Below are 72,089 nucleotides of genomic sequence, written 5' to 3'. Positions count from 1 at the left end.
ATATTGAAACTCTTCGGTCATTTTTTAACGAGATGCTAACGGTCTAATCAGATTCAATGAACTATGCTAAGCTATGCTAAAAGTGGTACCGCCAGTCCCTGAATTGATTCGAAAACGGTAAAACTCAACTGTTTAACTCTAGGGGAGTTGGAAAATGAGCCTATTTTCAAAAAAAGTGGAGTGTTCCTTTAAGAGCAAGTTAACTTAGACTATCAAATGCCCAGAAAGGTACTAAAGACATTTAAAACCGTTCAGTGGTTCAACCTTAATGTTATGAATCGACAAGAATACTTTTTGTGCGCCAAAAAAAAAAAATAAATAAATAAATAAATGACGACTTTATTCAACAATATCTAGAGAGGGGCGATTTCAAAACACTGCTTCATGAAGCTTCAAAGCTTTACGAATCTTTTGTTTCGAATCAGTGGTTCGGAGCATGTATAAAATGATCTCAAACTGCCAAAGTCATGTGATTTCAGTAAACGAGGCTTAGTTGCGTCATAAGTGTTTTGAAATTTCAATGGTTCACGTGACTTTGGCAGTGCTCTGAACCACTGATTCGAAACAAAAGATTCATAAAGCTTCGAAGTTTCTTGAAGCAGTGTTTTGAAATCGGCCATCACTAGATATTGTTGAATAAAGTCATTGTTTTTTTTGTTTTTTTTTGGTGCACAAAAAGTATTCTCGTCGCTTCATAACATTAAGGTTGAACCACTGTACTCACATGAACTGTTTTATTTTTAGTAACTTTCTGGGTGTTTGAAAGTCTAAGTTAACTTGCTCTTAATGGAGGCCTCACTGAGCCATCGGATTTTATCAAAAATATCTTAATTTGTGTTCCGAAGACGAACGAAGGTCTTACGGGTGTGGAATGACATGAGGGTGAGTAATTAATGACATAATTTTCATTTTTGGGTGAACTAACCCTTTAATGTTTATTGAATTAAAACACTTCAAGCACACATTTAAAGAATTATTAAAACAGTCCAAAAGAAGGACACATTTTCCCCCGGTTTCACAGACAAGGCTTAAGCTAGTCCTGGACTAAAATGCATGTTTGAGATGTTTTAACTGAAAGCTACTTGCACTGATATATCTTAAAATATGTCAGTGCCATTGTTTTTTCTCAAGATGCACAATAATGTTTTTTTTCTAGTGTACGTTTGTAAAAGCTACTTAAATGTCCTAACTGAACTAAAGCCTCCTGGCTTAGGCTAAGCCCTGTCTGTGAAACCGGGCATTAAAGAATTAAAACACTCTAACAGAAGGACAATGTACTATGTGTATGAAAATGGCACAATTACATCTATAATGTGCCTGCTTGTGTGTGTGTGTGTGTACTGTAAGTGTTTGTATCCAGCTGTGTGCATAAGTGTATCTGTATGACATATGCTTTCATATTTGTGTGTATGTACAGTATGTGTGTAAGTGTCAGTGTTAGCCGAGAGGACACGGCGTCCGTGATTTCCAACAAGAATGTCAAATTTGGACTCGTCTGACCATAGAACACTTCCACGTTGAAACAGTCCATTTTAAATGAGCCTTGGCCCACAGAATACGACGGCGCTTCTGGACCATGTTCACATATGGCTTCCTTTTTGCACGATAGAGCTTTAGTTGGCATCTGCAGATGGCACGGCAGATTGTGTTTGCCGACAGTGGTTTCTGGAAGTATTGCTGGGCCCATTTAGTAATGTCATTGACACAATCATGCCGATGAGTGATGCAGTGTCGTCTGAGGGCCTGAAGACCACGGGCATCCAGTAAAGGTCTTCGTCCTTGTCCCTTACGCACAGAGATTTCTCCAGTTTCTCTGAATCTTTTGATGATGTTATGCACTGTAAATGATGAGATTTGCAAAGCCTTCACGATTTGACGTTGAGGAACATTGTTTTTAAAGTATTCCACAATCTTTTTACGCACTCTTTCACAGATTGGAGATTCTTTGCCCATCTTTACTACTGAGAGACTCTGCCTCTCTAAGGCATCCCTTTTATAGCTAATCATGTTACAGACCTGATATCAATTAACTTAATTAGTTGCTAGATGTTCTCCCAGCTGAATCTTTTCAAAATTTCTTGCTTTTTCAGCCATTTGTTGCCCCCGTGGCAACTTTTTTTTAGACCTGTAGCAGGCATCAAATTTGAAATTAGCTCATTTCATGGATAAAAGTGTAAAATTTCTCTGTTTAAACATGTTATCTATGTTCTATTGTGAATAAAATATTGGCTCATGTGATTTGAAAGTCTTTTAGTTTTCATTTTATTAAAAAAAAAAAAAAAAAAAAAACATCCCAACATTTCCAGAATTCGGGTTGTACAATGGAAGCTTGTTTCTTTTGCAAGTACAAGAAATAAAGTTACAAGTACAAGAAATAGTCACAAATACATCTTTTTTACTCTAAAGCAGGAACAGGCTTCCATACATTTTAACACTGTAACAAAACATTAGTTTTAACAAATATTTTGGCATCATCTGATTTTTGGGTAAATTTGTGGGCTATGCAGGACAAGGAGGTTTGGATCCAAAAGTGGTGGCCAAGTCCATTCTAGAGGGAGTAAAGGATGGTATTCAAGGACTGAATCTTCAACATCTCAAAACTATTCGCATCATTCTGCGGAAAGTTAATGTTTTCCTGGAGTTCAAAGCAATGGCACAGCAAATGTTCTGCGTTAACTTACAGTTAACAAGTGAGGATAAATGTTACAATACATTTTTTTTTATGCATGTCCAATCTGATTTAATTTTACTTTTTTAAATGTTATACAGTGTTTTACAGTTTCACAAGACACTCAATTTTGCACTGACATCTTTTTCAGTTCCTGCACCACTTATACCTACCAGTGTAGCCACCAGAGGACACAGGGTTTCATCTAGATCATGCAGACCAGGCTCTCTTGTCTTGAGTTCTCTAGTGACATCTTTACCAGTCACAGAGAGCAGAACAGCATTTCTAGTCATCGGTCACACCAGTAATGAAGTATCTGATGCCTGCAGAGAACTTCAGCGGGCGTATGACAGCCAGTGCTCCACACACTCCTTCTACTCAGAGGAGATCGAACGTCTCATTCAGGATGAGATGAACCAGCTGTTCACTAAAGTCAATTTACTGCACCTGCAGCTGGAACAGAGCAGCTCTGAAGGATGGGTAGTTAAAGGGCTGAAGGATGATGTGAATGAGGTGGTTAGACTGATACAAGATGTACTTCGCAGACAGGTGTGATAATTAATTAGTATGTGATGTATATTTACTTGCAAAAAAATAATCTAGTATAATATAATGAAATACTTGCAAATACATGTATTTCTTGCTAAAAATTATTTATTCTGAATGAACAGATACTTTTGAATGGCAGACTGAAAATGTTGGTTACAATTTCTGCCAGAAACAGTGTAAACATATGGCAATAAAAATGCAACATCATTACATTATCAACATATATACAGTAAGTGATTTGTGAGTAAATATAAATACATACCGTTCAAAAGTTTGGGATCGGTAAGATTTTTAATGTTTTTAAAAGTAGTTTTGTCTGCTCACCAAGGCTGCATTTCTTTAATTAAAAATACAGTAAAAACAGCAACAGGGCAGAGAAATGCTGTGAAAACAGCAGTTGGAAGCTATAATAAAGCTCAAAGGCTCCTCTGGAAGCTCGCGGCCTCTCTGTAACGTGCCTTCACACCAACACTCCGCAAAAAGCTCTTCAAAGATTTGAGAAACACACTCTCAGTCTTGATAGCAGGAACACAGGTTGGCTCCGAAGCGAAAGACAGAGTGCGATTGCATCCGCTTCCGTATTTATACCCACCTGGCGGGGGCGGTGCGCATTATGCAAATATCGCACACCAATTCCATTGGCTTGTTTTAGTTCACTCGAAGCTGATAGGCCTCTCTGGCGATATCCCAATTCGTCGGTCACTACTGACGTACGTCGAACGTGACCGACTGAAAGGGAACAGTTATTTTAAATTGTAATAATATTTCACAATATTACTGTTTTTACTGTATTTTTAATTAAATAAATGCAGCCTTGATGAAACTTCTTTTAAAAACATTAAAAATCTTACTGAACGCAAACTTTTGAATGGTAGTGTATATCCCATCTGGTCTGAGCCAACAGGTCTGCTATGTCAGTCATGTGCACCATTGATGATGGTTATGGGAGAAATGTGTCACAACATACAGTGCAGTGCATCACACTCTGCTGCGTAGCCACAGACCAGTCATAGTGCCTATGATGATGATATCATCCCTATGACTGGTCTGTGGCTACGCAACCCCCTACGCAGCAGAGTGTGATGCACTGCACTGTATGTTGTGACACATTTCTCTCATAACCATCATTAATGTGGCACATGACTTATGCCATAGTAGGCCTGTTGGCTCAGACCAATTGCCTTTATGCATCAATGAGTTTTGGGCGCCCAACACCCTGTTGCCAGTTTGTGGTTTGCCCACTGTTGGTAAATTCTTATCATTACTGACCAGAAACAACCCACAAGCCTTGCCGTTTCAGAGATGCTCTGACCCAAATCGCCTTGCCATAACAATTTGGCTCTTGTCAAAGTACAAAACCGATTCCAAAAAAGTTGGGACACTGTACAAATTGTGAATAAAAAAGGAATGCAATGATGTGGAAGTTTCAAATTTCAATATTTTATTCAGAATACAACATAGATGACATATCAAATGTTTAAACTGAGAAAATGTATCATTTTAAGGGAAAAATAAGTTGATTTAAAATTTCATGGCATCAACACATCTCAAAAAAGTTGGGACAAGGCCATGTTTACCACTGTGTGGCATCCCCTCTTCTTTTTATAACAGTCTGCAAACGTCTGGGGACTGAGGAGACAAGTTGCTCAAGTTTAGGAATAGGAATGTTGTCCCATTCTTGTCTCATACAGGCTTCTAGTTGCTCAACTGTCTTAGGTCTTCTTTGTCGCATCTTCCTCTATATGATGCGCCAAATGTTTTCTATGGGTGAAAGATCTGGACTGCAGGCTGGCCATTTCAGTACCCGGATCCTTCTTCTACGCAGCCATGATGTTGTAATTGATGCAGTATGTGGTCTGGCATTGTCATGTTGGAAAATGCAAGGTCTTCCCTGAAAGAGACAACGTCTGGATGGGAGCATATGTTGTTCTAGAACTTGGATATACCTTTCAGCATTGATGGTGCCTTTCCAGATGTGTAAGCTGCCCATGCCACACGCACTCATGCAACCCCATACCATCAGAGATGCAGGCTTCTGAACTGAGCGCTGATAACAACTTGGATTGTCCTTCTCCTCTTTAGTCCAGATGACATGGCGTCCCAGTTTTCCAAAAAGAACTTCAAATTTTGATTCGTCTGACCACAGAACAGTTTTCCACTTTGCCACAGTCCATTTTAAATGAGCCTTGGCCCAGAGAAAACGCCTGCGTTTCTGGATCATGTTTAGATATGGCTTCTTTTTTGACCTATAGAGTTTTAGCCGGCAACGGCGAATGGCACAGTGGATTGTGTTCACCGACAATGTTTTCTGGAAGTATTCCTGAGCCCATGTTGTGATTTCCATTACAGTAGCATTCCTGTATGTGATGCAGTGCCGTCTAAGGGCCCAAAGATCACAGGCATCCAGTATGGTTTTCTGGCCTTGACCCTTACACACAGAGATTGTTCCAGATTCTCTGAATCTCTGGATGATATTATGCACTGTAGATGATGATAACTTCAAACTTTCTGATATTGCGCCACTATTTTTCACTGCAGCATTGGGGGAATTGGTGATCCTTTGCCCATCTTGACTTCTGAGAGACACTGCCACTCTGAGAGGCTCTTTTTATACCCAATCATGTTGCCAATTGACCTAATAAGTTGCAAATTGGTCCTCCAGCTGTTCCTTATATGTACATTTAACTTTTCCGGCCTCTTATTGCTACCTGTCCCAACTTTTTTGGAATGTGTAGCTCTCATGAAATCCAAAATGAGCCAATATTTGGCATGACATTTCAAAATGTCTCACTTTCAACATTTGATATGTTATCTATATTCTATTGTGAATAAAATATAAGTTTATGAGATTTGTAAATTATTGCATTACTTTTTTATTCACAATTTGTACAGTGTCCCAACTTTTTTGGAATCGGGTTTGTAGATCAGATCTGTATTCCTGCCCATTTCTCCTGCATCCAACAGGTTGATTACGAGAACTGATTGTTTGCTTGCCATCTGATCTACCCAGACCTTAGTATGTGGCCTTATTAGGATGATCAACGATACTTACTTCAGCTATGACTAGTCATAATGTTTTGGCTCATCAATGTATATATCATGAGCCAAGGCATTTAGGCATTTAATCTCTTGGGGCATTTTAGATTTTGAAAATGAGGAATTTATATCAAATTTATTAAACTATAGTAATAAATGCCATTAAAAAAAGTTTGAATTCATATGTAACTTAAAATACTTTATAATTAAAAAAAGTCTAACATTTTCCCCCTCAAACTCTAAGGTAAGAGAGAAGGACCAGACATCACTCTACACTCAAGTCACGTGGTGCATTCTGGGACCACAGGGTGTTTGGCAGAAGGTTCCCATAGAGGTTAATTATAAGCTTGAGAGAAACAATGTGAAAGATGGAATTATGGATGCACAGGGTGTGAAATGGACTGTGGATTTGAGAAAGATGGAGGCCACAGCATGTGATTCAGGACAGGTGATGGCTCTGAAACGATTGGAGAACCTTCCAGGTGAGAAAGATTTCATGATATGAGTCATGTCAGGGTAATAGACCCATGGTTCATAACTGGTGGGTCATAACTTGTGACCCAAAAGTTCTGTTCTGATCAATAATAAAATGCAAACAAAAAAAAATCGCTTTCAAAAGGGAGGTGAAAATGTTTTCCATATATTTTATTGTTGACAGTAAAGACAATACAGTATATCTAATTAAACAAATTAGACAGATGCCAACATGGTGAGGTTTTGTGATATGCCCTCATCCTTAAAAACTTAACACACATCAAGTAAATGGAAAATATGACTCTGATTATGTCAAATACAAGATATGTTACTGTGTTGGATAAAATCTTTGTCCAGTATAAAACCACCGATCTACATTCATTTAGGTCACCGTGATTTTGCCAAGTAAGACATGTTTCTGGATCAACATATTTTGTTGATCCTGGAACAACATTCCTATCTGAAAATTTAGTCCTAACCTTTTCCCAACCCCTAAACCTAACCCTACCCATAACTTATCCCTAAAATCACGGGGAAATGATAGTTGAATAACACTTTTGTGGAAGCACCTAACCCAGGTTGTAAGCCTAAACTTGACATAAATGGTAAACTTGTCCCTCAAATCTGATTGGTTGATTGGAATGTTGTTCCAGGATCAACAAAGATGTTGATCCAGGAACATGTTGTACTTGGTGAAATCACGTTCACCATTTAGAATATAAATTGCAAAAGGGCTGCATGATATTGGGTAAAAATTGACATCGCAGTGTTTTGTTTTTCTGTGATTATAGCGATATGAAATAATACAGTATTTACCAAATAATTTCACAAAATTCTAGAATGATTGGGTTGATTTTGTAGGGGAGTGCACCCGCATAGAAAATAAAAAAATGTACTGTGATAATATACAAATTTAACATTCATTAATAATAAAAAAGTAATATAATAATTATTATAAACATTTAAGCCATCAAGCTTTTATTTTAGCTGAAAACTTCAGGGAGACCTTAAAGGTGGGGTAAGCCATTTTTCAAAAACGCTGTTGGACATTGTTGATGTTTGAAATCAACCCAAACAAAGCCACCCCTCTCTTCATTGCTCCCCCTCCAAAACTCACCTTCCAATCCTAACTACCCTGCTCCGAGTCAGTCTCAAACCCCGGCCCGATCGCTGGCAGGCGAGGCTAGTGCACTAACAATGACGCTAAACACCTCATTCTCTAACAGTCATCAGTGTGCAGCGGTTTACCTGCACAACTCTTATTATCTGGCCTCCGTTACACATGCAATGTGAGAGTGGATGTCTGTTTATCACAGCTGACGCACAACAAAATAATGCTTCACGAAATATAAAGTGCAGATGATGACAAAAATGAACGTACAGTACACAAGAGTAAATACAAACAAGAGTTCATTGTTAGTCGCCAACAGCACAGCAGCTCCAGACAATCAATGACACTCAAGCGGGTGGAGCGGGATCAAAGCAGCCTCCGCGTCTGTTTTCAGGCCTTCCCGCTTAGCTCTCTCCAGCGCTGGAAGGCTTTTCTAATATTAACGCAGGTCCTAAAGCTCTTGCCCATTCATAAACCTTCATTCCATTGATATTCTTCTTTTGCATTGTGTCTTATCTCTCTTTCTGCATCTCTCTGTTTTTCTTCAAATCTCCCTCTTGTCTCCTCGACCATCATACACCCCCTAGTGCTGATTGGTTACACGTTTGTTGTTGCTGTTGGCCCGACTAACTTCCAGTGTTTTTGAAAAATGACTTACCCCACCTTTAAAGTTGACAACTGGTTTATAAACATTTATTTTAAATCTGCAGAAATGCTGTAAACCTCTATGCACAAAAATTATTCTAATGTGAAAATAAAATGAATCTGGCATACCATGTTTCCTTTTGCAATTTGATAATCACATTAAGCCAAATAAAAATTTTGTTTTTATTTCAATCATGCAGCCCTAAAATACAACATCCTTGACAATGATCCAAATAAATCACTGTCCTGCTTTTTTAGATTTCTCTTTGCCTATCTACTGGGACAACATGAGTCAGTACGAGTGTGTAAAGGTGACTGCTTGCGATCCGTCGTCTACAGAGTACCAGGAGGTGAAGATGGGCTTTAAAAAAAAAAGTGCTCAAGGTTTGACACTTGATACCATTTTAGTGTGCTTTACATGACAAACTTTAAGACAAGATGTGTGATGTATATGAGTGAGTGGGCGGGTTTTGCTGTCCTTTTTGAAGAACAAGAAAAACATGATAATGTGAAGTCCGAATATATTTGTTCATGGCTGTTGGTGTGTAAATGCGTTTCAACAGATTGAGCGCATTCAAAACATGAATCTTCGGCAGTTATATGAAGGACGTAAAAAAGAGCTGGAGAACAGAAATGGTCTCCCTGTGGGAGAAGGAGAGAAGATCCTTTATCTTAGCACATCTGAGGCGTCCTGCTCATCCATCATGAAGTCAAACTTTAACCGCAATTTTGCTGGGCAAAATGGTAATTGCTTTTTATTAATATTCATACATGTGGGGGTTAAATGAAAACCACCCAAAATGTAAGTTCTGTCATTATTTGCTCACCCTTGTGTCATTCCAAACTTTACTGTTTTTTTTTTTTTTTTGTTTTTTTTTTACTTTATTTACTGTTGATTCATTTTTGTGGAACACAAAGAAGGCTTTTTATAGAGTTGCAGCTCGTTTCCACACAAGGCAAAGTGACTGTCAAGGTTCAAAAATAACAAAAAAAAAACACCATATGACTCACTCATAGTCTTCAGAAGTCATGAAATAACTGTGGGAGGAACAAACCCAAATTTAGGTTGTTCACTAATACTGCTCAAAATTTCTCAGTATACAGGTTTGGAACAGCATCAAGGTAAATCATAACAGAATTGTAAATTTTGGGTCGCCATTACCCTCTTTATAGTTTAATAATCTAGCATATAGCCAACTGATCAGCCGCTGATGTTCTCTGGTTGTTCCATTTGAAGACTAATCGGTCAACTGATTTTTAACTGACTTTTTATTTATTCTCAGCCACCGTCTACGGTCATGGGACATACTTTGCTGTGAACGCCAGCTACTCTGCCAATCCTACCTATGCGGTTCCTGCAGCAGACGGGACTCAGCTCATGTTTGTGGCTCGTGTGCTTACGGGTCATTACGCTCAGGGTCAGGCGAACATGAAGATGCCCCCAGTTCGCCTAGAACCTGACCACTGTTTTGACAGCGTGGTGGATAACACCCAGAATCCCTCCATATTTGTGGTTTTTCACGACTGCCAGGTTTATCCAGACTACCTCATCACATTCAAATGAACTCCAACCAAAACCAACCTTGGTTTGTTCCCTGCAAAGTCAACCGGATGAGCTCTGGATGATTTATAAACCCTTATTATTTATGTAGTTGCTTTTACATTTACATTTCATTTATAGCAGTGTTTAACTGGTGGGTCACAACCCAAAAATGGGTTGCAAGACTGTTTTGAGGAGAAGGGTACAGCTGCAGCCTGAAGATCTCCATATGGGGGTGGTAAATCCAGATCGGGGTGGGAGCTCCAAAACTGGCCTTCCTCCTATTGACAGACAGACATATGACATGCATTTTCAGTGCAAACTCTCCCCTGTAGCCAATTTTAAAGATTTCATTGGTCATGTCAATAACAGTGCTTATTTTCTAAACAATGCTACAACAAATACTACCAAAAACCTTACCCTTCACCCCACTTTTGGCCATCCATAACTCCCCAACTGAAACTTGCTAGACAATGGAACCTTTTTAGATGCACCCAGCGTCACTGTTCTTGAATGCCCCCAGCAATACAGTCATAACATTCCCACATGGCATGCTGAGATGACAATAACTCATTTTTTAAAATTTGCTTATTGCGACTAATTTTGCCAGCACGGGCCACATTTGTTTGCAGAGATTTAGGAAACATGCTAAGTTCACATACTTGTTTCTCCGAAAAACAATGCTACAGCCAGTTACTCTACTTTGAAATGTGCGTTCTGTGTCGGAATGAATGTTTTTGTTTTGGTCTGTGTGATCCCACCAACTACGAATTTACCCAATAGTATTTCGACACCCCGGGTTGCCATTTGGTGGAAAACACAGAGTATTGTATATGGAAGCCCGCAAACAAACTAGGGCAGAGATCACAGATTTTACCCAACTTTACCCCCAAAAAAACAAAAATCTCTGCATCCATCTAAAAAGCTCTATGACCAGAGGCATATTAAAATGTGGATAAATCAACTCATGAACTTACAGTGTAAGGCTTGTCACCTTAATTGCACTCGTTCCTGTTGCATGTTCTCAATCTGGCAACCAGTGTAGAGTGTAGAGTCAAAATACCACTTAATTTTCTATATTTTTGATGACTGTGGTAGCTCATACCAACATATTAACTTCATTGTATTTAAAAAAAAAACTAGTTTGGTACTGCTATTTTTATAGCCTTACTCTTTATTCTTCAGTGTTAGTGATATTCGTACAATTTTTGTGTATGTTAAGTAAAGTGGGACGGTACTTGTGTATGTCAACCATTTTTGAGAAATAAATATGCCTACTTGGTTCAAATTCCTAAAAACTTGGCTCATGGGCTAATGACTGGGAAAATGTGGTCCCATGGCCTAACCAGTTGAGAACCACTGATTTAGAGAATGCGTTTATTCAGTTCAAGTTCAAGGTGGCAATCCAAAACATTGAATGTAAATTACAAAATACACTTTGTAATTGTATTTTGGCTTTTGTGTGTGAAAAGTCAGTGCAACAGCGCAAACAGAAATATTAACCTGTCTATCACAAACCACGGAAGTAGGCAAAAAATTATCTTATTTAGCTTCAGAGCAACTAATTCATTACTCCTGGATTTTAAAAAATGTCTTTGGAATGTATGATATTCTATCCTTCTCAGTTCCCATGTTGTCTTTAGCTCTTCACTATCATGACAAAACTATTTGACATTGTGGTGGATGAGATGTACAGTAGGAGGCATTTGCATTATTTTTCAGTTGTGCCAATCAGTTGTTCCACATTCTCCAACCACCATGATGTGAAAATATACATGTAGCACTATTACTTCCCCTTCAGTTTAGTCAAATTTCATATTTCTGTATCATAACAAGCCATCCAAGAAGTCCTAAAACATCACCTAAGTCACTGTCTCCCGTAATTACATCTTCCTTCATATTGTATGTTCATGAGGTTGGAAGTGAGATGAAATGCATCTTTACACAATATTACTCTATAATAATTGTTCATGATAAAATATCAGTAGTTAGTTATCTTCAAAATAACATCCAGTGTTGGGGAAGTCACTCCAAATAGTTACTTTATTACCAATGGGTTACATAGTGATCATTGTGGTTGTGGTGCACCTAATTACTTGCATCCAAAGTACTAATGCAAGTAACTAATAAAACAACTAGCATGCACACATGTGCAAATCGATTGAGAAGTTGCACAACTACTTTAAAATGCTGCCTACACTATAAAAAAGGATTGTTGGTTTAAATTAAAAAAGTAAGTTACCTGGTTGCCTTAAAATTTTGAGTTCATTGAAATTAAAAATTTGAGTTAATACAATGAAGCTGATTGGTTTAATCAACAGAACTCAAAATATTATGTTATCTGAACCACATTAATTATCTAAGTTGATTTGACAAAAGAAAAAATGTTGTGATAACAAATCATGAAAATAATTTTTTACAGTGTATTTGTTGTTGGAGGATATGAGCCGTGGGTAAATGAAATCCTATATGTAACTCAAGTAACATTTTTAATAAAAATTTTAACAGTAATTGGATTACAAAATGTTAATAATGGTTATGGTAGAGGATATATGCTTTTGTGCCACATACAGTACCAGCATGCAGAGAAAGCTGGAGGAGTGGCTATGGAAACCACAGTCTGTAATATGAGCCAAAGAAAAAGTGAAAGCATCTCAGAGCACCTATATTCATGTCAAAGCTCAACACAACAGCAGATTAAAGATGGAGAACTACCAGTACACTGTGTTTTTTGAGGCGAATAATCTCTCTGATGTGGAAGTTAACCAAATACACATGCACTTCAGCATAAGGAGAAAATCAGGAGGAGGACAGTGTGAGATCAGCAAAGTGGGTGACAACACCTACAAGATAAGTTTTGTGAACAAAGAAAGTAAGTATGTTTTTTGTTATTGCATTTTTTGCACCTTGTTACAATCAGTGCTATACTTTTATGTCACTTAAGCTTGTCAGAACAACTGTAATAATAATAATAATATTCCATTTATAATTATGACATTTATACTCATCGACATGCATTTATTCAAAGCCCAGGAAAGAGTACTTGACCGAAAGGATCATGTCATCAATATATCCGAACAAAAGGAGATCCGTGTTTCATTAAGACGTGACAATGTTCCTGAAAGCAGCAAACAACCTGAAGCATCTGCTAATCGGGTATGTGGCACAGTCATAAATAAAACTGATTTTTTTACTTAGATTTATTTACCTGCACTACCTTGTTTTCTGCTGATACAATGTAGTCAAACCTGTTTTTCCAGAAGCCCAGAGAAAGACTAACTCTCTGCGTAGTTAAAGTAAATACCATTGAGTATTTCTCGGAAATCACCTGCTATGCTTGACAATAAGGATGGCCTGTGTGTAATATTGACAAAAAAAGACATCTTGATATATTCTGTTATCTTGTCACTTCTTTTTGAGTCTCTCCATCATTGTCCGACTTAGGTTTGAACAGTTTCTGACATTTTCAGTAAGTCTGCGTGAGGTAATCGGCGCTGCTAACACTATGTGCTAACACAAGCTCTTGAAACCCCGCCCTCTTCGTAGGTGCAGCAGCTCATTTGCATTTGAAGGGACACACACAAAAACTGAGCGCTTTTGCTCACCCTCAAAAAGTGACAAATTTAACATGCTATAAAAAATGATCTGTGGGGTATTTTGAGCTAAAACTTCACATACACACTCTGGGGACATCAGTTACTTATTTTACATCTTGTAAAAGTGGCATTATATGACCCCTTTAAATTGATTTGCGGACATTTTAACCTTTATACAAGATTTTTCTTACCTTATTAGATGTATGCATAATCTTTTATGTCAAAATCGTACAATAAATTCAATTAGACATATCCTTATTGCTAATGGTGATGTCCAATTCACAAATGAATTTGTCTTTTAAACCGGTTCCGTTTAGCTGATGAACCTGTTCACCAAATTGGACTGAACCATCGGAAACAGTTTGTGGCTTGAGTCAGCACAAATCTGCAAGTTACTCAATCACTTCCGGTCTGTTGGTCTCAAGTTAGTCAAACAGTGCAACTGAGAACAGTACAGACATATCCAACACGCTGAGAACTGTCTGCCAAGGGTTTCATAAAGGGAGGGCTAAATACGGATGTCATTTGCTGAAAAGCATAAAGTATAACAAATAAAAATGTATCAGAGTGTGTATTGTTCTCGAGTCAAAAGCCGTACACTGAGACAATAGTCAATGGTTACTACAGTTCTCGAGTCACAAGTACACTGAACTGAGGAAACAGTTTGGACTCTGACATGTCTGTTAAGAAACGATGAGCTACTGATATGAACATGCATGAACCGAGCAGTTGACTTGAATGAGGGAGGCAAAATGAAAGGTTTTTGGTAACACTTTACAATACGGGTGCACTAATATGCATTAATTCATGCTTAACTAATGCACAGATAATCATGAGTTAATGTATGTCTCATGAAGAACTAAACCATTAATTAATGATTACTGCATCAGCAACTAATAAAGAGGTCTATATGATTAATAGATTAAGTAATATATGAATTGTTATTAATTAAATGTGTCATAATGTATTAATTCCTTAATAACATATTTTATTAACTAATAGTCTAAGTTAATGTGTTAATTACCACAAAGGGTTGAAGCCATGTATTTCAACTTCAAATTATCTGCTTTAATTAATCATTAGCTAATGATTTGCAAATGTATCATTATGTTATGACTTCACTTGTTGAGGCACATGACTATTAACTAATTGTTAAGTAATATGTCATTACGGTTTTGACATCCACACTAAGCCATGGATTTCAACTTCCAACCATCTACAACTGGATTCCACTGTACCAGATAAACTGTTGCATCCAGAACCTTGTTGTTCATGGCACAGGAATATGTCAGATTAAGCTTGAGGTCAAGGATTCAAAGGCAGAACACTGAGAACATGTGGCCGGGCACTGCTATTTCATAACACCGTGTCAAGACCAGACAAGACAATAGAACCCATTATAATCAGTAATAGTGATGCTACACTGGGTGCGGGATGATGCTACACGACAACAAAATGCTACTTCTGTTATGAAGGACAAATGGACTTACAATGGTTCAGATTCTGGCGTGCTGATACTTACCCATCCTTCAAACACATTCTCTGACATTACATTCACTGCATTTGCAACTGTCAAAACCCATTAATTACATATTACTTAACAATTAGTTAATAGTTATGTGCCTCAACATGTAAAGTCATAACATAATGATACATTTTCGAATCATTAGATAATGATTAATTAAAGCAGACAACTGGAAGTTGAAGTACATGGCTTCAACCCATTGTGGTAGTTAACAGATTAATTTACACTATTAGTTAATAAAATAAGTTATTAAGGAATTAATGCACTGACACATTTAATTAATAACAATTCATATATTACTTAATCTATTAATCATATAGACTCTTTATTAGTTACTGATGCAGTAATCATTAATTAATGGTTTATTTCTTCATGAGTCATACATTAACACATGATTATCTGTGCATTAGTTAAACATGAATTAATGCTTGTTAGTGAACCCGTATTGTAAAGTGTTGGTTTATGTAAAAAGGTGAGTTGATTGAAACTAGTTTATTCACTTTATATGCTTTAGACATCTGTGTTTCACATCACTATCGGATGTACTTGATGTCATTGCATAATTATGTACATAAACTGGTGAATCCGTATTTTGAACTGGTTCATTGAAATAAACTATCCGAAAGAACCAGTTTGTGGAACTGAATCAGACTTCCCGTCACTAATTGTTAAGCCCTAATTAATTAATTTCACTTGTCTTGCATTTTCATTATGAAGCATTTTATAATCAATTAATACATGTCTTTATCATTTGTTCTTTTTTTAGAAATGTGCAAGTGCTAAAAGTATGGAGAAAGTTTTTAAACTGGACTATTATCTATTACGCTATCTCAGTGAATGTAAAAAGGCGAATTCAGACTTGGAGAAACAACTCTCTGGGCTTTCCAGCACCTTCAAGATCCACATTGACTCTGAAGAGGTTGTGGTGGCGAGGGACCCGGCAGCTGAAGACGTTTGTCCCCTGAAGAAATGGGACCCTGCGGTTGACCAAGTGTTCGAGACTTTAAAGTCACACTATAATATCTACTTTGAGGTTGATAGGAAAAAATCAGAAATTCTGGAAGAACACCTTTACCTCTCTGGTTGGAACTTAAAAATTTATTTTGAAGAAGAGACGGGTTTAGCCGTAGTGGTTGGAGAGCGGAAACAAGTAGAGAAAATTATAAAATTTGTAAGCGGCTTGCATGATCAACAGCAGATTCAACAAGAGTGTTGCGTGTCTGAGAAGCAATTCACCCTCATCAAAGAGAAGTTTGAGCCATACATAAATTCTAATTTACCTGCACTTCAGATCACACAGGAAAAAACAGGCATTCTCCTTTTGAAGGGTCCTGAGGAAGAGGTCCGTGCAGGTAAAAAGGAGCTTTTAAACTTAGCAAAAGAAATCAAAGAGAAGAGAATCCCATCACACCGTCCTCTTATAACCTTCTTGGAATCAAGTGGTGGTATACAGCACTTTGAAAACCGATTTCAACAGAGCCTCCGCAGCCCAGTTATGCTCGAGACTTCAGGTTCAGATCTCCTTCTGTTGAGTTTGTCTGACGGAGCGCTACAGGAGGCGGCCGCTGCCGTGCAGAGAGACCTGTGTTTGGAGACTGTGCGCCTGGAAAACAGTCAGAAATCATCTGCGTTTAATACGCTGAAGGAGGATTTGAGTGAAGCCGTCAAGCAGGCCAATCGTGACAGTGTTAAAGTGGAGCTTAAATACCTGGATGAATCAAGTTCTGACCCCAAAGTACAACTGGTGGGCTACATTACTGAAGTTAATAGGCTGAAGAACATCGTGCAGGAATACAAAAGAAACCATCAGAACCATCATGACTCCCTGCCTCTTCCCAGGCCAGAAATGGCAGACCACTTCCCTGAGATTTTGTCGATGGCCAGAGTAAAGAAGAGCAATGTGGAAATAAAGCCAACGAGTTTGCCTTCCCCATGCATCCACCTCACGGGACCTCGATGCGAAGTTGAGAGTTTGAAGGACAGCCTTGAGTCATTTTTTCAGAGTCTTGTCACTAAACAATTTAAGGTGAAAGGACCTGGAGTTCAAAAATTTTTTCAAAGTGATGGTGCAGAGACTTTGAAATTAGTAAAGAATTCTTATATGGTTTGGATACTCCCCATTGATGATGGGCGTAAAAGAGGTAACGTGCCCATACTCATGAATAGGAGTTTTCAGAGCTTGCCATTTGCTGCAGCTGCTGCATCTGCCCAACACTCTCTGGACTTTGACAGTGAGATACACATTAAAGTTGTGGTTGGTAGTCTTGAGCAACAACAGGTAAGGCTGACAAACTAGACAAATACTTTGCCTTAAAGGGATACTCCACTCAACATTTTCATTCACGTGTTCATTCATCTTCTCACCCTCATGCCATCCAAAATTTAATGACTTACTTTATTTAGATGAAGAAGATCTTTAGAAAAATAATCCACTTCTGTGAGTCCATATTATGCAAGTGTACAGTACCCACCAAAGTTGACGCTTCAAAAACCATATGACCCCAGATGATGAATCAATGTCTTCTGAAAAAAACAACAGGTGTGTGTGTGAAAAATAGTAATATTTTAAACTTTCTTTTAAGTACTATATAAACCATCGCTCCCAGCCGACTGTCATGAGTTCCTGAGTATGAGTTCATGAGTTCAGCTTGTTGTGGAACTTGTGCGAGAATTGACACAGAAGCACAGAGGACCATCACTTCCTTAAAGGGATAGTTCACCCAAAAATTCTGTCATTAATTACTCACCCTCATGTCGTTCCAAACCCATAAGGCTTTTGTTCATCTTCAGAACACAAATGAAGATCTTTTTGATGAAATCTGACAGCATTCTGTCTCTCCATAGACTGCCTTCACAAATGGAACTTTGATGCTTCAAAAAGTTTATGAAGAGAAGATTTTAAAACTAATCCATATGAATTGAGGGGGTTAATCCAAATTTTATGGAGAGACATGATCACTTTATATGATGAATAGATTTAATATAGGATTTTACTCACATATAAACATTGATCAGTGAACATAAACAGAAGCTCAAATGAACCTGAATGACGCACGAGAACAAACCTCTTCCAGAAGCTCAAACATGCTGTGTAACACATGAGAATAAACCTCATTGGTTCTCACACTTCAAGCAAACTTGCTTGAGCTTCCGTTTCCCACAACTGATGTTTGAGTTGATGAATGTTTACATGTGAATATAAGCCTAAATTCAATCTGTTCATCATATAACGTGATCGTGTCTCTTCAGAAAAATTGGACTAAACCGTTCAATACATATGGATTAGTTTTACGATCTCTTTATGAACTTTTTGAATCATCAAAGTTCCAGTTGTGAAGGCAGTTTATGGAGGGACAGAATGCTGTCAGATTTCATCAAAAAGATCTTCATTTGTGTTCTGAAGATAAACAAAAGTCTTACGGGTTTGGAATGACATTTTCATTTTTGGTTGAACCAACCCTTTAAATCACGCTTCACAACTTAATTTTACATCAAGCAAAAACACATATTACAGTTAGCTGGAAGTGATGGTTTCTAGTTTAAAACTTTTAAAATTTTTGTAATATTTTCACACATCTAGGGCCTAAAACATTTTGCCACACCTGCCAATGGCTGGTGACTAAAGAAAATTTACCGGCCATAAATATTTTTTTACTGGCCATTAAACTTTGGAGGCAAAAGCAGGCAGTTATGACACCAACATTTTAGATACCTGTGCAAATCATCTCAGGTTACGCATGTAACCATGGTTCCCTGAGAACAGGGAACAAGACGCTGCATCAGAGTGCTAGGGGGAACCGCCTCCATGGGAACCGGTGTCTAATACACATATCCAATCTCGGCAATATCATATTGACCGGCGACAGCCCATGATGTCATAACAATGCGACCCGAAAGTATATAAGGGGTGCCCAGATAACATGTAATCCGCTTATCGTTTGAAGGGACTGTATGCAGGCAGGCCCCAAGGCATGGCTAAGAGACTCAGCGTCTCGCTCCCTGTTCTCAGGGTTACATGCATAACCTGAGACATTCCCTTTCGAAAGGGAACTCGCGCTGCATCAGAGTGCTAGGGGAACGATATACCCATACCGCCATGCTGAGGGGAGTGCGTGCCAACGTATGGCATTGACAACTGTCAGAATCAGGTAAAATGAAACGCCAGACCCACTCACCCTGTGGGTCACAACTGGGCTGTCAGTGACAGTGCTCCCAACGGTCAAGGCCTCAGCTATAAGCCTCAAAGCGGCCTCCATATTTTACATATGAAGGCCAGCCAAGTCCGCACAAAGGCCTGGAACCAACAACTTCAACAGAAGGGGTCCCTTTAAGGGAGCGTGGCCCGAAGGCACCCCAGCCAGTCACTTCTCAGGGGAACAAAGTCAACCCCAAATGCCACCAGGGAGGCTGACCCAGCTTCTAGCTGTACTAGTAACTTAGTCTGCCAACAACCTGTCTGTTTTCTCAGAAACAGAGCCTCTAGAAGCATAAGTCTCACAAAGAGACATCCAGAAAGAGGGACTGCAAAAGGGCCGTAACCAACTCAGACCGACTCTAGAGACGAGCATCCTGGAGAGCAGGACTCAGCAAAGCGCTATCGACCCTTGCAAGTGAGGGGAGTATATCTGCTCGATCCTAGGATCAACAAAGCACCTATGTTTCAAGGCGCTAAGGAGGCCGTGCACTCTAAAAAGGAACCCTCACAAGGGGAATGCTCACAGCCTAAGGGCTGATCTAACTGGGAGGTCTCGAGAGAAGCCTTCAACCTCTGAGCAGACTTAGGGAGCTAAGTACTCAAATCTACCCTAGAGTAAGGGGAGTCAAAAGCTTGACCTATTAGGTTGACCAGGCTATAGGCTAGGATGCGAAGGTGAACTAGATAGCCAAGCTAGCTACACGTAGTAACGTGAGATCTCAGGAGGGCCAGAAAGGCCAACTACCTGACAACATGACCTTGCTGACGATACCCAACTGCTGGGGACTCGCATCAGGGAGGCCTACACTGGCCAACCACCTGGTATCGAGTCTTAACTGGTAGAGAAGTACCCGTGCTGTGGGGAATTTGCCTTCAGAAGGGGCCAGTAAGACCAAACACCCCAGTAGCAAAAGTTCACTGGCTGAAGTAGCATTACTAACCGCCATGCACTCAATTATTAGGGGCTGGCTCTCAGGGAGGCCTGCTAAGGCCAACTACCTGCTAGCTAGCTTTCTAGGGCCTACTGTGACAGGTCTCCCGCTATTCCTGCTGTTGTCGACCGGTGGGTGTGGCTGGGAGACTCATCACGAGAATCTGTTCAGGCTAATTAAGAGAATGATTGGCACCTGTTTCTAGCCTTATTAAAGGGGAGCTTGTGAGAGTGCGAGGAGGCTCACGTCATTATGAGGGGGTTGTGAGATTTGTTTGCTTCTGTTTAGCTTGTGTTTGCTTTTTGTTCTTGTTTGTTTCTTTTGCCTTTGCTATTACTTCGAATTTGGTTCTGTCTGATATTTTAACACCATGTGTCAGACAGAAATTGGAGTTATTTTTGTAAGTGATTTTCTGCTTTGTATATTTTTCTATTTATGTTAATAAACAGGTTTTTTGCACCCCTACCAACCTACTAGTCCTCCTCTTATTTGTCACGGCCTTGAGCCGGTCGTGACAAATATGGGGGCTTTGAAATATGGGGATTTGAACCCGGGCCCTCTCGCACCCGAAGCGAGAATCATACCCCTACCCCTAGCCGGTCGTGACACTACAACACTGGGGCTTGCCCACAGGGAGGCCTGCTAATACTCAGGGAGGCCTGCTGAGGCCAGCTACCTGATTACAAGTCTAGCTAGCTGTCAAATCCTGCAACACTCCGGCTTGCCCACAGGGAGGCCTGCTAATTCTCAAAGAGGCCTGCTAAGGCCAACAATTGAGAACAAGCATTTGCATTCGCTAGCTGCCAGAAACCCACACTGCTGGGGACTCACCCTCATAGAGGCCTGCTGAGGCCTACTATCTGAGGCAAGTCTATGCGCACCTACCAGAAAAACCCATTACTGCTGGGGACTAGCCTCCAAGGCAGCCTGCTAGGGCCAGCTACCCAGAACGTGTCTTGTTGCTACAACATCCACACTGATGGGGGCTCACCACAGAGAGGCCGGCTAAGGTCTACTATCTGATAAAAATATAATAGCTACCAGGAATCCATTTACTGGGGGCTGCTCACAGGGAGGCCTGCTAAGGCCAGCTACCTGACAGCGCATGTGCTGGCCGCTAAGAGCCCAACATGGTTTGGACTCACGCTGAAGGGAGGCCTGTTAAAGCCAACTACCTTAAAGCGAGTCTAGTAGCAGAGATAAGACTGTTTAAACAGCGCCTAAGCCTGGGACCTATCACATAGCCAACAAGCAGTGTACTAAGTAAAAGCACCTTTTACCCTTTAAGCAAGGGGAGTACTAGTGATCGATCGATATTGATTTTTTAGAACCGATATCGATAATTTGTGTGTTTATGTGCGGGATAACCGATATGCAGAACCGATATTTATTTACTGTTATACTTCTGTTTTTAACACGATTAAAAATTTTTTGTTGTTTTAGATTTTGACCCCATGCTCACATTCATTTGGCATTCTTTGCAAACTGGCAATGACTGTGTGAAGTAAGTTAATTTTAATCTTCATATTACAAAAATAATTGTATTTATAAAAAGCATCAGCAGCAACACTAATGTTAACAATAAGCAAAATAAATGTAGAAGGTCTAATGTTTTCAAATGGAGAAAATAAATTAAAGACAGGAGTCATATCAACTTTGCAGAAATGTAATACTTCATTTTAAACTACAGTTTTAGTAGATTTATAAGCTATTTAATAAGCTAAAGAGTGAAGAATAATTCACTGGATAATGTTAAATAACTGAATAATATTCTCTGGAATATTGGAATATAACAAACAAAACATCGTATTTATTGCATTTCTCAACTGGTATGTTATATCAGAATTATTAATAATGTTTTTGTCATTCTAGATTATGAAATATCCGCTGACAAAGCGCTGTTTATCTATGCATTTACACAAAACTATACTCAAACTGCGATCGCTCGCGGAGATAAATAAATAATTAATAAATAAATAATAAATAAATAATTAATTTCCATAGAGTTTTGTTTATTTGGATATTTATTAGCGAATTAATGGTTATATAGTAAATGTTTATATAATTACGGTGTTTTAAACAAGTGAATCTTGTTAAAAGTTACATGAATAGCAAAATGCAGACGACTTCACAAGACTAATGATGAGCATAGACAACAGAGAGAGAATTAAATTCAGCGCTTTTATTTCCAACATGTGCTCATTCATGGCTGTATTATTTAATTCATGCAAAGTTACATCTTTGTTGGGACAGGACTTGATGGATTATCTTACGTGACTCCGTGAGCTTGTCTCTATTTCTTAGAGACAAGCTCCATAAACTAGCTACATTTCAGGCATTTATGTAACACATCTAATTTGTGTATTAATGGCTGTTATGTTAAATAATGTTTTTTTTGTGATTCTTTATTTATTAAACATTTTAAGTTTATAACTATTTACAAAGAGCCCAAGATCCACCCACAATCATAAGAAAAAGAGATACAATAAGACTTAATAAATAAAAATAAATAATATATCAAGATTTCAACATTTTTGATAAAGTCTCAATAAGGTCCAACCAAAATTGTATTGTCCTTCTGGTGGCGCCATGCATTTTAGCTGTGGTGCTCTCCAAAAGAGCAATGTCCAGCAAATAGGACATCCAAGTGGACATAGCTGGGGTAGAAGGTTCCAACCACAGTTTCAGGATAACCTTTTTAGCAGCAGTAAGGGCAGCTGACAGAATCCTCTTTTGATTGACAGACAGTGATAGTGAAGAGTCATCTAGCAAAAGAAAAACCAGAGGGTCCTTTTGGATCTGCGTCTTCAGAAGATCTATCAATTATTCCCGGACCGAAGACCAGAACTGCTCAATTCGAGAACAGTCCCAGAACATATGCATATATGTACCTAGGCTTGCGCTGCTACACAAGTGACAAAAAGGATCAGACTTTCTTTTCATTTTATATAGTAAACAGGGAGTGGCATATGCCTTATGAATTAATTTATAATGAATAATTTGGTGGGCTGGATTTTTTGAGGTAGCAAAACAATTCCCCCAGACAGAGTCCCAATTAATCACAGTGCTAAGGTCTCTCTCCCAGAAGTCCTCAGTCGGAATGTTTGAGTACTGTCGTACCACAAGTGATTTATAAATTATACTCACAATACCTTTAGAATCCCTACTAGAGTCTATCCAATCTATCATAAAGTGAGGAGATATTTTAGTCGACCAGGGTACTCCATAAGCTTTTAGTGCAGATCTTAATCTTAAATACAAAAAGAAGGAAAATCCTGGGAGAGAGAATTCAACTTGTAGGATCTGAAAGGACTTAAGCCCATAATCATTGTACAGATCTTTTAGGGTATAAATACCACGTTCAACCCAGCATTTAGAAATAAACGGTTTATTACCTGTACAGAGGTTACTGTTATGCCAAATGGGGGTAGAATTGCTATAGGAATCTGAAGCTCCCATGATCTTTTCTGCCGCTTTCCAGATTTTAATAGAATGACATATAATTGGACCAAACTTTTCCAAAACCTTCTGAGGTATTCCAGTAAAAGGTAAATCCTGTAGACGCAATGGGTAAATAATATTATTTTCTAAGGCCCGCCATGACACAGGAGAGTCAACATCAATCCAAGTCCTAAGCGGTCTCACTTGATACGCTAAATAATAGGACCAAAAATCTGGTAGCGATAATCCACCATGGGGTTTCAGCCGGTACATAGATTTAAGATGAATTCTAGGCCGTTTATTATTCCATAAGAATTTTGTTACCACTGTATTAAGCTCTTTAAAGTAACCAATAGGTGGTGCCAGAGGTAACGTAGAGAATAAAAAGCTCAACCTCGGAAGTATATTCATCTTAACAGTGGCTATCCTACCATGAAGAGCCAAACAGAGTGGAGACCAACACAGAAGATTGCTTTTAATCTTATCAAGAAGAGACTGATAGTTCCATTTAGCAATGTGTGAAAGTGAAGAAAAAACTCTAATCCCCAGATAATTAAACTGGTCGGTAATTGGAATTATAGTGGGTAAGGCCTGAATCTCTGATTTAGCAGCTATATTAAGGGGCAGAAGTACGGATTTGCTCCAATTAATTTTGTAACCAGACAATTTACCGAATGTATCGAATAATTTTAAGCATTCACTAACAGAATCTGTGATATCTGATAGATACAAAAGAATATCGTCAGCATAGAATGAAATTTTATGGGTCGTATTCATACAGCTTATAGGAACTATTGCAGAGCATTGTCTAATCGCTTGGGCCAAAGGCTCTAATGATAAATTAAAAAGCAAGGGTGAGAGGGGACATCCTTGACGAGTACCCCTGCCCTTCTGCCTAGGCAGAAGGAAGGAGAGATATGGGGACCAGTAAGTACTCTTGCTGAACACTCAAAATAGATAGTTTTGACAGCATGCAGAAAAAAAGAACCAAACCCAAAATGCTTCAGGACAGACCACAAAAAATTCCACTCAATTCTGTCGAAAGCTTTCTCTGCATCCAAAGAGAGGATTGCAGAGGAAGCTATATAGGTGTCTGCTTGTTGAATAATATGAAGAAGCCTACGTATGTTGTCTGCAGCAAATCTCCCCCTTAAAAAACCTGACTGATCATACTTGATCAAGTCTCCTACACACCGATCCAATCTTAAAGCCAAAACTTTTGCCATTAGCTTTGAATCTGTGGATAGGAGGCTAATTGGCCTGTAACTAGAACACTCAAGGGGATCCTTTCCTTTCTTCAACAGTAAAGTTATCAAAGCTGTGTTTTGGTCTCTATGCAGAGCACCTTTTTCTAAAGCAAAACTAAAAGAATTAAGTATCAATGGAGCCACTATGTCCCATAATATCTTCAATAACTCCGGGGGAATCCCATCTAAGCCAGGAGCTTTATTATTGCTCATGGAATCCAGGGCAGATTTTAATTCTTCAATTGTCAAAGGACTGTCCAGTATATCACGCTGAGAATAATTCAATTTAGGGAGATTTAAATGCGTAAGGAATAAATCAAAATTTGTTGGGTCAGTGCTGGATTCTGAAGTATACAACTGTTGATAATATGATTCAAACACTTTATTTATATCCTTAGGTTGAGTATACACTGAACCCTCATGTCTAATAGCAGATATACTGGCTTTGGATTCACCATCCTTCAACCTTAAAGCCAAAAGCTTAGAGGGGCGTTCTCCATAGAAATAATAAGATTGCCTAGTACGATGTATAATAAATTCAGCTCTATGCAAATATATAGATTTTAATTCTGATTTAAGAACATTTAATTCTTTGGCTTTGATATCACTAAATTTATCTTTTAATTCCTTCTCTAGCAGATCAATTTGTTTTTGTTACGACTCTCTCTACGCTTTTTACTAAACGATGAAAAACTTATACATTTACCCCTAATAAAACACTTAGTGGTTTCCCACAATACTTGAGGGTTAGAGGCTGAATCAGTGTTAATCTGCAAAAATTCCTTCAAAGAGCTTCGTAATACAGCCACAAAAGTGACAGTCCTGTAACAGGGAGGTGTTAAATCTCCAGCTGTTGGGTCTGGAGCCCAAAGATACAGGTGTTAGGGTAGTAATTACAGGGGAATGATCAGATAAAAGAAGTGGCAGAATATCAACTTTACTAATAAATGGAATAAGAGAAGGGGACATAGGTAAATAGTCTATCCTTGAATAGCTCTTATGACGAGCTGAAAAGAATGTATAGTCCCTGGCACCGTCATTTTGCAGACGCCAGACATCACATATGTTAGAGTGTCGCAAAAATGAGTTAAAGCTTCCAGTAATCACTGAATCAGCCTTAGAGGCCTGAGATCTATCTAGCCGAGGATCCAACACAGCATTAAAATCGCCCCCTAAAACCACAAGACAGTCTTCCAAATTTAAAACTAAAAGTAATAATTCTTGAAAAAATAGGGGATTACCCTCGTTAGGTGCATATATAGACAAAAAAGCATATTTAGTATTATTTAGGGAACCAACAACATAGGTAATTCTGCCTTCTGTATCTCCGCCAGAACGTATAATTGAAAAATTAGTAGAACGCCTAGACAGTATCAGCACTCCTTTAGTCTTATTGCCAGCCGAAGATGAGGAGATCACTTTGAAGTATCTATTTTGAAAGCGATGTACGTCATCTGATTTCAAATGAGACTCTTGAATAAGGGCGATGGAGACCCTTTTACATCTTAGGTAATCTAAGCATTTGGTTCGTTTAATAGGGCTATTTAGACCATTAACGTTCCATGACAGTATCTTTATAGCCATGTTATTGAGTAACACATCGATATCCAGGCCAACCAGAATAAACAGGTGGGAGGACCATAAAATAATCCCCAGGGAAGATAGCGGCAAACGAAATATATGCATACACATACATGTACATACAAATAACGTTACACATATAAATGTAAACATAAAACTGGTTAAACTTACGTGGGCGGACTTGGGCATAGAACAGAAAAACGCAAACAAGAACAGTAACAAAATGGGCAGCAAGCAAAGAGTTGAAACACACTCTTCTACCTGCCCACAAAGTAACGATCTTTGGATACGCGGCCAACAAGCAGTCCGGCTCGTCCGTCAACGCCTGACCCGGTCATTTTTCGGATGAAAAAATAGTCAGTCAAACCGCCTCAGTATGGTCCTCCATGGGAACTGCAGATTCATGCTTACTATCCTCGTATTCTCGTGACACAGGCACTGAAACTCCCTTCAGAGAAGAATTTGCGATGGGATCCAGATTGCGGACGATCTTTTCAACCTCCGCCGGTGTCTCAAAAAGTGAAACCTTCCCTCGGTGAGTGACTTTCACTACCGCGGGATAAAGCAGAAAAGACGTTATTCCCAAATGGGTTAGTTTCTTCCTCGCCAATGCCATCGATCTCCTCTTGGACGCAGTTTGATTGCTGTAGTCTGGGAAGAAGAGCAACGGAGATCCATTATGAAGAATTTCTCCAACACCTCGGGCTCCATTCAGGATCGCATTCCGATCTTGATACCGCAGCATCTTGAAGATGAATGTACGAGGGGTAGATTTCGCGCGCTCACCGCTGTATATACGGTGAGCTCTTTCGATCTCCAATACCTTGCCAGCAAGAGAGGGAATCCATTTAGGAAGGTGATTTTGTATAAATCGTAGAGGGTCATCTCCTTCTACACCCTCTTTAAGTCCCACTAAACGGACATTAGACTGGTGGCTTTTGTCTTCAATTCTCGCCAACTTTTCCTGAAGGGAGTCCACTACTACCTTGATTTTCACTGTGTCTTTTTTTGCGTCACGGAGAGCAGCCTGCATGTTGTCAAAGTTGTTTCTTATCAGACGAACATCCTCTTCCAGGACTCCAAGTCTATCCACGATCGGGGCGAATTCTTCCTTAAACAGTTCCCTGATGAAGCCGAGGTGCATCTTTAGCTCATCTGCAACAATGGCGTGAAGTTCCCCCTCAGGAACGTTAGGATCTTTAACTCTCTTTTTCTCTGGAGAAGCCAACGTTAATTGACGTTTTGCCATCCTCATTCGTTGCACCATGAGTAGAGCAACCAAAACTAACCAAGTGTTGATGGTTTAACTGAGAACAAGTATATAAGGGATACCGAGTCAGGGAGCAATTGAACTACACCGCCATTACTACCGGTGGGTCACGTGATCCCTCATGTTAAATAATGTTTACTAAGTTTACTAAGCAGGTAAGTATACTTTACCTGTGCACGCTGTTGTCTCCTCTCCCCTCAGATGAGCTGTAATGGTGATCCTGCAGGCAATTCTCAAAACACCCACAAGATGGCGACATTTATCGGTAAATCCGATATTACAAAACCGATACCCGATTATGGTAAAATGCCTAAATATTGGGGAAAATATCGGTAAATCGACATATCGGTCGATCTCTAGTACAAACATACGCCAACATGCCCTGGAGATGGCCAACCTGGGCCTACTACTCCAGATGAACACGGGCATCAGCTCGTGGCAGTGCTCGGGCTACAAGCATGGGCGGCACTAGGGAGGGGCTAGTAGGTGCTTCAGCACCCCCAAGAAAGACCAAAGCACCCCCATAGCACCCTCACAAATTTTTTCAGCAATTATATACAAGTTGTGTGTTATAATTGATAAGTTGATAATAAAATTAACAAATGAAATAAAATAAAAACATTTGACTCATTACGCATGCATGACGTGATTTGCAGCTACTGTCGCACTTTTCGTAATGTCATAGCATTTTATTTTAAAGTGGAGCGGTTCCTTGTGCCAAGAGCTGCCACCGACTAAAGATTTTTCTAGTAGTCGTTCATTTAGGCCATTAATCGTTTAGTCGCACGTTTATATTAAATTAATTAATATAATAACCTACTAAACCATCCATTAATAACCTATCTATATAGCTATAGGCGTGATATAGCACATTCCGTGCTCAAGCTCGCACATAAATCTTGCTGCAAAGCACGGGCAAAAGTAATGATTATGAATGTATTGGGGGGAAAAGAACACATTTTAAACTATTTAAAACATATTTAAACTAGAATGCTTTCTAAGTCAGTGTCAGCTGCAAAGATAAAGTTGCCGATGCTGACAAAAAAAAAAAAAAAAAGAGAGAGAGAGAGAGAGAGAGAGAGAGATCGCATGTGCTCCTCCTACCTATGCGCGCTAATACTTTAGATTCCACACTCCTCCGCATTAACACTAATTTACCTTTTGGACCATATAAAGATGCGTTTATTGACTTGTACAAACTCCTCTCTATATTTGAGATATCTTTGTCCTGTCTCCGACATTTGAAGACAACAGCAAAGAGCATAATATTCGCAAATCCACACCAACCTGCATTATGCCCCAATGCAGAAGGGGGCGGGCCTTGGCCGACGACTCTCTATGGAGAGGAGGCCAGCACTAGGGATGCCAAAGGGAACCTACACTCACCTAATGAGGGGTTAGAGGTGGAATGCTTAGCCTAGGTCAGCTGTCAGGGCGGCCCGGGTGAGGGCCAGCCCACAAAGCATAGATCTACCTGGTGCTCCTCAGAGCAGCAGCCTCTACAGAACAACTCTCAGCTGAGAGGAGGCATAATCACTCAAACTGAAACCGCTAATGTGGCTAAAAAATACCATGAAAGCCTTATCTATCCTAAATTAATTTTAGGATGAGTGATGATAACCAGGTAACAATGTCAGGTGGCCCTGTGGGCAGACGCTAGACATTAAATCTATCTGAAGTAAAAGGGCTTGTCTCTTTGACACATAAAACTCTCCAAGCCATGAGGAGAGGAGACAAACTACTCTACCCTGAGGTGGCTCTCAAGGCGGCCTGATGAGGGCCAGCCTACAACAGAGTGGCGGCCTCCAAACCATTCCCAAGTGGGAGGGGGGCCAGCACAATCAGAAATAATAAGAGCGCTAAAAAGAGCAGTGGTCTCGCCAGAGAACATACAATAAGCGAAACCCAGCATACTCAAAGAAGACCTATTAATAGTAGTACTTCTCTCTAAAATCATTCTAGCCAACCTGCAGGGACTTCAGGGCCCTAATTGTGACATCACTATGAACAAAAATCCTTTCCTAGATTCAGATGAATGCCCAAACGCTTGCTACACAGGTAACAGCAGTCTAAGAAATACATTAGTATTTAAACAGATAAAAAAGACCTAAAAACAAGTCAACCTGCGGCTACAGGGTGGCCACCTATCACCATGGAAACCATGAGGTCCACCACCCTATAAAGCCTAAAAAGATGCACATCTTACACAAGGAACATTGGTCTATAAAGAAATACTTAAAATACTTTAAAATGAAAAAGACCTAGTCACAGTTCCACCTGCGGCCACAGGGTGGCGACTTACCACCATAAACAATGTGTGGTCTTCCACCCTTACAAGCCTGAAAGGGTCTTCTCACTATCAAAGCCAAAGGCAGACCATCAGAATCTTGATACTCATTATCGGCCCAGCCACAGGCCTGATGTAAGAAGCGCCTGGGGTTAAAGAAGAACGGACAGGGTAGTTCTGATCCCCCTCAGAGTGAGGAGATCCATCAACGTTGCTGACCGCATTTTTGAAGGATCACCTCAAACAGATCCTTCTTCCTAGAGTCTCACCTTCTCTGTGTCCTATTCCTCCATTGAGGGGCACACGAGAGGCGACACTAGCCTTCTGGCCCTATCTGCAGCCCTCGGGTCGGGACGGGCCAGGCCCAACCTGTCTGGATGAGGACTCAGACCTCAGCGGCATGCATGTCTTGAATGCCGCTGGTCTAAGTCACTCAGCAGGTCAGCCTGGTGCCCCTGCCACACAGCCATCATGTGCAGAGCACCACCAGCCCCAAATGCTGAACTCTCTTCCCTCGAGAAGAGACCCAGACGTGAACGGAGCGTTTTTAAAGAAAAAAGGCTCACAGTTTGCACAGGCAGCTCCCTCGAGAACTTCCTGTGCGTGCTCTTCCCTCCAGACAGAGAACGCACAGCTTGTGTGTGTCATCTGGTGTCAGATAAAGAGGACACGGATCCACATACCTAGTAAACCTTCTAGTTTCTCTGTGCGGTTCATAATTGCCACGATAGTGTTTTACACATGCCAGTCCCTGAAGATGAAAAGAGGATGACATGTTATCTGGGCGCCCCTTATATATACTTTTGGAGTCGCATTGTTATGACGTCATGGGCTGTCGCCAGTCAATATGATATTGCAGAGATTGGATATGTGTTTCAGACACCGGTTCCCGTGGAGGCGGTTCCCCCTAGCACTCTGATGCAGCGTGAGTTCCCTTTCGAAAGGGAATCACAATTCTATATTCCAATTTTGATACCATAACTAAAACTACAAGCCTAATTAATATAAATTTAAAAAAATTATTAAAGACAAGTAACAGTAGTTTTCAGGTAGATACATTGAACACAGTAATCAAATGTAAAATAATACTGGATAGTCTTCACGTGAATTTTTCATTTTTTGGGTGGAGTATCCCTATAACAAGTAAAATAGACCAGTATTTATTCATTATACCTTGCAAGCAGCAATACTGAAAATTTTTTGTGATTTGTATTATTAATACAGGCCGATGTGTTTGTTGCTCCAATGATAAACACAAACATGACCTCAACCTTGATTGGATCATCCCTGTTGAAAAAAGCAGGACAGCAGCTTCAGACTAACTTCAACAATGCCAAGGGAAAACGCACACTTACGCCCGGAGATGTGCTGGAGGTGGATGCGACACCAGCGTTGGGATGTTCAAAGGTTTTCTTCGTAGAATGTGTGCCTAAAGGAAAAAAATACAACAGCGAAAAAGTAAGAGGCAGTATATAATTTAAAAAGGGTTAAGATGTGTTTTGATAAGAACACATCTTAACCCTTAAGATGTGTTTGACAAGACTGTATGGATGGGATTTACAGAAAAGATTTAGTAGTTTTGCCATCTATATAATATATTTTGTTTTAGGCACTTCGCTGCGGACTTGGCCGAGTTTTTGCACTATGTGAGCAGAATTCTTGGAGTTCAGTTGCGCTGCCAATAATCGGACCCGGCATAGTGCTGTCGATACCGGTCAAAGATGCCGTTAATATTCTTACTCATGAGATCTGCGAATTTTTATCTCGATCCACTGGTTGCCTGCAGACCATTTGTATCGCCATAATGCCTAATTACGCTCATTCTGAGGAAGTAAGCAATCTACATATTATACTCCCTCTTTGCAATGAAGTTTCTTGAAGCGATGTTTATTCCTAACCCTGTTTTGGAAATATTTTGCAGATGTTCCAGACAGTCTGTGCGGATCTGAGTGCAAAAATGGTGGACAACACAGGACAAGGCAAGAGATTCAAGAATTATTAATTGCATTCATTGATCCTTGTTATTTTGACCCATTCCCGACTTATCAAGAATGGTGTATTAGAAAATATAAGAGCAAAAAAAAATAATTAGTAGTTATTGCACATAGGCATTAATTAGCATGAATATAAATTGTCATATAAATAATTATGAACATAAGTGGATCAAATATTCTTTTTTTCATAAAACATTGGCAGCATTTTAACTTCTCAAAACAAAAAATCTGCAAAAAGGATAAATGGTTTCTTACATCTCTACATCTTTCACTGTCACTACAGCTCTATTTCACTCACTAACCTCTGACCTTGATGAGATCATCATGCCAGTAGATAGGATTGAACTCCATCTAGTGTTTGGTGATATCACCAATGAGACTACTGAGGCCATCGTGAACACCACTGACTTTAAGGACTTCCAGACAAGTGGTATTCATGAAGATTTCTAAATAACCAAAGCATTCTTGATATCAAATTAAAGTATTTCAAGCATAAGAGAGTGTTTGCTTTTGATCTGTCACAGGAGTGTGTAAAGACATCCTCACCAAGGCAGGACCTCAAGTCCAGGGTCAACTGACAGGGGGTAAGAAAATAAACCACAGCCTCTTTTATAAAATTAACTTTTGATTTATTATTATATGTAAAGAGTTTTCAAATACTGTATGTTTGAATGCAGTATAAAATGCCTTTCTGTGTAAATATCTACAATATTTTTGTCACAAAGCTTTAAAGGATCAGTAGATTGATCTATCCAAATTAATTTACTTTGGAAGCCAATTTCTCTAGTAATTTTTGAACCCAAATAAAACAGAAGTTCATGCCTTAATTAGAGGCATTGTGATTTTACAAGAGCTGAAGAAACTACATACCCTTAAAGGCACAATATGTAAGATTTTTGGATTAAAATATCCAAAAACCACTAAAACATGTTATGTATTTTGTTGACTTGTTATATTATCCCAAATATTTCCAAAAATGTTTAAATCCAAAGAAATCTGTTATTTTAACCAGTGTAATGGCCCATGTCATTGCGTCCTCTGTCAGTGATATCCACGTTACCCTCAATTTCCGGTTTTACTTCTGTACAGTGTGTCAATCATATTTTTTTTCCAGGTACATCTTACAAATTCCAAACCACATTAATCTTAAGGAATTTATTTTCCAGAATCTGGCAATAAGTTTTGGGAGTTCATTTTTAGTCCATCTTCTACCCTAAAGTCCATTTTGCAGAGATCAACTCCCAAATCTTACTTCCAGATTCTGGAAGATGAATTCTTCAAACAGTGGTACAAGAGGATGTGGTGCTGGTCCTTCAAGAGTCACTCTCAATCTGTCTGTTTATAAAGCCTATAAAAAACAGTATTCATGTATTTTACAACACTTCAGATTCTTATTAAGTGGGGGTCATTTTTTAGGATTCTTTACCTAACCTAAGTCTCTGAGATCCTGACACCTTGCACAACTTCTGGAGACTCCAGGTAGGTTGCAGTTCTGGAAAATGGTGGCGCTGGAGACTAAAGGGTTCCTGGTGGTTTCACCTTTATTCTTAATTCTTTTGTAGTTAACATGTGTCTTTTCTTCTCCACCTTTTGTCTGACCCTGCTGACCCAATGAACATTTCATTGTCCAATGGTCATGCCTTAACTGCAATTTCTAGTATTGCATTAGTATTGCATCCTTCTCATGGGCATTTATTAATTTTTGACTTTTCAGTCTGAGCTAAATCTCTTTTTTTGTCTCATTTTATCTGTAAAAGAAAACATACATAATAATTATGCACATCTGAATATAAGGCATTTCATTTCCAGCTTTCATGAACAATTATATATATCTTTTAAAGGGTTAAATACAAAAATGATAGTAGTTATTAAAATTAATGTGGTTTGGAATTGGTAAGATATGCCTGGAAAAAAAAAATGATCAGAAAATCAACGTGCCTAATAATTCTGCACGCACTTTAGAAACCATGGAAACACCAAAGACACTTTAATATAGTATCTGTTTTATTAGACAGGTGAGCACCAGTTTTGATACTTTTATCAACAGAAAACAAATAATAGTTATATAGCTCAACACGGTTAATCTTATTGTTTGAATTTCTCGTTTTCTTGATTTACAGCGAGTAACGTTTGTATCATTGCCTCAGAGACAATGCTATTTTGTCAAGTGGCTAACATTGCATAATCAGAAAGAGCTTTATTTTTAGTAACAATCATATAGCATTCTGTCCACCATACAATATATTTTAAAATTAATTGCATACCATTTAGCAACACAAGTCATCCAGCTTTTATTAATGATAATCTAATATCAATCTAGCTTACTGCAGTGTGCAACAAGTGTCTCATGCAGCCACCGAGTGAAAGCATGGAGTAATGTTATAAAACAGCTTAACTTATATGTGTGTGTGTGTGTGTGTGTGGTGTGCAAAATGTGATTTATCTTTGGATAAAAGTGTCTGCTGACTGCATAAATGTAAAGGGCAGCAATGATATGCCACATGTCATCTAACACTAACCCTTATATATGTTCTCCAGCTCAGGTACAAAGTGGACAAATCTGTACAACCCCACCAGGAGGATTCCCATGTAAGACAATCATGCATGTGTGTGGAGAGAGGGACGCCGGTGTTATCAAGACCTTGGCAAAAGAAATAGTGGTTCAATGTGAGCGTGGCCGCTACCAGTCTGTGGCCATTCCTGCTATCTGTGCTGGTCAGTAGCTTAATTTTTACTTATAATGCAAAATAATAATAATAAATTGTCTTTTAAGTCTTTTTTTCCATTTTCTGGAAAAATTTTCTTGCAGGACAAGGAGGTTTAGATCCAAAAGTGGTGGCCAAGTCCATTCTAGAGGGAGTAAAGGATGGAGTTCAAGGAGCGAATCTTCAATATCTCAAAACTATTCGGATCATTCTGCTGAAGATTAATGTTTTCCTGGAGTTTAAAGTGATGGCACAGCAAATCTTTGGTGGTAATACACAGTTGACAGGTGAGGATAAATCTGTGCCATGCAGAGGCAATAACATTTTTTATTAAATATGTCCATCTCATCATGCATTTAAATAAATAAAGAGTTCATTTGCAAAAACCAATAAACGCCACTTTAAAAAAAAAAAAAAAAAAAAAAAATGCAGGTTAGCAGGTTCTGATCCCTAAATACGTTCTGTCAGAAAAGCCGGTATTGTCCACTGTCAAGGCATCGCAAGTTCATGTTTTACAGCAGAAACCGACAAGCACCCTCGTTGTGTGTGTACAGAAACTGATAAGTCCATTTTAGTAAATCAGCATGCAGTATTCAGGTCGTCTCGGTTATGTATGTAACCCTCGTTCCCTGAAGGAGGGAACGGAGACGTACGTCAGTAGTGACCAACGAATTGGGATATCGCTAGAGAGCGATATTTGCATAATGCGCACCGCCACCGTCAGGTGGAATAATAGGGAAGCAGATGCAATCGCACTCTGTTTTTCGCAGAGGAGACAACCTGAGTCCGCACTATAGCGAGGACACAGGAACTGTGGCAACGGGACGTACGTCTCCGTTCCCTCCTTCAGGGAACGAGGGTTACATATGTAACCGAGACGTTCCCTTTCAGTCGGTCACGTTTGACATACGTCAGTAGTGACCGACGAATTGGGATCCCAAATAAAACGCCACAGTTACAGACCCCTTCCAGCGCCCAGCGCAAGCTCTAGCCACCCGTGGGGCGCCGAGAGAGTCTACTGCTGTTCCACAAGACCCACTACAGTAAGACTTAGACAACACTGGGGAAGCAAACCCATAGGGGACGCTGCGGAGGCCACAACCTACCCTGCGGGGGAGGAATTTACGTGGAGAATACACATATGGACTGGCCGTGGGCAGTACGCATATGAAGTCCCTAGGATGGCTCCAGCCTAAGCATAGGGGGAGACTCATCTGACAGGTGACAGCAGAGCTGGCTCTGCTAAGGGAAAGACACGGGCTCACCGTGGGAAGTTGACCGTGGACAATACACATATGGGACCACTCACGTAAAGGGGTCACGACATATGGCACCCAGCCAAACATCAACGTCAGTGACGGACGTTTGGCCTGGCATCAGACACTCCACAATGTCCGAGCCGCAAGGGGAGGCGAAGGAACTCGACAAGGTTCGCCAAGTGGGGAACTCCACTGGAGTAATGGATGCACATATCCGGCCCAGGGGGCGGGAGTGGCATTGCAAGCCGACACTAGGGCTCTTCGCGTCTACCGGCTGCTGGAAGCGAGTGCACGGGAAGATACCGGTTCCACACGAAGGCTATAGAATCTAGCGAATGTGTTGGGTGTCGCCCAGCCCGCAGCTCTACAGATATCTGTCAGCGAGGCGCCGTGCGCCAGCGCCCAGGAAGAGGCCACTCCTCTAATGGATTGGGCTCTCAACCCGAGCGGGCAAGGCACGCCTTGGGACTGATAAGCCAAGGCGATGGCGTCCACTATCCAGTGGGCTATCCTCTGCTTGGAGACAGCCTTTCCCTTCTGCTGGCCTCCGTAACAGACAAAGAGCTGATCTGAGGTTCTAAAGCTTCGTGTTCTATCCATGTACAGACGCAGAGCGCGGATGGGACAGAGCAAAGCCAGGGCTGGGTCTGCCTCCTTGCAGCTTGTAGGTTCACTACCTGAAGGGAGTGGTAGGAACCTTGGGCACATATCCAGGACGGGGTCTCAGGATGACATGAGAGTCACGGGCCGGAATTCCAGGCACGATTCGTCGACCGAAAATGCATGCAGGTCCCCTACCCTCTTCACCGAGGCCAATGCAACCAGGAGGACGGTCTTAAGGGACAGTACTTTTAACTCCACTGAGGCTCGAAGGGATGACCCCGGAGAGATGTAAGTACCAGGGTAAGATCCCAAGAGGGTATGGAGGAAGTGCAAGGCAGATTTAGTCTCCTCGCCCCCCTCAGGAACCTGACGATCAGATCGTGCTTCCCCAAAGACTTACCATCAACTGCGTCGTGATGTGCGGCAATAGCGGCAACATACACCTTGAGGGTGGAGGGAGACAACCGTCGCTCCAAGCCCTCTTGCACGAAGGAGAGCACAGATCTGATCGAACATGATCAGGGGTCCTCTCGACAAGAGGAACACCAGTCGACGAACAGGTTCCACTTCAACGCATAGAGGTTCCTCGTTGAAGGAGCTCTAGCGGAAGTGATAGTGTCTACAACCGCTTGCGGGAGATCACTTAGAACCTCCACGTCCCGTCCAGGGACCACACATGGAGTTTCCACAGGTCGGGACGCGGGTGCCAGAGGGTGCCCCGTCTCTGAGTCAAAAGGTCCTTCCTCAGAGGAATGGGCCAGGGAGGTGCTGTCGCAAAGAGCGTCAGATCCGAAAACCAGGTCCGAGTGGGCCAAAACGGAGCCACTAGCAAGACCTGCTCCTCGTCCTCCCTGACTTTGCACAGGAGCTGTGCAAGAAGGCTCACTGGGGGAAACGCATACTTGCGTAGGCTCCCTGAGAACCAAGGAATGAGAGTCTCGATCTCAACATTGAGATAGTCATGTTCCCACAATGAGAACATGAACTATCCACAAAAGCTGCTTCAGCATGCTGAACGCCCAGATATGTGATGCAGCGATTGTGACCGTCAGCGGGGACCAGGGAACGACCGCATCCAGTAACGCACAGACGAAATGACATCTTGAAAAAGACGCAGGGTTCATCTGTGAAGCTCTTATAGAAGGGGATCAGCTCTGATCTCGTGCCGAAGCACACAGGGATCAGTCGCGATGTGATCGGGTGCACCACTCCCCGATCACAAAGCAGGGAACCGGCCCAAATCGCAACCGTCAAAGACAGGCAGGAAATATGCTGTAAAAACAGCAGTTGAGAGCACACAAGCTCAGGCTCCTCTGCAGCTCACGACTTCGCTGTAAGGTGCCGTGACACCAACACAAGACCGCTGAAAATCTCTTCACAGGCTTGTAAGAGTTTAACTCCAAGTCAAATAGCTGAGAACCAAAGCAGGAACACCACGGTTGGCTCCAAAGCGAAAGACAGAGTGTGATTGCATCTGCTTCCCTATTTATACCACCTGACGGGGGCGGTGCGCATTATGCAAATATCGCACGCCAATTCCATTGGCTTGTTGTAAGTTTACTAGAAGCAGATAGGGCTCTCTAGCGATAGCTCAATTCGTCGGTCACTACTGACGTACGTCGAACGTGACCAACTGAAAGGGAACAGGTGACAAGGCTTCTAGTCACTTAAAAAGAAAACACGCTAGCTGAGGAGAGATTCGTCAAAGCTGACTGAAAGTGATCGAGGATTTATAATTTCGACTCCTGCAAGTCCTTGTACACCATACACGTCTTACGTGCTGAAACCTTGGTTGTCCTTTTGCGTTTGTCTGTGTATGAGCGCGCGAATGTGTGTGCGTGTATGTGTGTTCCGATCTGTTAGTGTGTGTGCACGTGTGTGCACACGTGTGTTTTAAATGCAAAATGTTTTTTTACAAAGCAATTACTTGGCTTTGTTTAACTCTGAAACATGAAATGTGGAGTTATCTGCTTTTACCAAAAAAAAAAAAACTTTTAATATATATATATATATATATATATATATATATATAATTAATAATTCCTTACATTTATATAGCGCTTTTCTGGGTACTCAAAGCACTTTACATACGGAAAGGGGAATCTCCTCAACCACCACCATTTATATATATATATTTTATATATATATATACATTATATATATATATATATATATATATATAAACATACTTTCAATAAACTTTAATTTTGTTAATTACCTGTATTTTTTGGAGTTATTACTTAATCAAAACAACCCAACTGCAGTTTGATTGATATTACTTGGAATGCATAATAAAAAAAACATGATCTGTGAGAATTAATAAAAACGGAGCTAGCTTTGCAAATGAACTCTTCAAATATATTTTAGCTTTTGTCAATGTTTGTACAACATTTTACACTCATAGGCCCGGTTTCACAGCATGGTTTAGGCTAAGCCAGGATCAGGCCTTATTTCAATTAGGGCATTTAGCTTTTATAAACATACCCTAGAAAAAAACATTACCAAGGGCTGTTTTATAAAAGACGCTAAGAAAAGCGAGGATTAAACTCCAAAACCTGACTTGAATGAACCTAACAAATAAATTGGGGCTAAAGCGGTTTCATAAAATGTAATTGAAGTTCACGCAGTCCCGCAAAATTTGATCCAGGTTTATCTAGTCAAGATAATTGCATGTGCACGCCTTTCTTAATCAGCCCTAGAGGTCGATCATGGATCAAATCGATTCACCATAGGAAACAGCATACATTTTTGTGCTATTTTATGCGTTTGAGACATGGTGTTTTCCTCAGTGCATAACTTACATTTCACAAGTTTATTCTCCATCTGTAAATGTTAGAAAGTCATGCAAATATTTCCATTTTGCTGCTAAACTTCACAGTGAACGAGCGCTGCTGCGCGTATGTGCGCCAAACAGACGGAACGCAATAGGAGTGCAATAAAATATACATTTTGCTAAAATATTTGATGTTGGACATTAAATGTGCCATATGTACAATTTTAAACCTACAAGTAAGTGTATTTTTATGATAGCAGTAACTGTAAATGGACTATTGTAATGGGGAAAATCAAGGCTAATATATTGTAGGCCAATTACTGAGTTTAGATTTATCTTACCAATTAAAATTTAGTCTGTGCATATTTATTTTAATTTTTAATTTTGTGATTTTAACTTCTGCTCTTCTAATAACCATAAAATGTACTACAGCTGCCAAACAAAACCAGAGAGAAATGTATTCATATATTTTAAAACAAATTAAATCTTGGGCACAAAACATTTAGCCAGTAAGAAAAGAAAACCTGTAGGTTACAGATATATAGATTCCCAAATGTCTATATTTTAGTAAATATGGGCCTTGGAAAAGGCTAGCTGACTTTATTGTGCTTTGACTACAGTAGGTAGGCCTGTTTCTAGTGTGAACAACCATGCATGTCACTTCTGCAGGCTGCATCTTACTCTGTCACTCTTTTCATAGCTTTTGCTGGCTCTGAGGCACTTGCATAGTATTTCTCCTGCTCTTTGTCGAGCAAAAATAAAATCACTCATCACTAAATAAAAGCTTAAAAATTAAGGTGGATTGTTTCAGGGGTCTTGTCACAGGTCCATTGATTTTGAATTTCTGTGTTACTTTTGCTATATTTTCACACTTAAAACAATGATTTGATAATCCTCTTGTACCTCCGTCTTCTTTTGTCCTAAGAAATAAGTCTCCTGACAGTTCTCTCCCAAGTGGTTCCATGTTTGTCATTAAGTCTGAGAATGATTCAGTGGGCTATAGAACACTTAATTTTTAAGAAATTACTTCTCTTTAAATGTTTTGATTCGTCATACTTACATTTTAATCAAACATTGCCTTAAACTTACACCAATTGTTTTTTTGTTTTTTTTTAATTTAGCTCTATTTAGTAAATGGTTGCTCAATTTTGCAACAACATTTTATCACTTTAATAAAAAAAAAAAAAAAAAATAAAAATTATTTATATTTATTTTTGGATTGATAGTGGTTTAAGTCAAATAATTGTATGTGAGAGAGTCAGCTGTTGTTACAGTACAGACAGGTCGGAGACAGGAATACACAAACAACGATGTTTATTAATACCAACAGAGGAGTGACAGCAGTGCAGGTGAATGAATAGTGATAAATGGATGATGAATGGAATGCAGAGAGGTAATACTGTCCTTTGCTGATAGCAGAGATGAAGCTCTTGGATATTGCTGGAGTAACTGGACAAAGGAGACAGGGAACACTCACACACAGAAGGAATTCACACGAGGAGAACTGGAGACAGGTAAGTAGATCACTAGGAGTCCTTGAGGTAAGCATACAGGTAAGTCTTAATGCAAACAAGACCAGACAATGACTGTGTGTGAGTGAGTCCTTTATAGTGCTGGTGATTGCTGTGATGATGAGGTGCAGGTGTCGGTGATCAGTATTCAGGTGATTGAGTGTGCTGTGATTGGTGGATGGTGGAACCTGACGTGTCTGTGACAGCTGTAATATCATTGCGTTCCTATTGGTCAGTGTTAGAGAAGCTCAGCTTAGCCTGACAGTTAGCCTGCTCCGGACCAGGTTAGTTTCCCAGCACAAGTTGCCAGAGTAACTGAGTTTGAACTAATTTAAGTTTGCTTTATGAAACAGAATTCACTGACAATAAGTCTGACTAACTAAAATAAGCCTGGCTTGTATTCTAATCTTGTTTTATGAAACAGCCCTCTGGTGTCCATCTTGAGGCAAAACAATGGCTCTGACATGTTTTAAGTTATGTCAGTGCAAGTTGTTTTCAGTTAAAACAGCTCAAACATCCATTTTAGTCTAGGACTAGCTTAAGCTTCGACTGTGAAACCGGGGGATGATGTATTTTTTCTAAGTAAACACAGACATTAGCATCACCCTGGTTCCCTCAACAAAAAGCCAATGGGATCTTTCCATTGGCTTTTGGATTATTGCAGAAAAAATAAGCTCTTTACCAACAAACATTTATGATTCATACACATTTTGTTCATCATGATTATCTTCACAAATGAACACTACTTTTATGAATTTTAAAGCCTGAATACAATTGCCAGACTATAAACGACACCATCACATGACCTCAACATCACCATCATTAAACTTGTGTATCTTTTCAGACTTTATTTAAAAACATTTTCCTCCAAAGTTTGAGTTAGAATCATTAGAGCACAATTATAAACACAATGAGGCTGCAAAAGTGAACTAGTCCGCAGATGAGTTTAAGGTAAAAGCTTTTTAAAAAATCACAAGGAAGTATTACTGATGTATTTTATGTTGTAGAATAAAATGTGAAAATATCTTGAGCTTGTGTTATACCACAGACCTTATTTCAGGTATTTCACCACAAACTCATTAAAAAAAAAAAAAAAAAAAAAAAAAAACCCATTGACTTACGGATGATGGAACCGAAAGTGCTAAAATGCTAACTCGTTTTCTAGTTTTGGCATACAAAAATATGTCTTCCCCGCATCACTCTATTGACAATATTGCACTTTCACTTTTTTCAGCTCCTGCACCACTTGTACCTACAAGCGTAACCTCCAGAGGGCGCAATAGATCAACTAACTCATCCAGATCCCGATCACTTTCTGTACCACACTCTATTGACTTGAGTTCTCTAGTCACAGCTTTGCCAGTCACAGACAGCACAGCAGCATTTCTAGTCATCGGTCTCACCGATAAGGACGTCTCTGATGCCTGCAGAGAACTTCAGCGGACGTATGACAGCCAGTGCTCCACACAGTCCTTCCACCCAGAGGAGATTGAACGTCTCACTCAGTATGAGGTGAACCAGCTCCTCACTAAAATCAGTTCACTGCACCTGCAGCTGGAACGGATCAGCTCTGAAGGATGGGTAGTTAAAGGGCTGAAGGATGGCGTGAATGAGGTGGTTAGACTGATAAAAGATGCACTTCGCAGACAGGTGAGAAAGACAACATTAAAATGAAATTAGAACTTGATAGACAATCAACTTTAATTGGAACACAATTAAATCTTTCTCTCTCGGCTTGCTTCCTTTCTTGTCAGGGGTAAAATATAAGGCACATATAATTTAGTATTATTTTGAGCCAATCACCTGATTATATAAATTGGCATATAAAATAATAAATAGAATGCATATATAATTAAATATAATTTTAAACGAGCAAAGAATGTTTCTCATGCAATAATAGATGAAATAAATAAATAACAAATGTGAAGTTTAAACAAAACCCTAACATTTTTCTCTCAAACTCTAAGGTAAGAGAGAAGGAACAGTCATCCCTCTTCAATAAAGTCACGTGGTGCATTCTGGGACCACGGGGTGTTTGGCAGAAGGTTCCCATAGAGGTGAATTATAAGCTTGAGAAAAAAGATGTGAAAGATGGAATTGTGGATGCACAGGGTGTGAAATGGACTGTGGATTTGAGAAACATGCAGGCTACAGCATGTGATTCAGAACAGGTGACGGCTCTCAAACGACTGGAGAACCTTTCAGGTGAAGACGCTTTCATAAAATATGAAAATAACCCTAATTATGTTACATGCAAGTTATGTTTGATTCTGTTCAAATAAATCTAGTTGTCCAGTTGAAAACCACTGATCTATATCTATAGTATAAAACAAAACATCCTTGAAAATAATCGAACTAAATCAAAGCCCTCACTATTTTGCATTTTAGATTTCTTTTTGCCCGTCAACTGGGACAACATGAGTCAAAGTGACCTGTTAAAGGTGATTGCTTTAGATCCACAATCTGCGGAGTACCAGACCGTGAAGGCAGACTTCAAGAAGACCATCGCAAAAACAGTGCTCAAGGTTTGACATTCAACACCATCATAGTGTGATTTACATGACAAAAACCACCCCGAAGGACATAAAAACACACAATGTCTTAAATCATATCTAAACATGCCAAGTGTTTCAGTTCTGGGTTAGAGTTATAATTTAGATTAGGATAGATTACTGTACTAAACATCATCTATTTGTAAATTTTGAAAGTGTCTAGTTACTATCATGTTCTGATTTGGTATGGCAGTACAGTCATTACCATTTGCTTCTGTGAAGAACAAGAGATGTGAATGTGAAGTCCATCAAATATATTTGTTGACTGTTGTATATTTATGACTTGTATATAGATTGAGCGAATCCAGAACATGAATCTTCGGAAGTTATACGAGGGACGTAAAAAAGAGCTGGAGAGCAGAAATGACCCCACTGTGGGAGCAGGAGAGAAGATTCTTTATCACGGCACATCAGAGGCGTCCTGCTCATCCATCATGCAGTCAAACTTTAACCGCAGTTTTGCTGGGCAGAATGGTAATTTTTTATTTTTTTTTAGGTTCATTAATTGAAATAAATGGTTCACGCAAAATTATGAATTCTGTCACTATTTGTTAGTGACTGATATATATATAGCCAATGATGATTTTTGCCATTTTTTAATTATGTAGGTTTTTCTGTTTTGCTGATAAGTGTCATAAGCAGGACTTTTATTTTGACAGCACTCACACACACTGCGCTCTGTCATATTCATGTCATATTCACTGGATCCTATACACAAAAATAGCATTTCCTGGTCTTTATTTGAGAATATATGATTTCCAGAGAATATATTTAAAGGGGGGGTATAATGCTATTTCATGCATTCTGACTTATTTACACAGTTAAAAAGTTGTATTTTCATGCTAAATATGGCCAAAGTTTCAAAACACGAGTTGGACGTATGACGGAGTATTTCTGTGCCAAATACACTACTTCCGGTTTCGGAGAGTTTTTATCGAGTATGGCCTGTACGACATCAAAAGAGACTGGAATTCCTTGTATAGGCACTTCTCCCTGATAAGCGCGCACTCACACATCACCCAGAACAAGAACAAGAGCACGCCCATCAACGCGCTTCGTTCGGAATACGGAAGCCGAGAGATTTTTTTAACAATGGCTGTGTCCCAATTCAGGGGCTGCACCCTCTGAAAGCAGCATACATTATCGATCTCATTTAAGAAAAATAACTGTTAGATTGCAACATAAGAAAGAAATTACAGTATGTTACACCTCACAATGAATATCAGTCAATTTTATTACGGTTACTTTTCTTAAATATGACATCCTTGGAGCTCACCTCCAGGAGCTAGGCTTTTTTTGTTACTCTATATGTACTCAAGATTAACATGAGATTGGAAGAAACTGTGTGATAAAAATGTTGGGTTTTCAATAGCAAGTCATGATAGAATTGTATTTTTTGGGTGGACATTACCTTTATTTCTTTGGATGAATAATAAATAATCTAGCATATAGCCAACTGATCAGCCACTGATGATCTCATTGGTTGTTTATTTTAAAGACTAATCGATTAACTCATACTGGTGACTTTTTATTTATTCTCAGCCACCGTCTACGGTCATGGGACATACTTTGCTGTGAACGCCAGCTACTCTGCCAATCCTACCTATGCGGTTCCTGCAGCAGACGGGACTCAGCTCATGTTTGTGGCTTGTGTGCTTACGGGTCATTACGCTCAGGGTCAGGGGAACATGAAGACGCCCCCAGTTCGTGTCGCACCTGACCAGTATTTTGACAGCGTGGTGGATAACGCCCAGAATCCCTCCATGTTTGTGGTTTTCCACGACTGCCAGGCTTATCCAGACTACCTCATCACATTCAAATGAACTCCAACCAAAACCAACCTTCGTTTGTTCCCTGCGATGTCAACTGGATAAGCTCTGGATGATTTATAAACCCTTAATATTTATGTAGTTGGTTTAACATTTAGGCTAAATATAATCACCTTTTATAATCACCAAACCTTTTATTCAAAGGTTAGATTTATCACATAGCAGATACCTCTTTAAGCTTTAAGTCTGCTCATTGGTCTGCAATTTGTATTGGTATTGTATTGGTCATATTCCAACTCTTCTTTCTCAGTTCCCATGTCTCCTTCAGGCTCCTCACTATCATGATGAAACCATTAAACGTTGTTCTGGATGAAATGGAAGAGTTTGCGCAATTTTGCCGTCACAGCAGTGCAATTCCCTAAAACATTAATTGGAAGCGCATGGATGAACCCAAGAAAACAGTCTATATTGTAACAGAAGAAATTGTTTTCTTGTATTTAACACAATTTCTATTTTTCTTTCATTTTCTGAAATTAATTTATCTTATTAATCTGCAGAACGAACTGATCAACCTCTATTTTATAGAGGTAATCTCCCATTGACTTGTAAGCTTTCAAAATGTCTACAATTCTAAATCCATCTAATGGCGATGATGGTTGTGATATTTGCATACTGAATTGTGATTGGTTTTTGCTTTCCTGTCTTTACAGCACTTATCAATAGCACTTTGTTTCAAGTTGAGGCTTCTTAATTTAACGTTATGTATAATCTAATAGCCTACTTAAAGTACCATATAGCCTTTGTTTTTGTAAATACTGTAAATGCCCGACAGTCAGACTGTCATGCCAGTAAAGCTTTGAGTTTATTTCTGCGGCACGGGAATTTTAGGGGAATTTAACATATTAGGCTATATATTTAATTTATTTAGGTTTAATAAGCATAATAAAAATAATGATAAATAAAGACACTATCAGTGAATGGATTTAAAATTCTGTGAGATGGATTGATAAAAATGTTTTCTTGTAGGCCTATATTATTTTATGTTCTTACTAGAGCTGTCAATCGATTAAATAAAATAACTAATTAATCGCATTTTTTTTTTCTGTAATTAATCGAGATTAAAAACATTGGAGTTTTTTTTAAAAAAGGCACTTTCTCTTGAGAAAGAAAAAGGGCAGGTGTTCAAGCCCCCTTTTATGTCTATGTGTGCACGTGCCTGCTGGCCTTCATTCATAAAAAGATGCCATTATACAAATATTTAAATATACTGTCTTTAAGTTGTTTTTACATTAAAGGGATAGTTCACCCAAAAATGATAATAATGTCATTTATTACTCACCCTCATGTCGTTCCTCACCCGTAAGACATTTGTTCATCTTCGGAACACAAATTAAGATATTGTTGATTAAATTCGATGGCTCAGTGAGGCCTCCATTGAGAGCAAAGATATTGAAATGGGTTTGACACAGGGCCGTAACCACCATAGACATTGAGGGGGACAAGTCCCCCCCAATAATTAGAAATGTCCAAATTGTCCCCCCCAATATTTGAAATTCTTGCACTGGTCTGCTGCACTTCATTACAGCACTCTGCATGTTGTTAGGATGACAAAAAGTTCACTTTGAAATAAACTTTTGCTGATAATTTACTCACCCCCATGTCATCCAAGATGTCCATGTCTTTCTTTCTTCAGTCAAAAAAAAATTAAGGTTTTTGATGAAAACATTCCAGGATTTTTCTCCATATAATGGACTTCAATGGACACCAAACGGTTCAAGGTCCAAATTACAGTTTCAGTGCAGCTTCAAAGGGCTTTAAACGATACCAGACGAGGAATAAGGGTCTTATCTAGCGAAACAATTGGTCATTTTCGAAAAAAATACAACTGTATGTGCTTTATATAAAAAACATTCGCCTTCTAAGTGCCTCCGCCAAAACCGCATTTCTGTATGTCCTACGCCTTCCCTATTCAACTTACGGAAAAAATGTAACTGGCGCTGCGTTCGTTCCAAATAAACATCCTGTTTAACACTTACCTGCCTGCCTCCGTCTGTGTGCCTGACACTTACCTTATACTATTTATTCATCAGTGTTGGTGATATTCGTACAGTTTTTTTCTATGTTAAGTAAAGTAGGACAGTATTTGTGTTTGTCAAACATTTTTGAGAGCTAAATAGGCCAACTTGGTTCAAATTCCTAAAAACTTGGCTCGTGGGATAATGACCATGGGAAAATGTGGTCCCATTGCCAAAGCAGTTGAGAACCACTGATTTAAAATTGTCTCGTTTAGCTTCAGGGCAACTAAATCATTACTCCAGGATTTTTAAAAAATATCTTTAGAACGTATGATATTCCATCCCTCTCAGTTCCCATGTTGTCTTTAGCTCTTCACTATCATGGCAAAACTATTTGACATTGTGTTGGATGAGATGTAGGAGGCAGCTGCATGATTTTTCAGTTGTGCCCATCAGTTTTTCCACCTTCTCCAACCACCATGATGTGAAAATATACATGTAGCACTATTACTTCCCCTTTAGCTTAGTCAAACTCGCAACCAACCAAGCAGAAAGTGTCCGACTTCACGTCTCTGTTTTCAGGTCCTCCCCACCTGCACGCGGCTACTCTTGGCGATCGGTTGCATCCAGCCGCAGCGAGTATGAGGTCTCTGCGGAACAAAAGTGGGCGTTTCTGTATTTGTGGGTGTTTTCAAACTGGTGGGTGTTCATATATCATGCAATGAAAATGATCCCCTTCACCCGACCCCACCCCTAAACCCTACCCACGCTCTGACGTGGGCAAATCAGGTAACGCTCTAAAAAAACGCCCCTCTGTTTATGGCCTCGCCCATCAATCATTAATGTCCTGCAGAGACCTGTACTTGGGCCGCAGCCGATGTCGAACACACCTTTAATGATTAATGGGTATGTTTTGGGCGTAACGTGCAATAAACCAATCAGAGTCTCATCTCCCATTCCCTTTAAAAGCCAGCTGCGCTCGTGCAGTGGTGGAATTTGTAAGTGGAAAAACTGAACTCTTCTATACTTCTAGTAAGGAAACGGATCCATCTACGTGAGACCATCTACGTGTAAAACCGAATTCCACCAAAGCAGTTTTATCTTTATGCACACAATAATAAAATTTTACATTGTAATCCTTTTATTTGAAATATTTGGCATGTTTGTGTGCTGCTGCGCGTCCCTGTGTGTGTAATAAGCAGAGTGTACGCGCGTTGTGCACCCACATATAGGCGCATATTATTAACGCGCTAATAACAAAACAAATATTGCGCCGTTGACTTGAGACCAGGGGCCTGTTTCATAAAACAAGTTTACCAAATAAGCTAGGCTTATTTATGTTAGTCTGATTATTTTGAACCAAATCAACTGACAATAAATCAGACTTACTGAAATAAACCTGGATTATTTGGTAAACTTGTTTTATGGAACAGACCCCTGGTTTCAGTTGCCTCAAAATAGTGACGCGCCAACAATGCGCCTGAACACATCTCATTTTCAGACCAGCACACCCATGGGCGCAAATGCGTTTGCCATTTTCAACGTGGCGCAGGAAGTGAAAATGATAACTGGGTCAGGCTGAAACTAGCAAAAAACACTTGCGTCGCGGCTGTATGATAGGGCCCCATGTCTTCATTAATTACAACTTCCTTCATGTTGTAATCTTCAATATTGTAATCTTATATTACTTGCATTCAAAGTAGTAATGCAAGTAACTAGCAAAACAGCGAGCATGCACACATACGTGCAAATCGATTGAGAAGTTACTTTAAAATTCTGCCTATATGTTGTTGGAGGATATGAGCTGTGGGTAAATGAAATCCTATATGTAACCCAAGTAACACCATTTTTTTTTAAATAAAAATATTACCAGTAATTGGATTAAGAAAAAAAAAATGTAAATAATGGTTATGGTAGAGATATATGCTTTTTGTGCCACATACCAGCATGAAGAGGAAGCTGGAGGTGTGGCTGTGGAAACCACAGTCTGTAATATGAGCCAAAGCAAAAGTGAAAGCATCTCAGAGCACCTATATTCATGTCAAAGCTCAACACAACAAACGGATTAAAGATGGAGAACTACCAGTACGCTGTGTTTTTTGAGGCAAATACTCTCTCTGATGTGGAAGTTAAACAAATACACAAATACTTTAGCATCAAGAGAAGATCAGGCGGAGGACAGTGTGAGATCAACAAAGTGGGTGACAACACCTACAACATAAGTTTTGTAAACGAAGAAGGTAAGTGTTTTTTGTTATTGCAGTTTTTTTTGCACCTTGTTTCAATCCGTGCTATACTTTTATCTCACTTAAGCTTGTCAAAACAACTGTAATAATAATAATATTCAATTTATAATTATGACATTTATACTCATCAACATGCATTTGTATTCAAAGCTCAGGAAAGAGTACTTGACCGAAAGGATCATGTCATCAATATATCCGGACAAGAAGAGATCCGTGTTTCATTAAGACGTGACAATGTTCCTGAAAGCAGCAAACAACCTGAAGCATCTGCTAATCAGGTATGTGGCACAGTCATAAAACAAACAGATTTTTTAGCTTAGATTTATTTACCTGCACTACCTTGTATTCTGCTAATACAATGTAGTCAAATCTCTTTTTCCAGAAGCCCAGAGAGAGACTAACTCTCTGCGTAGTTAAAGTAAATACCATTAAAGTATTTCTCGGAACTCACCTGCTATGCTTGACAATAAGGTTGGCCTGTGTGTAATATTGACAAAAAAAAAAAGAAATATTGATAATATTGATAATATTGAAATATTTATAAAAGTGACAAATTAATGGCCCATAGCTGCATCTTTAAATTGATTTGCGGACATTTTAACCTTTTATACAGAATTTTTTTTTCTTATCTTATTAGATGTAGGCATAATCTTTTATGTCAAAATTGTACAATAAATTCAATCAGAAATATCATTATTTTGTTAATGGTGATGACCAATTCACAAACGAATCTGTCTTTTAAACCGGTTCTGTTTAGTTTATAAACCAGTGCACCAAATCAGACTGAATCATCTTTCACATATTGTGAAATATTATTACAATTTAAAATTATGGTTTTCTATTTTAATATACTTTAAAATATATTTTTTTTTCTGTGATGCAAAGCTGAATTGTCAGCATCATTACTCCAGTCTTCAGTGTCACATGATCCTTCAGAAATCATTGTAATATGCTGATTTATAATCAATGTTTTATTATCACAGTTGTGCTGCTTAATATTATTTTATAACCTGTGATACTTTTTCAGGATTCTTTGATGAATAAAAAGTTTTAAAAAAAAATATATATATATATATATCAGCATTTATTTAAAATTGAAATCTTTTGTAACAATATACACTACCATTCAAAAGTTTGGGGTCAGTAATTTTTTTTCTTTCTTTTTTTTTTTTTAAAGAAATTAATACTTTTATTCAGCACAGATGTGTTAAATTGATAAAAAGTGATAGTAAAGATTTATATAGTTAGAAAAGATTTATATTTTGAATAAATGCTGTTCTTTTTAACCTTTTATTCATCAATGAATCCTGAAAAAAATATCACAGGTTCCAAAAAAATATTAAGCAACACAACTGTTTACAACATTGATAATAACTGAGTATCAAATCACCATATTAGAATGATTTCTGAAGGATCATGTGACACTGAAGACTGGGAATGCTGACAATTCAGCTTTGCATCACAGAAATAAATTATATTTTAAAGTATATTAAAATAGAAAACCATAATTTTAAATTGTAATAATATTTCACAATATTATTGTTTTTTCTGTATTTATTATGAAATAAACGCAGCCTTAATGAGCCTAAGAGACTTCGTTCAAAAACATTAAAAACAGTAATGTTTCCAAACTTTTGACTGGTAGTGTATGATCCCATGATGCAATTTCAGAACTCAAGTTTGTCCAACAGTACAACTGAAAACATATAGACATATCCAATACGCTGAGAATTGTCTGCCAATGGTTTCATAAAAGGAGAGCTAAATACAGATGTCCTTTGCTGAAAAGCATAAAGGATAACAAATAAAGTACACTGAACTGAGGAAACATGCTTGAACCGAGCAGTTGACTTGAATGAGGGGGGCAAAATTAAAAGTTTTTTTTATTGTTATGTAAAAATTTGTTTATTAAGACTAGTTCATTCACTTTATATGCATTAGTCTTCTGCGTTTCACATCACTATTGGGTGTACATGATGTCATTGTGTAATTATGTACATAAACTGGTGAATCTGTATTTTGATTTGGTTCATTGAAATGAACTGTCCGAAAGAACCAGTTTGTGGAAATGAATCAGACTTCTCATTACTAATTGTTAAGCTCTGATTAATTAATTTCACTTGTCTTGCATTTTCATTATGAAGAATTATCACTTGTTCTTTTTTTTAGGAATGTGCAAGTGCTAAAAGTATGGAGAAAGTTTTTAAACTGGACTATTATCTATTACGCTATCTCAGTGAATGTAAAAAGGCGAATTCAGACTTGGAGAAACAACTCTCTGGGCTTTCCAGCACCTTCAAGATCCACATTGACTCTGAAGAGGTTGTGGTGGCGAGGGACCCGGCAGCTGAAGACGTTTGTCCCCTGAAGAAATGGGAATTTGCGGTCGACCAAGTGTTCGAGACTCTAAAGTCACGCTATAATATCTACTTTGAGGTTGATAGGAAAAAATCTGAAATTTTGGAAGACCACCATTGCCTCTCTGGTGACAACTTAAAAATCTATTGTGAAGAAGAGACGTTTTTAGCCGTCGTGGTTGGAGAGCGGAAACAAGTTGATAAAATTTTAAAATTTGTAAGCGGCTTGCATGATCAACAGCAGATTCAACAAGAGTGTCGAGTGTCTGAGAAGCAATTTGTCCTCATCAAAGAGAAGTTTGAGTCATACATAAAGTCTGATTTACCTACGCTTAAGATCACACAGAAAAAAACGGACGTTCTCCTTTTGAAGGGTCCTGAGGAAGAGGTCCGTGCAGGTGAAAAAGAGCTTTTAAACTTAGCAAAAGAAATCAAAGAGAAGAGTATCCCATCACACCGTCCTCTTATGACCTTCTTAGAATCAAGTGACGGTATACAGCATTTCGAAAACCGATTTCAACAGAGCCTCCGCAGCCCGGTTATGCTCGAGACTTCAGGTTCAGACCTCCTTCTGTTGAGTTTGTCTGATGGAGCGCTACAGGAGGCGGCCGCTGCCGTGCAGAGAGACCTGTGTTTGGAGACCGTGCACCTGAAAAACACTCAGAAGTCAGCTGCGTTTAATACGCTGAAGGAGGATTTGAGTGAAGCAGTCAAGCAAGGCCAATCGTGACAGTGTTAAAGTGGAGCTTAAATACCTGGATGAATCAAGTTCTGACCCCAAAGTGCAAATGGTGGGCTACATTACTGAAGTTAATAGGCTGAAGAACATCGTGCAGGAATACAAAAGAAACCATCAGAACCATCATGACTCCCTGCCTCTTCCCAGACCAGAAATGGCAGACAACTTCCCTGAAATCTTGTCGATGGCTGGTGTAAAGAAGAGCAATGTGGAAATAAAGCCAACAAGATTTCCTTCCCCATGCATCCACCTCACGGGACCTCGTCGTGAAGTTGAGAGTTTGAAGGACAGCCTTGAGTCATTTCTTCAGAGTCTTGTCACTAAACAATTTGAGGTGAAAGGACCTGGAGTTCAAAATTTTTTTCAAACTGATGGTGCAGAGACTTTGAAATTAGTGAAGAATTCTTGTATGGTTTGCATACTGCCCATTGATGATGGGCGTAATAGAGGTAACATGCCCATATACATGAATACAAGTTCTCAGAGCTTGCCATTTGCTGCAGCTGCTGCATCTGCCCAACACTCTCTGGACTTTGAGATACACATTAAAGTTGTGGTTGGTGGTCTTGAGCAACAAAAGGTAAGGCTGACAAACTTATCTTTTTATCTTTATTTCAAAATACTTTGCCTTATAGGGATACTCCACCCAAAATTTTTAATTCTTTCATTATCTTCTCACCCTCATGCCGTCCCAAATGTAATGACTTACTTTATTTAGCTAAAGAAGATCTTTAGAAAAATAATCCACCTCTGTGAGTACATTTTATGCAAGTGTACAGTACCCACCAAAGTTGACGCTTCAAAAACCAAACTAAACGAACACAGTGGTAATCCATATGACCCCAGTTGTTGAATCAATTTCTTTTGAAGCAAAACAATAGGTGTGTTTGTGGAAAAATACTAATATTTTAAACTTTCTTTTAAGTATAAACCATTGCTTCCATCATGAGTTCCTGAGTATGAGTTCATGAGTTCAGCTTGTTGTGGAGCTTGTGCAAGAAGTGACACAGAAGCACAGAGGACCATCACTTCCTTAAACGGATAGTTCAACCAAAAATGAAAATTCTGTCATTAATTACTCGCCCTCATTTCATTCCAAACGAAATCTGTACTCCCACTTTCAAATTCAAACACTTCCGTTTGCTTTCAAATGCTTCCATGCGTTGATCATTGTAGCCAATCACAGACATATCCGATGAGCCGTGAACACAATGGCCAATCAGAGGTGTTTACGAATCCGCTCAAAGCATCACATTTTTAAAATTTCAGTACCGATAGGTACCGAAGTAGGTACTTTTGACAACTCTACAAGAGACGTGGAAATCTGACAGCATTCTGTCCCTCCATAGACTGCCTTCACAACTACCACTTTGACACTTCAAAAGATTCATAAAGAGATTGTAATTATTGTATTGTTATACTTATAATTATAATATTTATACTGTAAGTATTTTAGAACTAAGGGGTACTTATACTATTATGATAGACAACAATCTTACGTTTGGTAGCAATTTAGTGAGAAAGTGCACTGTGCACTGTTGTTTCAAGGCAGGTAGTGCTTGTTACACTCTTGTTTCATGTAGTTACAGGGTAATAAAAAGTAATAAAAGTAATAAAAAAAAGCCTGCAAACAATCTGATATCACTTTATTTGAAAAACAACTTATTTCAAAACAGATTTAAAGTTACAACACTTCTTATTTGTTTCTCTTGCTTGGCTTCCTCCTCCTCTTGTTCCTCTTCTTCTTTTTCTTTCTTTCCACTGATGAATCTTAAGAGGGAATCCCATGTCATTTACTATTCTGTATTAAAAGAAAATACAGTACACCCGAAAATGTGCTCACCGTTTAGTTATCTTTTACCCTCATGCCATCTGAGATGTATACGACTTTCCTTCTTAAGATGAACACACAGGTTTTTAGAAAAATAAATAATCTCTGGGAATGCTTTATGCAAGCTCATGCGTTCCTAAAAGTCGAAGCGTCAAACAGCACATACAGCAATAACTACAGTAATCCATATGACCCCAATGGATGAACCAATGTCTTCTGAAGTGAAACGATACATATTTGTAAGAAAAATACCAAATATTTTAACATTTTAAAACAAGAAATGAAACAAGAGGCGGAGGAAGCCAAGCAAGAGAAACAACAACAACAACAACAACAACAAAAGGGACAAAACCTGTTACTTTCTGTCAGGACTTTAGAATTTGAAATGAAAAGTTGATTTTAAAAAATGAATAAATGAATAATAAGTGTTGTAGACCTGTTTTTAATTAAGTTGTTTTTCAAATAAAGGTTTCGGAGATTGTTTGTGTGTTTTTTTTTTTTTTTTTTTCATTACTTACCCTGTAACTACATGAAACAAAAGTATATTTCCCAATGTATTAAAAAAGACTGCAATAGTTCTTTCTACTTGCCTTGAAACAACTTAATAAGTGCACTTTCTCACTAAATTGCTCCCAAACGTAAGATTGTTGTCTATCATAATAGTATAAGTACCCTTTAGTTCTAAAATACTTACAGTATAAATAATTTGTTATTTTCCTGGTTGTTACCCCTTTATTCCCAAGACTTAACATATTGTTCCCCTATACTTACACGTACTTACTTTATAGTACTATAATTATCGAAAGTTACACTGTAAATTCGTTGTAATTACGCAGTACTTTCCGGGCTGTAATCTAAAGCGTTACCCAATTTTGATACCATAACTAAAACTACAAGCCTAACTAATATAAATTTTACATATTATTAAAGACAAGTAACAGTAGTTTTCAGGTAGAGACATTGAATAATGTAATCACATCTGAAATAGCACTGGATAGTCTTCACGGTATAAATTATGTAAACAGATTAATCCTAATTAAAGATACAAAAGTTATTCAGTCAAGAGACTAGAGTTGTCAAAAGCACTGTTCGGTACCTAGTCGGTACTGAAATTTAAAAAATGTGACACTTTGAGCGCTGTTGAGCGGATTCGTAAACACCTCTGATTGGCCATTGTGTTCACACGCTCATCGGATATGTCTGTGATTGGCTACAATGATTAACACTGTAAAAACGTTGTAAATAGTCATCAATGAAGCTCTTCACCAATGCTTACACAGATACACACGGGAGCGTTGGAAAGCAGGCGCTTTCAAACGCTCCCGCTTTCAAATTCAAACACTTCCGTTTGCTTTCAAATGCTTCCATGCGTTGATCATTGTAGCCAATCACAGACATATCCGATGAGCCGTGAACACAATGGCCAATCAGAGGTGTTTTTGAATCCGCTCAAAGCATCACATTTTTAAAATTTCAGTACCGATAGGTACCGAAGTAGGTACTTTTGACAACTCTACAAGAGACGTGGTTGATTTTTTTTCTTTATGCTTTGTAATTTGATTAACATTAAAACACAGACAGCAGCAGGGATATTAGGCTGCTGTCACTTTAAGACATGCACGGATCCAATATATAGATACTGATACACATTGTCTTTCTCTACTTTTTATGATCACTTAAGTCATAACCAACTATATTTACTAGGATACTCACCAAGATGTGTATTTTTTGACATATTTTTTGTGAATTTGTCCATTCAGATGCAAGAAGACGTGAAAGAGTTTATGGCCCAGTTTCACAGACAGGGCTTAGCCTAAGCCAGGATTAAGCCTTAGTTCAATTAGTAAATATTTAAATATCTGTTATAAATGATCACTAGAAAAAAACATTACTGGTGTGCATCTTGATACAAAACAAAGACACTGACATATTTTAAGATATATCAGTGCAAGTTGCTTTCAGTTCAAACAGCTCAAACATGTATTTTAGTCTAGGACTAGCTTAAGCCTTATCTGTGAAACCGGGGGTATAACTTTTAAAGAATTATAACTTTTGGAGTAATGTTATTTACCTGACCATAAGATGATTAAAGTTTATGATCTTCTCGGGTCCATTGGGAAAAAGCACATTTATTTTAAATTACCTGAGACCCAAGGCCACTAATACCAAACCCGACCAGTGTCTGAGGCACTCGTCAAAGTTTTGCTTCAAAAGACAATGATTCATCAACTGGGGTCAAATGGATTACCGTTGTGTTCTTTTTGTGTGGTTCTTGAAGCATCAACTTTGGAGGTCTCGTGCAATTGCATTTTATGGACTCACACAGATAAATAATTTTCTAAAATATTTCATTTGTGCTCATCTAAAGAAAGAAAGTCTTAAACATTTGGGATGGTATGAGGGTGAGTAAATTAATTTTTCATTTTTTAGAGTGGAGTATCCCTTTAATGAGTAAAATAGACCAGTATTGATTCATTATACTTCTCAAGCAACATTACAAGTATTTATTTTTTTTTTTGTGATTTGCGTCATTAATACAGGCTGATGTGTTTGTTGCTCCGATGATAAACACAAACATGACCTCAACCTTGATTGGATCATCCCTGCTGAAAAAAGCAGGACAGCAGCTTCAGACTAACTTCAACAATACCAAGGGAAAACGCACACTTACGCCCGGAGATGTGCTGGAGGTGGATGCGACACCAGCGTTGGGATGTTCAAAGGTTTTCTTCGTAGAATGTGTGCCCAAAGGAAAAAACCACAACAGCGAAAAAGTAAGAGCAGTATGAAATTTAAAAAGGGTTAAGATGTGTTTTGATAAGAGACAAGATTGAATGGATGGAATTTACAGAAAAGATTTAGTAGTTTTGCCATCTATATAATATATTTTGTTTTAGGCACTTCGCTGCGGACTTGGCCGAGTTTTTGCACTATGTGAGCAGAATTCTTGGAGTTCAGTTGCGCTGCCAATAATCGGACCCGGCATAGTGCTGTCGATACCGGTCAAAGATGCCGTTAATATTCTTACTCATGAGATCTGCGAATTTTTATCTCGATCCACTGGTTGCCTGCAGACCATTTGTATCGCCATAATGCCTAATTACGCTCATTCTGAGGAAGTAAGCAATCTACATATTATACTCCCTCTTTGCAATGAAGTTTCTTGAAGCGATGTTTATTCCTAACCCTGTTTTGGAAATATTTTGCAGATGTTCCAGACAGTCTGTGCGGATCTGAGCGCAAAAATGGTGGACAACACAGGACAAGGCAAGAGATTCAAGAATTATATATTGCATTCATTGATCCTTGTTATTTTGAACCGCTCCCAACTTATCAAGTATATTAGAAAATATATAAGAGCAAAAAAATAATTACATGTAGTTATTACATGGGCATTAAATTGCATGAATATAAATTGTCATATAAATAATTATGAACATAAGTGGATCAAATATTCTTTTTTCATTAAACACTGGCAGCATTTTAACTTCTCACAACAAACACAAAAAATCTGCAAAAAGGATAAATGGTTTCTTACATCTCTACATCTTTCACTGTCACTACAGCTCTATTTCACTCACTGACCTCTGACCTTGATGAGATCATCATGCCAGTAGATAGGATTGAACTCCATCTAGTGTTTGGTGATATCACCAATGAGACTACTGAGGCCATCGTGAACACCACTGACTTTAAGGACTTCCAGACAAGTGGTATTCATGAAGATTTCTAAATAACCGAGCATTCTTGATATCAAATTAAACTATGCCAACCATAAGAGAGTGTTTGCTTTTGATCTGTCACAGGAGTGTGTAAAGACATCCTCACCAAGGCAGGACCTCATGTCCAGGGTCAACTGACAGGGGGTAAGAAAATAAACCACAGCCTCTTTTATAAAATTAGCTTTTGATTTATTATTATATTAAAAGAGTTTTCAAATACTGTATGTTTGAATGCAGTATAAAATGCCGTTGTGTGTAAATATCTTAAGTATTTTTGTCACAAAGTTTTATAGGATCAGTAGATTGAGCTATCCAAAATATTTTTTCTTAATTCTCTAGAAATTTTCTAACCCAAATAAAACAGAAGTTCATGCCTTAGACAAGAGCTAAAGAAACTACATACTCCAAAAAGCACAATTTTTGGATTAAAATTGTTACAAACTGGCTAGGTAGGTAGAGGATCCAAATGCAGGTTTTATTGAAAGGGGAATCCACACTCGAGGTCCAAAACAGGCAAACAGGCAGATATCCACAGGAAGGCAGTCCAAACAAACAACAAAGCAGAAACACACAGGCAGACAGGGAAATCCAGGAAACAGGCAAAGATCTAAAACCAAAAACACAGGAACAAATGATAGAAAATTCAGAATTGCAGTTGAACACTAGACAAGGCTTTGTAGGGAATGGATGAGTGAACCAGGCTTATATAGGCAAAGTGAAAAAGGCTAATAAGCTAAAGGTAATGAGATAACAAGGAGGCATGGTCCAATGAGTGTCCATGGTGACTAACAAGGGGAACAGCAGCAGGGAAACAAGAGATGAACACACAATAGAGTGGTGCAGGTATGACATCAGTTTGTAGGCCAAAACGCAGAAGCGAGTTAGCATTTTAGCACTTCCAGTTCCATCGTGCCGAAGTCAATGGGTTTTTTTAATGGGATTTTGGTTAAATGGCTGAAATAAGGTCTGTAGTGAACACAAGCTCAAGACACTTTCACGTTTTATTCTACGACATAAAATACATCAGTATTACCCCACTCGTGATTTTTTTTTAAGCTGTTATGTGTCTTGAAAAAGGTGGTTGCTAACAAGTGGCTAAATGGGACTACTCAGTCGGCAATATTAAACGTCATTACAACAAACAGGTGAGCTCAATCCGCTTTTACAGCCTCATTATGCTCGTAATTGTGCTCTCATAATCTAGTCTAACTCAAACGTTCTGGGAAAATGTTTTTAGATAAAAACTGAAGGATGGATGGACAAAATGTGTAAGTATCATAAACCTTTGTTGATCACAGAGCTTGTTTTTTGCAATAATCCAAAAGCCTATGAAAAAAATCTTATTGGGATTTTGTCGAGGGAACCAGTGCGATGCTAACTGCCTGTTGGCCTACAAAGTGATGTCATACCTGCACCACTCTATCATGGAGACACAGGGAACACAGACAGGGATTGTGACAAAAATATCCAAAAACCACATTATCCCAAATATTTCCAAAAATGTTTAAATCCAGAGAAATCCACTATTTTAACCAGTGTACCGGCCCATGTCATTGCGAAGCCTGCCAATAACGTCATATCCGCATTACCCTCGATTTCCACTTTTACTTCCATAGAAAACATGGAAACACCAAAGACGCTTTAATATAGTATGTGTTTTATTAGACAGTTGAGCAACTGTTTGGATACATTTATTGACAGAAAACAGAAAATTGTTATATAGCTCAACACGGTTAGTCTTAAATAATTGTTATAGCTCAACATGGTTAGTCTTATTGTTTGAATCTCTCGTTTTCTTGATTTACCGTGAATAACATATTTGTACCATGCCTAAGAGACAATGATATTTTGTCAAGCAGCATATCATAATCAGAAAGAGCTTTCTAGTAATAGTAATACAGCATTTTGTCCACCATACAATTATATTTTGCTCTCCATTTAGCAACACAAGTCAACCAGCTTTTATTAATGATAATCTAATATCGATCTAGCTTACTGCAGTGTGCAACAAGTGTCTCATACCAGACACCAAGCGAATGCACAGAGTAATGATATAAAATAACTTTCAACACACTCAAATGTATTACCCCACAATTTTAATCAAGTATTGTATTGTACTGTATGAGTACAATACAAGTTATGTTTGATTCTGTGTTGGAATAAATTTTAGTTGTCCACATGAACGGCCAGACCTAGGGTTTCCTTGCAGAACATTGCCCAGAGCATCACACTCCTCGTGCCATCACTTCCCTAGGTAAACAGCGCACACATACACAGCCATCCATGTGATGTAAAAGAAAACAGGACTCATCTGACCAAGCAACCTTCTATCACTGCTTGAAGGTCCTGTTCTGATACTCATCTGTCCGTTGTAGCATTCATGTGGACAACTAGATTTATTCCAACACAGAATCAAACATAACTTGTATGTAAGTTATGTTTGATTCTGAGAGCCTTGCCGTTTCAGAGATACTCTTCAGAGACCCAGTCGTCATGCCATAACAATTTGGCCCTTGTCAAAGTCATTCAGATCTTTATTTCTGCCCATTTTTCATACATCCATCACATTGATTACAAGAACTGATTGCTTACCATCTAATCTATCCAGATGTGACATGGCGTGAAGGCCAAGTATAGTAGCCCAGAATTTGTTACTGCATTTAACCCATCCAAGTTAGTGCACACACATTAGAAGTGAGTAGTGAACACACACACACACACACACACACAAACCAAGAGCAGTAGGCATCCATTGGCTGCAGCACCCGGGGAGTAATTGGGGGTTAGGTGCCTTTTTCAAGGGCACCTTAGTTGTGTGAACTGAGGGTGGAAAAGAGCGCTGGTAATTCACTCCCCCACCTACATTCTTCCTGCCTGTATTGAGAACCGGAAACCTTCGGGTTACTGACTTTCTAAACATTAGGCCACGACTGCCCCACATGTGTATGTGTGTGGTGTGCAAAATACGATTTATCTTTAGATAAAAGTGTCTACTAACTGCATAATTGTAAAAGGCAGCAATGATATGCCACATGTCATCTCACACTACCCCTTATATGTTCTCCAGCTCAGGTACCGAGTGGACAAATCTTTACAACCCCACCAGGAGGATTCCCATGTAAGACAATCATGCATGTGTGTGGAGAGAGGGACACCGGTGTTATCAAGACCTTGGCAAAAGAAATAGTGGTTCAATGTGAGCGCGGCCGCTACCAGTCTGTGGCCATTCCTGCTATCTGCGCTGGTCGGTAGCTTAATTTTTACTTATAATGCAAAATAATAAACCATTTGTCTTTTAAGACAGTTTGGTGTATGTTGATGTATTTTTTCCATTTGCTGGAAAAATTTTCTTGCAGGACAAGGAGGTTTGGATCCAAAAGTGGTGGCCAAGTCCATTCTAGAGGGAGTAAAGGATGGTGTTCAAGGAGCGAATCTTCAATATCTCAAAACTATTCGGATCATTCTACTGAAGATTAATGTTTTCCTGGAGTTTAAAGCGATGGCACAGCAAATCTTTGGTGGTAATACACAGTTGACAGGTGAGGATAAATCTGTGCCATGCAGAGGCAATAACATTTTTTATTAAATATGTCAATCTCATGCATTTAAATAAATATATTTTAGATTTTGTCACTGTTTTTACAGTGTTTTACAGTGAGACACTCATGATGTATTTTTGTAAGTCAACACAGACATTAGCATCACCCTGGTTCCCTTGACAAAAAGCCAATAGGATTTTTTTATTGGCTTTTGGATTATTGCTTAAAAAAATAAGCTCTGTGACCAACAAACATCTATGATTCAGATACACTTTTGGTTATTTATGATAATCTTCACAAATGAACACTACTTTTATGAATTTTGAAGCTTAAATACAATTGCCAGACTATAAACGCATTACGCCACCATCACATGACCTCAACATCGCCATCACACATCGTCTTTTCAGACTCTTCAGTCTTTATTTAAAAACATTTTTCCTGAAAATTTGAGTTAGAATAGTTAGAGCACAATTATAGAGGCTGCAAAAGTGAACTAGTCCGCAGATGAGTTTAAGGTAAAAGCTTTTAAATAAACACAAGGAAGTATTACTGATGTATTTTATGTCGTAATATAAAATTTGAAAATATTTTTAGCTTGTGTTATACCACAGACCTTATTTCAGGCATTTCATCACCAACTCATTTAAAAAAAAAACCTTGACTTCTGGACGATGGAACTGAAAGTGCTACAATGCTAACTCGTTTTCTGGTTTTGGCCTACAAAATACATCATCCCTGCATCACTCTATTCACAATATTGCACTTTCACCTTTTTCAGCTCCTGCACCACTTGTACCTACAAGCGTAACCTCCAGAGGGCGCAGTAGATCAACTAACTCATCCAGATCCCGATCACTTTCTGTACCACACTCTATTGACTTGAGTTCTCTAGTCACAGCTTTGCCAGTCACAGACAGCACAGCAGCATTTCTAGTCATCGGTCTCACCGATAAGGACGTCTCTGATGCCTGCAGAGAACTTCAGCGGGCGTATGACAGCCAGTGCTCCACACACTCCTTCCAGCCAGAGGAGACTGAACACCTTACTCAGGATGAGATGAACCAGCTGCGCTCTAAAATCAGTTCACTGCACCTGCAGCTGGAACGGATCAGCTCTGGAGGATTGGTAGTGACAGGGCTGAAGGATGATGTGAATGAGGTGTTCAGACTGATACAAGGTGCACTTCTCAGACAGGTGAGAAAGACAACATTACAAGGAAAAGAGTACTCTCTAGAGTCTAGACAATCACCTGTTGAGCAAATAATTGGCATACATAATAAATATGAAAAGAAAGAAACATTTTTTATTTCTCAAACTCTAAGGTAAGAGAGAAGGACCAGGCATCCCTCTCCACTCAAGTTACATGGTGCATTCTGGGACCACGGGGCGTTTGGCAGAAGGTTCCCATAGAGGTGAATTATAAGCTTGAGAGAAACGATGTGAAAGATGGAATTGTGGATGCACAGGGTGTGAAATGGACTGTGGATTTGAGAAACATGCAGGCCACAGCATGTGATTCACGACAGCAGGTGACGGCTCTCAAACGACTGGAGAACCTTTCAGGTGAAGACGCTTTCATAAAATATGAAAATAACCCTAATTATGACAAAATTTAGTTGTCCAGTTCAGAACCACTGATCTACATAATATGAAACATCCTTGATAATAATCAAATTAAATCAAAACCTTCACTATTGCATTTCAGATTTCTCTTTGCCCATCACTTGGGACAACATGAGTCAAAATGACCCCTTAAAGAAGATTGCTTTAGATCCACAATCTGCGGAGTACCAAATTGTGAAGGTGGACTTCAAGAAGACTGTCGCAAAAACAGTGCTTAAGGTTTGACACTCAACACCATCATAGTGTGATTTACATGACAAAAACCACCCCGAAGGATATAAAAACACACAGGCCCGGTTTCACAGACAGGGCCAGGATTAGGCCTTAGTTCAATTAGGGCATTTAAGTATCTTTTATAAACGTACCCTAGAAAAAAACATTAATGGTGTAGCAAATAAGCTCAAAATAAATATGATAATTAATCATAACTAGTTATAATTAATTATAAATATTTGGATCAGTTAATAAAATTAATGTAATAAAATTAATATTACAATCAATTAACCTGTTTAGCCAATGAACACTCAGTGTTAATTGTTTATTAATTCTAGGAAATGAACATTTCTCCTTCAGGTAGTCTCGGGTTCGGTACCCCGGTGCGCACCCGGGTTCGCATGACAGCATTCACATTTTTTAATGCGAACCGTGCCCCGTTTCGAACTAAACTGCCAGTGTGAAAGCCCCCTAACATTCACACACATACATGCATACAGTTTACCAAGGGAAAGTGAGAGCCGAAGCTGAATATAGGAAGCAAGAAGTTACAGCATTGTTTTCAATTCAGCAGATCAACAGCCTTGAGCAAACCATCAGTTTAGTTCTAACATGCCCTTCTTTAAAATGGGTAAGGATTCTTAATGTATCAAGTATTGAGACTAAGTTTGATACTTACATGTCTTGCCAATTTGAATTAAAACTGTCCTGATGCAATTTGTGGAGGCTCCTGTTGAATCTTTGCTGATATTGTCTTGATGAAAAAGAACCAGTTGGATTCAGAGGACCTTTGGTGAATGGAAGGTCCAGGCCGGAGCGATTTTAAAGGGTGAAGATGTCACACCCTCTTAAGGTGACTGAGCCAATAAGGAGCTTTCCCTTCGGAGGGAAACTTTTACGAGTCTTTGTTCTGTAGCAAGATATTAGCATTAGACATTGGATTGGATGTTTGAGAGATGAACCTTCTAGATTCTTAAAATACTAATGTGTCACAGAGTTAGTAACATGTAACATTAATTACCAAATAGGAAACGAAAGTTGGAGTCCATAGATACCAAACATGCTACCCATGTGATTTTAGTTAACTATAAATTTGCAACTCTGAAACATTAATACCAAAATAGTTCAAAAGAGAGAATTAATACATAGAATAAACCCTATAAAAGGAAAATCATGAGAGGGGAAAATTGGACACACGTTTATACATTTCTCATGCGGTTATATATAGAATATATAGGATTAAGAGGGTTTATTTGTCCTTCTCAGAAAGAATGAAGTCAGAGTCACAAATTCCTGACGGTCATAAGAAAGTTCTTATCAGTTTTCTTGTGTCCTGTAACAGGACACCTAGTTCTGTCTGTGTGTTAAGCTTCATTTGGGATGCTAGTTTCAGTTTAGGGGGATGGGTTCACAGAACTTTGAGAGAGTGAGTTTCTGGATTATTCATTAAATATAATGAATAACTGTGTGTCTGATTGGTCCAGACGCTACACTGGTGTGCATCTTGAGACAAAACAATGGCACAGACATATTTTAAGATATGTCAGTAAAAGTTGCTTTCAGTTAAAAACAGCTCAAACATGCATTTTAGTCCAGGACTAGCTTAAGACTTGTCTGTGAAACAGGGGGACAGTGTCTTAAATCATATCTAAACATGCCAAGTGTTGTGTTTCTGGGTTAAAGTTAGTCTACAGCAAGGCTAGATGACTGTACTAAACATCATCTATTTATAAATTTTGAAAGTGTTTCTCTAGTTACTGTCCCATGTTTTGATTTTGGCAGTACAGTCATTACCGTTTGCTTCTATGAAGAACAAGAGATGTGAATGTAAATCAAATATATTTATGACTATTTGTGTGCAAATGTTTTTCAATAGATCGAGCGCATCCAGAACATGAATCTTCGGCGGTTATATGAAGGACGTAAAAAAGAGCTGGAGAACAGAAATGGTCTCCCTGTGGGAGCAGGAGAGAAGATCCTTTATCACGGCACATCAGAGGCGTCCTGCTCATCTATCATGAAGTCAAACTTTAACCGCAATTTTGCTGGGCAAAATGGTAAATGTATTTTTTTTGTTTGTTTGTTTGTTTGTTTTAAGGTTCATTAATTTAAATATATAGTTCACTCAAAATTATGAATTCTGTCACTATTTGTTTGTGACCAAAATATATATTGCCATGGCAGATATTTGGCATTTTTAAATTATGTAGGTTGTTCTGTTTGGCCGATTAGTGTCATAAGTGAGACTTTTATTTTCTCAGCACTGATGCACTGTCAAGGTCCAAAAATGACAAAAAGCATCATAGTCCATATGACTGACTTATAGTCTTCTGAAGTCATGCAATAACTGTGGGAGGAACAAACCCAAATTTAGGATTCTGTTCATTGAACAGCAAGTCATGACAGAATTGTAATTTTTGGGTGAACATTATCTTTATTTCTTTGGATGAACTTCCTCTTTAATAATCTAGCCAACTGATCAGCCACTGATGATCTCATTGGTTGTTTATTTTAAAGACTAATCGATTAACTCATACTGGTGACTTTTTATTTATTCTCAGCCACCGTCTACGGTCATGGGACATACTTTGCTGTGAACGCCAGCTACTCTGCCAATCCTACCTATGCGGTTCCTGCAGCAGACGGGAATCAGCTCATGTTTGTGGCTCGTGTGCTTACGGGTCATTACGCTCAGGGTCAGGGGAACATGAGGACGCCCCCTGTTCGCATCGCACCTGACCAGTATTTTGACAGCGTGGTGGATAACGCCCAGAATCCCTCCATATTTGTGGTTTTCCACGACTGCCAGGCTTATCCAGACTACCTCATCACATTCAAATGAACTCCAACCAAAACCAACCTTGGTTTGTTCCCTGTAAAGTCAACCGGATGAGCTCTGGATGATTTATAAACCTTTACTATTTATGTAGTTACTTTGACATTTAGGCTAAATACAATCACCTTTTATAATCACCAAACCTTTTATTCAAAGGTTAGATTTATTTATCACATAGCAGATACCTCTTTAAGCTTTAAGTCTGCTCATTGGATGATAGCAAATGTTGAAATTCACAAAAACATATGACAGCAGAAAAAGTGCACATCATTTGACAAAGCTGTCTATAGTTTATAGAACAGTTGTGCAAATGAAATACTTCAGAGAATCACACAGTTACAGTTGTATAGTTATTGTGTGACTTGTGCAAAACACACAAGTGATATTTAGCTTCAGGGCGATCGATTCATCACTCCAGGATAAAAAAGAAAGGCTTTGCAATTTGTATTGGTCATATTCCAACTCTTCTTTCTCAGTTCCCATGTCTCCTTCAGGCTCCTCACTATCATGATGAAACCATTAAACGTTGTTCTGGATGAAATGGAAGAGTTTGCGCAATTTTGCCGTCACAGCAGTGCAATTCCCTAAAACATTAATTGGAAGCGCATGGATGAACCCAAGAAAACAGTCTATATTGTAACAGAAGAAATTGTTTTCTTGTATTTAACACAATTTCTATTTTTCTTTAATTTTCTGAAATTAATTTAGCTTATGAATCTGCAGAACGAACTGATCAACCTCTGTTTTATAGAGGTAATCTCCCATTGACTTGTAAGCTTTCAAAATGTCTACAATTCTAAATCCATCTAATGGCGATGATGGTTGTGATATTTGCATACTGAATTGTGATTGGTTTTTGCTTTCCTGTCTTTACAGCACTTATCACTAGCACTTTTTTTTCAAGTTGAGTCACTTGTTATACTGTACTTAAATGTACAAAAACAATAAAATCTTTATTGAGACTCATAAAATGAGTGTTAAAGGAGGTAGTTCATGCCAAAATGACAATTCTTCTCAAGCACCATAAAGCATCATAAAACTATCATAAAAGTGACTTGTGTGTATTATTCTGAAGTAATTATGAAGTCATACAATAGTTTTGTGTGACAAATTTAAGTTATTCACTGAAAATCTTAAACATGGCCAAAGTTTCAAGACACGATTTGGACGAATGACGGAGTATTTCTGTGCCAAATATACTCTTCCAAATCCTCATAAACATCGCGGTCTTTTTTTCCAAGTATGGGGCTGTGTGACATCAGAATGGTCGGAATTCCTTGTACGGGCACTTCTCCCGGAAGAGCGCGAGCGCACGTCGACCAGAGCGAGAGCAAGAGCCGCCCATTAAAGCGTGTTCGGCTTTACGGAAGTCATCAGCAGCGCTGCACAGGACTTGCTCAAGAAAGATTTGTCACTTTGTTTTTAGACCACGAAATCAACAATGTCACCAAAGAAGTGTGTTTTAAGAACACAGTGGAGCTAAGAGATTTGTGCTCAAGCATTGCATTGATGCGCTCTCGATATTTGTTATTAAAATAACCACAGAAACTGATAGTTTCAATCACTTTTTTATTGGTTAAAATGAATGGAGAATATCTCGTGTTTCTCCGTGGCTGCTCGAGCCCTCAGGATTGGCGCTTATGGTTTCATAAACAAGACCCGGGTCTACACTGGATTTGCAGATCGTTTGAAACTGAAAGATGAGTCGGAACCGCAGGCGGTGAGTAAAATTGCTTCAAATGTCTGTTTTGTTGGCAAAAGGCGCCTAAGTGCATACAATGTAAACACCACAAACGTAGTGAATTCATAAATTCGTTATTCATCATTCACTATACGCTATATTCATTATAGTGATTCAGAAGTTATTAATGGATAATGCGATGGTGTATTGTGTGTGTTTAAATATATTTGTTTAGCTGACCATTGTTAGCTTGCAGTCGATCTCTACACAAAAGCTGCGCGTGCTCATGACAGCTCGTCACTCTATCTCCGCTCACACGACACGCCTTCAGGCGCTCGGCTGTTTTCGGAAAGACTCGGTACAACGTATGCATCTTTTATAAATATGATAAAACTAAAGACTTTTCTGCGATATGAAGGATGCTATACTACTCTATAGGTACTTAAGTTTAACATGAGATTGGCAGAAACTGTGTGTGAAGCTTCGAGTTTATTTCTGCGGCATGGGAATTTTAGGGGAATTTAACATATTAGGCTATATATTTAATTTTATTTAGTTTTAATAAGCATAATAATAATAATGATAAAGACACGATCAGTGAATGGATTTAAAAGGCTGTGAGATGGATTGATAAAAATGTTTTCTTTTAGGCCTATATTATTTTATGTTCTTACTAGAGTTGTCAATTCATTAAATAAAAAATAACTAATTAATCGCATATTTTTTTCTGTAATTAATCATGATTAAAAACATTGGAGTTTTTAATATTTTTATTGTAATAATTTCACAGTTGATCTCCAAATTAAAGGGTTAGTTCACCCAAAAATGAAAATAATGTCATTTATTACTCACCCTCATGTCGTTCTACACCTGATGAAATCTGATGGCTCAGTGAGGCCTGTGGTTCTATCTTAATATTATAAAGCAATTATAATACTTTTTGTGTGATGGGCCGATTTCAAAACAATGCTCCAGAGCTGTACGAATCGAATCAGTGGATCGGAGCACCAAATAGAGGTCTGCAAGCCCGTCGGGTCCCGATGGGGCCCGACACGCTGAGTCCATTCGGGCCGGGCTCGAGCCTTTTTTTTTTTTTTAAAGATCGGGCTCGGGTCGGACTCGGGCTCATTTAACTTCTCTCATTTTATTGTGCCCATATAGTATGCACAGAGCACACATAGACTACTGTATGAAACAGTGTTAAATTATTATATTATTTTATTATATATAATATTAAATATTATATCATACATCGCCTACACAACGCATATACACACGCATTAGCATACAGGTGACAGTTGACCATGCAGAGCATCAGGGAGAAGTTGGAGTGTGGGGAGTTATTAAAAGTTCCCAATGCTTTGGGAAAAGCTGCATTTTGGAAGAGTTTTGATTTGATTACCACGACAAACAATGAACCAATTAGTCATGTGCAGTGCAGAATCTGCAAACATATCCTTGCACATGACAGCAAAAAAACAGGAACATCTCATCTACAACGGCATATCGAGCGCGGCTGCGCTACAGCTAACTCTGCTAGCACAAGAATGTCCGAGTTCTTCTCGAAGCCAGTGCCACCTAATGCCCGATGCCAAGTCACCGAGAAGTGTGTGGATTTCTGTTGCGAAGACATACGGCAATTCGAAACGGTGGCTGGAGGAGGATTTATAAAGTTAGCCCAGGAACTAATAAACATCGGAGCAGCCTATGGTTGCCTGTCTGCTGAAAAGTTGCTGCCTGACCCCACGACTATTTCCCACAGATGCCAGGAAAAGGCAACAATGAAAAGAGAAGCGATTGTTGCTGAGATAAAAGAGGTGATGCGTTCAATTAATGTTGGGATGACCACAGACATGTGGACTGATGACTACCGCAAGGTCAGTTACATGGCGATCACATGTCACTTCATAACATCAGATTTCAAGTTAAAGAGTAATGTACTCACCACTGCCATGTTCCCTCACGATGAGGCCAAAACAGCTGAAAACATTCGCAAGGAATTGCAGAAGCAGCTTGTGTCAGTTCTCAAGTTTGAGTCCTCTGTAATGAGCAAGGTGGTTTGGGTAACGGTATGCTTTGGACATAACCGAGCTGTCAGTAACAGTCCCAGAGGTTGCTGGAATGTTGCTGGCTGTCAAGAAAGTAGTCCGGTTCGTGAAACAAAGCGGTCTGGCAAGCCAGTTATCCAAGACGGTTCTGCAGATGGGAGAAACACGTTACAGCACTGTATTTGTCACGCTCAAGTCTATCAAGGACGTGTATGCTGAACTACGTAAAAAAGCTGGAGAGTCGTGGAGAGGCCCAAAGAATGGCTGATGTGTCCCCAGATGTTCTGGATTTTTTGGTCGTTTTCTCCACTCCTTCTATGAAGCCCAGCGGGAGTTGGAAAGTGATCAATATCCAACCTTGAACCTTGTTGTGTTGTAGCACGAGAGGCTGAAGCGTCATTGCCATCCAGTAAGCATTGACATGCCTTACCAAGCCACCATCCTCCAGCGCCACTTGGAATGAATTGGTAAAAAGATCCAGATTCAGACACTCCATAAACTGGCAATATTCCTGTGGCCAAAATTCAACCAGTTGCGAATGTTTTGTGAAACTGAGAGAGATGCCATACTGCAAGATGCAAAGAGTTGGATCGCAAGCTATCGAGCAACAGGTGGAAATGCAACTAAGAAGCCAGCTAGCGAGGTTACGTCAGATACTCCGCCACCGGCAGCAAAAAAGAGAGCCTTGTCAGACTTTGAATTGGAGTGGGAGAATCATGTTGCCCAGAGTGATGACACAGCTGGATGAGGTCCACATATACCACAACCTTACCCCCAGCAAGGAATATGACGATCGAGATTTGCTGGGTTGGTGGAGTCAACATGAGAAGACCATTCCTTTGTTGTCAAGACTCACCCGTCAGGTGTTGAGCATACCTGCAAGCAGCAGTAGCAGCGAACGCGTTTTCAGCACAGCAGGGAGGACGCTTGAGGAGAGGAGGACATCTCTGAAGCCTTCAACAGTGGATGCTATTCTTTTTCTTCACAACGTGCACGAATAAACAGTGAATGATGACCACCTTACATGCCTACAGTTCAACGGATTTATTATTATTTTTTTTATCATTATTTAACGTTAGCCAGTTGGCAAAGAGTTCTTTGAAACATTGTTCTTGAGTTGATTAATATCAAAGAAAGGTAGGCCATAAATCTTTATTTACTTATTTGCTGCTGGATCACATAGCTTGGCTTTATTCTCTACTGCATGGTTATGCTTCTCTGTAATGGACAGTCTGTATTAATATTTGTGGGCATGATTGTCGGTGGTGGTAGTTATGTTTGAGGCCTATAATAAAAGTTTACCTCTTAGTAGCGTGTGTGTGTGTTTGCGTATAGTAGAGACAGTGCGCATCAGAGAACGCACTTCAGAAAGAGCTTAAAGTGATATTGATGTTGGTCTCGGGTCGGGTTCGGGCTGAAAAATTGCAGATGTTGTCGGGCTGGGGCCGGGTTAGGGCTTGAACACCACGGGCCTGGGCCGGGTTAGGGCTGGAATTTTTGGCCTGTGCAGGGCTCTAGCACCAAAGTCACGTGATTTCAGCAGTTTAGCCGTTTGATAGGAGATCCGAATCACTAATTTAAAACAAAAGATTCATAAAGCTCAGAAGTTTTAAAAAAGGCCCATCACTAGATATTGTTGAAAAGTCGTTATTTTGTTTTTTTGGCGCACAAAAAGTATTCTTGTTGTTTTATAATATTAAGATAGAACCACATGAACTGTTTCAGATATGTTTTTAGTACCTTTATTGGTCTTGAGAGTTTCAATATCTTTGCTCTCAATAGAGGCCTCACTGAGCCATCGGATTTCATCAACAATATCTTAATTTGTGTTCCGAAGATGAACGAAGGTCTTATGGGTGTAGAACGACATGAGGGTGAGTAATAAATGACAGAATTTTCATTTTTGGGTGAACTAACCCTTTAATGTAGAAACAACTTAAAGACAGTATATTTTAAATATTTGTTTAATGGCA

At 39.0% G+C, this 72,089-nt stretch overlaps 3 protein-coding genes and 1 long non-coding RNA gene across 4 annotated transcripts; all 4 read left to right on the top strand.

The window, feature by feature from the left end:
- The first annotated feature begins 2,555 nt into the window (after window positions 1-2,555).
- On the top strand, window positions 2,556-8,853 carry LOC127516743 (uncharacterized). The gene is made up of 4 exons (XR_007931068.1): window positions 2,556-2,690; window positions 2,820-3,217; window positions 6,498-6,735; window positions 8,742-8,853. It is a non-coding gene; the product is annotated as an uncharacterized LOC127516743 (long non-coding RNA).
- A 3,873-nt stretch (window positions 8,854-12,726) lies between these two features.
- LOC127515637 (uncharacterized) lies at window positions 12,727-32,099 on the top strand. Its single transcript, XM_051899519.1, has 6 exons — window positions 12,727-12,895; window positions 13,052-13,179; window positions 15,911-17,422; window positions 31,322-31,555; window positions 31,707-31,928; window positions 32,019-32,099. The coding sequence occupies exons 1-6, from the start codon at window positions 12,727-12,729 to the stop codon at window positions 32,097-32,099; spliced, it is 2,346 nt and encodes a 781-aa protein (XP_051755479.1).
- A 290-nt stretch (window positions 32,100-32,389) lies between these two features.
- LOC127516718 (protein mono-ADP-ribosyltransferase PARP15) lies at window positions 32,390-67,358 on the top strand. The gene is made up of 9 exons (XM_051901571.1): window positions 32,390-32,521; window positions 32,616-32,675; window positions 34,630-34,806; window positions 34,901-35,083; window positions 42,177-42,592; window positions 42,910-43,147; window positions 63,421-63,557; window positions 65,428-65,608; window positions 66,113-67,358. Exons 1-9 carry the CDS (start codon window positions 32,416-32,418, stop codon window positions 66,391-66,393), a joined length of 1,779 nt encoding a protein of 592 aa, XP_051757531.1. The 5' UTR covers window positions 32,390-32,415; the 3' UTR covers window positions 66,394-67,358.
- LOC127516723 (uncharacterized) lies at window positions 49,257-57,723 on the top strand. Its single transcript, XM_051901575.1, has 6 exons — window positions 49,257-49,518; window positions 49,675-49,802; window positions 51,694-53,200; window positions 56,992-57,225; window positions 57,349-57,570; window positions 57,661-57,723. Exons 1-3 carry the CDS (start codon window positions 49,317-49,319, stop codon window positions 52,609-52,611), a joined length of 1,248 nt encoding a protein of 415 aa, XP_051757535.1. The 5' UTR covers window positions 49,257-49,316; the 3' UTR covers window positions 52,612-53,200; window positions 56,992-57,225; window positions 57,349-57,570; window positions 57,661-57,723.
- Window positions 67,359-72,089: the final 4,731 nt, after the last annotated feature.

This window comes from Ctenopharyngodon idella, chromosome 7, assembly GCF_019924925.1.
Source record: "Ctenopharyngodon idella isolate HZGC_01 chromosome 7, HZGC01, whole genome shotgun sequence".
NCBI lineage: Eukaryota > Metazoa > Chordata > Actinopteri > Cypriniformes > Xenocyprididae > Ctenopharyngodon > Ctenopharyngodon idella.
This window is presented reverse-complemented; position numbering and strand designations above follow the sequence as displayed.

What these genes read in the sequence shown, in the direction of transcription:
- LOC127515637 (XM_051899519.1), top strand. Translation starts at nt 12,727, where the DNA reads ATGGAGAACTACCAGTACACTGTGTTTTTTGAGGCGAATAATCTCTCT. An exon ending in AAAAATACAACAGCGAAAAA is followed by an intron (nt 31,556 to 31,706) that starts GTAAGAGGCAGT and finishes ATTTTGTTTTAG; the next exon opens with GCACTTCGCTGCGGACTTGG. An exon ending in ATTACGCTCATTCTGAGGAA is followed by an intron (nt 31,929 to 32,018) that starts GTAAGCAATCTA and finishes AATATTTTGCAG; the next exon opens with ATGTTCCAGACAGTCTGTGC.
- LOC127516718 (XM_051901571.1), top strand. Translation starts at nt 32,416, where the DNA reads ATGCCAGTAGATAGGATTGAACTCCATCTAGTGTTTGGTGATATCACC. An exon ending in TCGCAAAAACAGTGCTTAAG is followed by an intron (nt 63,558 to 65,427) that starts GTTTGACACTCA and finishes GTTTTTCAATAG; the next exon opens with ATCGAGCGCATCCAGAACAT. An exon ending in CAATTTTGCTGGGCAAAATG is followed by an intron (nt 65,609 to 66,112) that starts GTAAATGTATTT and finishes ATTTATTCTCAG; the next exon opens with CCACCGTCTACGGTCATGGG.
- LOC127516723 (XM_051901575.1), top strand. Translation starts at nt 49,317, where the DNA reads ATGTCAAAGCTCAACACAACAAACGGATTAAAGATGGAGAACTACCAG. An exon ending in AAGTTTTGTAAACGAAGAAG is followed by an intron (nt 49,519 to 49,674) that starts GTAAGTGTTTTT and finishes TTGTATTCAAAG; the next exon opens with CTCAGGAAAGAGTACTTGAC. An exon ending in CTGAAGCATCTGCTAATCAG is followed by an intron (nt 49,803 to 51,693) that starts GTATGTGGCACA and finishes TCTTTTTTTTAG; the next exon opens with GAATGTGCAAGTGCTAAAAG.